At 37.3% G+C, this 71,621-nt stretch overlaps 5 protein-coding genes across 9 annotated transcripts; 4 read left to right on the forward strand and 1 right to left on the reverse strand.

Moving 5' to 3' along the window:
- Positions 1-8,052: 8,052 nt before the first annotated feature.
- LOC110730532 lies at positions 8,053-13,553 on the forward strand. 4 transcript variants are annotated; one of them, XM_021910334.1, is made up of 4 exons: positions 8,053-8,554; positions 9,302-9,381; positions 9,467-9,525; positions 12,887-12,969. In XM_021910334.1, the coding sequence occupies exons 1-4, from the start codon at positions 8,303-8,305 to the stop codon at positions 12,919-12,921; spliced, it is 426 nt and encodes a 141-aa protein (XP_021766026.1). In that variant the 5' UTR covers positions 8,053-8,302; the 3' UTR covers positions 12,922-12,969. The 4 variants fall into 4 exon arrangements, with proteins under 4 accessions (XP_021766026.1, XP_021766028.1, XP_021766027.1 ...); XM_021910336.1 differs by lacking the exon at positions 12,887-12,969 and adding an exon at positions 11,662-12,880; XM_021910335.1 differs by lacking the exon at positions 12,887-12,969 and adding an exon at positions 11,417-11,655.
- An 822-nt stretch (positions 13,554-14,375) lies between these two features.
- Positions 14,376-25,908, forward strand: LOC110730533 (apoptosis inhibitor 5-like protein API5). 2 transcript variants are annotated; one of them, XM_021910338.1, is made up of 17 exons: positions 14,376-14,588; positions 14,681-14,832; positions 14,960-15,121; positions 17,010-17,109; positions 17,186-17,251; positions 19,761-19,855; positions 19,981-20,055; positions 20,219-20,368; positions 20,925-20,990; positions 21,067-21,132; positions 21,959-22,069; positions 22,222-22,311; positions 22,417-22,523; positions 23,266-23,377; positions 24,260-24,325; positions 24,410-24,513; positions 25,329-25,908. In XM_021910338.1, exons 2-17 carry the CDS (start codon positions 14,707-14,709, stop codon positions 25,531-25,533), a joined length of 1,701 nt encoding a protein of 566 aa, XP_021766030.1. In that variant the 5' UTR covers positions 14,376-14,588; positions 14,681-14,706; the 3' UTR covers positions 25,534-25,908. The 2 variants fall into 2 exon arrangements, with proteins under 2 accessions (XP_021766030.1, XP_021766029.1); XM_021910337.1 differs by having other exon boundaries at positions 14,376-14,832.
- A 922-nt stretch (positions 25,909-26,830) lies between these two features.
- On the forward strand, positions 26,831-30,991 carry LOC110730629 (B3 domain-containing protein REM16-like). Its single transcript, XM_021910448.1, has 4 exons — positions 26,831-26,947; positions 27,600-28,212; positions 29,311-29,507; positions 30,698-30,991. Exons 1-4 carry the CDS (start codon positions 26,831-26,833, stop codon positions 30,989-30,991), a joined length of 1,221 nt encoding a protein of 406 aa, XP_021766140.1.
- Positions 30,992-41,834: 10,843 nt separating this feature from the next.
- LOC110730534 lies at positions 41,835-45,491 on the forward strand. Its single transcript, XM_021910339.1, has 3 exons — positions 41,835-43,366; positions 43,861-44,965; positions 45,058-45,491. Exons 1-2 carry the CDS (start codon positions 42,064-42,066, stop codon positions 44,946-44,948), a joined length of 2,391 nt encoding a protein of 796 aa, XP_021766031.1. The 5' UTR covers positions 41,835-42,063; the 3' UTR covers positions 44,949-44,965; positions 45,058-45,491.
- Positions 45,492-65,175: 19,684 nt separating this feature from the next.
- Positions 65,176-68,333, reverse strand: LOC110730536 (shikimate O-hydroxycinnamoyltransferase-like). The gene is made up of 2 exons (XM_021910340.1): positions 67,865-68,333; positions 65,176-66,382 (listed from the first exon to the last, which is right to left on the reverse strand). The coding sequence occupies exons 1-2, from the start codon at positions 68,324-68,326 to the stop codon at positions 65,420-65,422; spliced, it is 1,425 nt and encodes a 474-aa protein (XP_021766032.1). The 5' UTR covers positions 68,327-68,333; the 3' UTR covers positions 65,176-65,419.
- Positions 68,334-71,621: the final 3,288 nt, after the last annotated feature.

The raw sequence follows: 71,621 nt of genomic DNA on the forward strand, positions 1-71,621 counted from the left end.
CATCAGTTTCAATTTAAACATGGAATGAACATAGAAGTAGGCTGTGCCGGAACATGATTCAGCCAGAATGTTTTAGGGTTGCCTAGGCCCGCCGCGCAGCTTAGCTTAGCTCACTAACTAGTTACATGTTATGTTTTGCCATAGCAAAATTTTCAATCATATGGCCCAGTGACGACTCATATGCTATGTACAATTGTATGATGCTTGCGTACCTAATCCAAATTTCATTTTAATTAAACGTGTTTTACTGTGTCGATTTTTAGATTGTTTGCATCTTGTCTTATTAAGCTATTTCCAAAAAAAAAAAAAAAATGGCCTAGCTAGACTTGATTTCATAACCGTTTCTTTATTCTCTACCCACGTATGATAACATTCTAATCTCTCTGTTTTTTTTTCTTTCTAAAAGAAGCAAAGATGTAAGAAGCAAAGCTAGATAAAAATGATTATTAGCAACGGAAGTTAAAATGATTTAATTGGTGTAAGTTGGACAATAAAAAGGCATGATTACAATATTGAAATCAAAGAAACACAAGGGTATAATGTAGAAAAAACCCCGGCTTGTTTCATAAGCAATATAATTTATTAATGTTAGATTAAGTTTTGAGCAGACTTCGGTTCATCTCGAAGATAAACGTGACATGTTTATCTAGGGTTAATTTCGTCATTTTCAGCAGCTTGAAAGGGGTACCATTGTAATTACATGCGTACAGAGAATCTTGCCATTTAATTTGCAAGAAACGACTAGGCAAATGGGAGTTAACCATATATAGTTAATGTTGATAAGTATTAGGTGACTCGTACTTCGTTGCTTTGTCCGCCCGATCGGGCGGACATTGCCCGGTCTGACCGGGCGGAAGAAGAAGAGGTGCCTGACAAATTCGTTGAAGAAGCTGCTCTCGCGCCCGACCGGGCGAGCCTTCGCCCGATCGGGCGGACATTGCCCGGTCTGACCGGGCGGTGGGGGTTGGATACGTTGAAGCATTCGTATGGAGTTTTCTTCTCGCGCCCGATCGGGCAGACCTTGCCCGGTCTGACCGGGCGGAGAAGGAAAAATACGGAACGCGGATTTTGCGATTTTAAGTTATCTTATTTTATTATCTTTCTGCCCAAGTATCTTTTATTTTAGGGATTAATATAAAAAAAAAACTCCCTAATATTAGTATTAGGGTTAGTGGAGAGAGAGGAGAGCCGTTTTTGAGAAAGACAAGAATCATCTTTGTAATCTTTGCAGTTTATAGTGAAATCATTCGATCTTGGTGCCCGTGGACGTAGCTATCACATCGATAGTGAACCACGTAAATTCTTGGTGTTGTTCTTATTGTTTGCATTGAATTTCTTTATTGTTTTCTTGTTTGTTTACGATCTTTGCTTCCGCTGTCGCACAACAATTGGTATCAAGAGCTTAGGTTCAATCCTTGGAGAGTTTCTTGAAGATAACAATGGCAGGAGATTCAACAATAAGAATTGAGAAGTTTACCGGGAAAAATAGTTTCGGGCTATGGCAAATTAAGATGAAGGCTCTGTTAAAACAACAGCAGATATGGCGTCCGTTGGCTCCAAAGAGTACTACTTCGGAGTCAGAAGACGGACCGACTGACCCGCAGTTAGAAGTTATGGAAGAGAAGGCACACTCTACCATATTACTTAGTCTTGATGATCAAATCATCACGGAGGTGGCTGATCAGGAAACGGCGGCTGGATTGTGGCTGAAGCTGGAGTCATTGTATATGACTAAGTCGTTGACCAACAAATTATTACTGAAACAGCGGTTGTTTAGCCTCCGGATGCAGTCAGGTACTTCCTTACGGGAACATCTAGAAAAACTTAACTCTATTTTGCTTGATTTACGTAATTTAGATGTTAAAATTGATGATGAGGATGCTGCGTTGATTTTACTTGTATCTCTACCGTCTAGCTTTGAGAATTTTGTAGAGTCTTTTGTTGTTGGTAAGGATTCTATAACCTTAGAAGAAGTGAAGGCAGCACTTCATACTAGGGAACTCAGAATGAAAGCTACAAGTGATAATGGGGATAATGGTAGTGGGTTGTTTGTTAAGTCCGGAAAGTCTAAAAAGAATAAGGGGTTTAACAAGGGGAACAATACTGGGTCGGGTGCTGGAAACGGCAAGGATGGATCTAGTAAAACTACTACTAAAACATGTTATTACTGTAAAGAACCGGGTCACTTTAGGAATAATTGTCCGGTGAGGAAAAACAAGTCCCAGGCTGCTGTAGTTGAAGAGAAACCGAATGAGAGCTATAATTCAGAGGAAGATTTAGCATTAGTCAGTTCTGCTAGGTCTGATGATTTATCTGATAACTGGGTTCTAGATTCGGGGTGTTCGTTCCATATGTGTCCACGTCGAGATTGGTTTGATACATATGAACCTCGCAATGGGGGTATGGTTATAGTCGGTAACAATGCTCCATGTAAGGTCACAGGTATTGGTTCCATGAGGTTGAGGACTGTTGATGGGCGGAGGTTAACTTTGACTAATGTACGGCATGTTCCTGCTTTAGGAAAGAATCTGATTTCATTGGGTACCCTGGATGACTTGGGGTACAATGGTGTGTTTTCAGATGGGGAGCTGTGTATTTTCAGAGGTTCTGAGTTGGTACTTAAGGGTATCAAAAGGAACACCCTCTATGTTTTTGAGGGTGTTACACTGCCTAGTTCTGCGGTTTGCGCATCTGTATCTCACCAGGAGATGACTAAGATTTGGCACATGAGGCTTGGTCATATGGGGGAGAAGGGGATGCAGCTATTGTCCAAGAGGGGTCTTCTATCCGGGGTCAAGGTTGCCAACCTTGAATTTTGTGAGCATTGTGTGTTTGGTAAGAAACACAGGTCAAAGTTCAGCAAGGGTGCTCACATTACTGATGCAGTGCTCGATTACATCCATTCAGATTGCTGGGGTCCATCTAGAGTTGAAGGTATGGGAGGTTACCACTATTTTGTGTCATTTGTTGATGACAAGTCCCGATACACATGGCTTAGGTTGCTTAAGTCAAAGGATGAGGCCTTCAAAGTTTTCAAGCAATGGAAAGCTTTGGTGGAAAATCGACAAGGAAGGAAGATCAAGAAGCTACGAACGGACAATGGGCTAGAGTTTTGCAAAGACGAGTTTAATCAGTTCTGTGCAGATGAGGGTATAGGTCGGCATCATACTGTCAGGAAGACACCACAGCAGAACGGTGTAGCAGAACGGGTTAATCAGACACTGCTAGAGAGAGTTCGATGCATGCTCTCTAATGCAGGGCTTGGGAGGAGGTACTGGAGTGAAGCTGTGTTAACAGCTTGTTATGTCATTAATAGGGGTCCTCATTCTGGAATTGATTCCAAGATTCCGTTTGAGATCTGGAGTGGTAAGTTGCCTAATTTTTCGAATTTGAAGATTTTTGGTTGTGTTGCTTATTATCATGTTATTGAGGGTAAGCTGGATCCACGAGCCAAGAAGGGGTGTTTTGTTGGGTACGGGGATGGTGTGAAGGGGTTTAGAATTTTTTCACCTTCGGAGGGTCGGGTCATTCTTAGTAGGGATGTTACTTTCGATGAAAACACCATGTATTCAAGTAAAAATGCAGAGATTTCAGATTTGAGAAGGGAAGGAGACAATTTATTACAGACAGATGGGGTACTTGAGGTACATCAGTCTACCATTGCTGATTTACCTCGGGTACAATATATTGATGATGATGCTGATGTTCCAGTGCCGGGTACTCCTGAACCTGAGATTACTCCTACTCATTCTAACTCTGGGGATGAGGTGGAGCAATCTAATCAGGGGTCATCTAGTCAACCTGACACCATTCTTGAGATGCCTAAACGAGTTATCAAGAAGCCTGTTAGATTGATTGAAGAGATGGAGGGAAGAAATTGCTGTGTTGATGCGATGACAGGTTATGCATTGAGTGTAGCGGATGATGTAGAGTCATTTGAACCTGCCACATATAAACAAGCAATTAGTTGTAGTGAGTCTGCGCAATGGCTTGCCGCAATGGGTGAAGAGATGCAGTCTCTTTACAAGAACAGAGTGTGGGAACTGGTAAAGGTACCGGAAGGGAGGAAGCTTGTGGGTTGTAAATGGATTTACAAGAAGAAAGAAGGGTTGTCGGAAACTGAGCAAATACGTTTTAAGGCTAGGCTAGTTGCTAAGGGGTTCAGTCAGGTAGAAGGGGTTGATTTTGTTGAGATATTCTCACCTGTGGTTCGACATACTTCTATCCGTGTGTTATTGTCAATTGTAGCACATTTTGATCTTGAGCTGGAGCAGTTGGATGTTAAAACGGCTTTCCTTCATGGCGATTTGGAGGAGGAGATTCTGATGAAGCAGCCCGAAGGATTCGAAGTTCCTGGAAAGGAACAATATGCCTGCAGATTGCTAAAGTCATTGTATGGACTTAAGCAATCCCCCCGACAGTGGTACAAAAGGTTTGATTCTTTTATGGTTTCACAAGGTTTTGACAGGAATTCATATGATTGCTGTGTGTATCATAGTAAGCTGGATAATGGTTCCATGATTTATCTTTTGTTATATGTTGATGACATGTTGGTTGCCACAAAGAATAAATCTGATATTGCTAGATTAAAGGAGATGCTTAACTCGGAGTTTGACATGAAAGACTTGGGTGCAGCTAGGAAGATTTTGGGTATGGAGATCTACAGGGATCGGGCTAGAGGTAAGCTTTTCTTGACTCAGAAAAGCTACATTGAAAAGATTTTGTCTCGTTTTGGGATGGAAAAATCGAAGCCTATAAGTACGCCAACCACTGTTAGTTGTAAGTTGTCTTTGTCTATGTCACCTCAATCAGAGGAGGAGTTGTCTTATATGTCTAGAGTTCCATATGCAAACGCGGTTTGGTTGTTTGATGTATGCTATGGTCTGTACTAGGCCGGATATTGCGCATGCTGTTAGTGTTGTAAGCAGGTTTATGGCTCGACCTGGGAGGGAACACTGGCAAGGGGTGAAAAGGATTTTTCGCTACCTGAGAGGGACAGCTGATATTGGTCTTGTGTACGGGAATGGTAAGGAATGCTTGGTCACTGGGTACAGTGATTCTGATTATGCAGCTGATGTGGATACCAGGAGGTCTGTGACTGGTTATGTGTTCACTTTGGGTGGTTCTGTGGTTAGTTGGAAGTCTACGTTGCAGTCATCAGTTACGTTGTCAACTACTGAAGCTGAGTATATGGCTTTAACTTCTGCAGCTAAGGAGTCTATTTGGCTCAAAGGCCTAGTAGGTGAACTGGGTATTGCACAGGATTTTGCTACAGTATATTGTGATAGTCTAAGTGCGATTTGCTTAGCTAAAGATCAAGTACACCATGATCGGACGAAGCACATTGATGTCAGGTATCATTTCTTACGTACTGACAAGAGGATTAAGGTGAAGAAGATTGGGACTGCTGACAACCCGGCTGATTTCTTCACTAAGCCTGTTCCGTTTAACAAGTTTAAACATTGCTTAGACTTGCTAAATATTGATTACTACGTGATGTAGTAGGCCCTGAGGGGCGAAGTTGGGGAGCTCCTGGTGTAGGTGTGTTGGCCTTAAGGTGGAGCTTGCCCGGGGCTTGTGATGCAGGTGGAGCATTATGAGTTGTTATACTTGGAGACGAGTATGTGATGGGTCTTGGTTGAAGACTTATCGGGATGTTTGGCTTATGCATGAGTCTTGCATCGGGTTTGGCTTGAGATGTTTTTTTCACTATGTCTTGATGGGGTCGTTTGCTGACTACGAGTTCTCGTCAAGGTGGAGATTGTTGATAAGTATTAGGTGACTCGTACTTCGTTGCTTTGTCCGCCCGATCGGGCGGACATTGCCCGGTCTGACCGGGCGGAAGAAGAAGAGGTGCCTGGCAAATTCGTTGAAGAAGCTGCTCTCGCGCCCGACCGGGCGAGCCTTCGCCCGATCGGGCGGACATTGCCCGGTCTGACCGGGCGGTGGGGGTTGGATACGTTGAAGCATTCGTATGGAGTTTTCTTCTCGCGCCCGATCGGGCAGACCTTGCCCGGTCTGACCGGGCGGAGAAGGAAAAATACGGAACGCGGATTTTGCGATTTTAAGTTATCTTATTTTATTATCTTTCTGCCCAAGTATCTTTTATTTTAGGGATTAATATAAAAAAAAACTCCCTAATATTAGTATTAGGGTTAGTGGAGAGAGAGGAGAGCCGTTTTTGAGAAAGACAAGAATCATCTTTGTAATCTTTGCAGTTTATAGTGAAATCATTCGATCTTGGTGCCCGTGGACGTAGCTATCACATCGATAGTGAACCACGTAAATTCTTGGTGTTGTTCTTATTGTTTGCATTGAATTTCTTTATTGTTTTCTTGTTTGTTTACGATCTTTGCTTCCGCTGTCGCACAACAGTTAACTTGAGTTACTGGTCTTATAGTACTCGCTTTGATTTCAGTGTTTTATTTCAACTGGAATTCCGCTATTTATAGCTATTGAATCCATTTCCTATGAACTGTACGACTGACTTTACCCCCTTAACTCAAGGTGAGTTAAGTCCTAACGTTCTACTACAACAATGTTCAAAACTAAGTGAAGTTGCTTTTTTTCCCTGCTGCAGCGTAACACGTGATACTAAAACCATTTTTTAATTTATTTAGATTTTGCGCTTTCCAATAATAAACATTTGGTGTTTTCAAGAAAATGAACTTGGATTTTCTCGTTTTACATTACAATGCACAATATAGACAATTTGAAAAGTATGAGTACAACTTAAAAGTCAAAGAGACACAAGGATACAACATAAACAATACCTTGAGTTTAGTTTTTAGACAAATTAAGTCAAAATATATTTCATACGCAACATAATTTAATAATGCTGTGGTAGATTAAATTTAATAGCTAAGATGTACAATGTAGACAATTTGAAAAGAGGTGTACAGCTTAAACCAAGCATAATTTGGCCTCATGACTAGATGTAAGAAGTACAACAATGTACTTTAGTCATGAAATCAAATCTCAACAAGGGTTCTTTAGTGGCAAAAATTCCCTCATCCTTTTCCCCATTCTCAATGAGTCTGACTTACACCGATGAGAGGTATCAATTCAGTAGAAATTGTACAACTTAAAAGTCAAAGTGATAAAAGATACAAGGATACAATGTTAAAAATACCTTGAATTTATTTACTACATTTGTCCCACAATAATTGACATAGTCAAACTTGACACATATGCCAATGTAATTGTTTGACCTTAAATTTATAATTAAATATTATTAAGGGGATGTTTGGTTCACGGAATATAGGTATTAGTTTAGAACATGGTATGGGGTTTAGAAACCTTGGGTAGGGGGGAGATGGGTTTGGCCCATTTCATTCCCTTAGGTATCAAATAAAAAAAGGTAATAGTGAGAAATTCCATTCCAAAATTGAACCAAACATATGGTACTAAAGTATCAAGTTCCAACCCGATATCACTTTAACTCCATTCTTGATTCCAAACAAATACCACTCTACGAACCAAATGCCCCATAAAATATAACAAAAATTGACTTTATGAAACTATATATTAATACCTACTATATAATAACATATTTCAAGATAAAATTTGTATTTTTATACATTGATAAAAATTAATGGTCAATGTTAGTACATATGTATAATGAAAAAAGATTAACATGTCATTTATTTAGAAACAAAGAGGGTAGACAAATTACATTGACATGTTTAATCTTTTTTCATTATACATATGTAATTTTTTGAAAGAATTTTTCAAATAAAATAACTCGAAGACAAAAAGTTATTTCAAGCCCATTTTTGTGACATGATCTCACTTTATACTTAGGCCTTGTTCACTTCACCTTAAAAAAAAATAATATGAAGTAAAAATAATTTCAGTTCAGTAAAAATAATATTAGTTCAGTAAATTTCAGTAACCATAACGAAGAAATATAATAGAAAATTAGTAAAAATAATTTCAGTTTAGCAAAAATAATTTCACTTCAGCAAAATTAATTTCAGTTTAATAAAAATAATTTCACTTTAACAAAAATAAGGTAAAGTGAATGGGGCCTTGTAATTGAAGAGTACGACCCAACCCTGACTATCTACCCTGTGTCCCTGTAACAAAGTCCAATGCAACCCAAAATCCCGAAGCAAGTGTTCTTTTAACTTTGCCAACAAAACTCACGTAGTCTGTAGCTCGTAAACTTGCCCACCACCTGTTCGATGAAATGCTTGATCGAACTCTTCAATAAAAAATCCCTCTCTTAGCCTGGATTTAAACTTCAACCTTCTCAAATTAATCTTTTAATTGTTGCAGAGTTGATTATACCACTACTACAATGCAACGATTGTGCAAACTTGCATCTTCTTCAATTCATGGTATTGTCAACAAAACATTGTCTTCTTCACTACAAGAAGCTGCGACTGCTACCCCAGGAAACTTCCTGAAATGGGGTTCACTGGGTTTTGTTCGTACATCAAAATTTGCATCTGGGTTTTCTCCATTTGAAGTGAAACCATTGAATTCAATCATGGATGTTGAGCGGGCTAAGTTTAAGACCCCTGAGGATCTTGCTACAATTTGGGATGATGTAAATGCATTCTGACTTTACCTTGTTATTTTTAAATTTCTCAATTATTTCTTGTTGAATTTGAATATATTTGTTGTTTGGTTTGCTTTACAATGTTGAAGCCTTAATCCCAATTGAACGGATTAGTAAATGGGTGTGACTAAGTTTTATGCCGGTTGTTACATACCGCGATCATCCGCCTTTACCCAGGCTTGGGATTGGCAGTCAGTGGGAAAGAACAATTTTGGAATTGTGTTTATTGAGTTGAAATGTTTAGGTTTAAGTTTAGGTTATTTGTGGGTATAAATTGTTAAATTTTATGTATGTAGAGAAATACAAGTGCTTTGCTGTCAAGTTACCATGCCTTCACATTGCTACTTGTAAGAACCAGAATGATATTACAGTTGACATATAGCTTAGTATACTGCAAAGAGTGTGTTGATTGTGCATTCACATAGTTTCGTTGCTATTGAAGGGGAACTGATTTAGTGAGTTGTATTGTATATGCCTGAAGATGTCTTAGCATCTCACTGAGCTTTGCTCATGTCATTTGTAGTCTCAGGATATGATCATAACTGTAAATGGGATACAATCTAATTTCTGTCAAGCTTTGGACAAATTGGGCTTTTGAAATAACTTATATGCGCGCAGTTAATCATACATGTCTTTTTTACTTTCATGTGTTTTGGGAGTTGGTATGTTTTGTTTCTTTTCTTTCATTACATGCCTTTGTGATATGCACTTAATGTGGCTTTCCTTCACTTTCAGTTTCACTTAGGAAGAGGTCATATTGGTGCCACAATGAAAGCAAATATGTACAAGTTATTCGAGCAAAGGGCAATTGATTGGTATTCTCTTGTAGTATTGCTCATATGGATTGCTTCTTATTAGTCTATGAAGCTTTTTTATGATGCCTTTTTGCTGTTCTTGCAGTCAATACTTTGTCATTCCCTTGTGGAGAGGAAATGGATACACAACCATGTTTTCTCAAGGTTAGTTTCTTTACATAATAAATTAAGAAAAGCTGCACATTTTAAAGCTAATTTACTTTGGGACTTTAGAGTTTTAGAATGGCTCACTGTGTGAAATAAAAGATGTTAAAATTTCTTGGTCATTACTATATTGAATGTAGATACAAGTTAATATGATCAATCTATAACACTCTCAAAATAGTCCTAAAATCCCAATATAAGAATCAGTATTCAACCTTTACCCACCTTCTTCTATCTGCTTGGGTATTACAGCACAAATTTCAAAGCAACTATCTATACTTCTACTTGTCAGTATGCCACTCTAAAACAATGTCTACAATAAGTTTGAATGTTGCTGTTTTTGGCAAAAAATCATGCTGAGCTCTTCTTACTGCTCTGAATTGCAATACTCTGTAACTCAGGAGTTTCTTAGCCAATTAAGATATAATGCTTGGTATGGTAAAATACTGCAGGTTCCTGCCACTGATATAATAATACATATCTATCGATATGACTTGCTAGTTGGTTTTTTAAATGTCCCAAAGCCCAAAGCAGCTTAGTGACTAAAGCTCTATTCTATATTACTATGTTTTCGATGTTCCATCCTAAAGAACACATATCATCTCATAAAAATTAATTGAGCTCTTTTTATAAGAAAGAAACACACTTTGAAATTTTAGTTGTTACTGTTGACCTAGACGAAAATAGTGTCTAGAATTCGGCTGAAAAGAATTAATTATGCTGTTGACTTAGTCTTCATTGGACTTTTATGATGAACTTACTTGTCCCTAGATAATGTCTTTGTTTTTGTTTGTTGGAATTTCCTTATATCATTACTTGTATGTATATCAGCCTAGGAATTCAAATACACTAGTATTAGGATATACATTTTTCAACAGTTGGATATGCCAATATGACAGCTTTACAGGTAGCCTCAACTGATGGCCTGCTGCTGTATGCATGCTATATAGTGCATTGTGTCATGAGCAGCATAAAATGGATTGGGTTTGGCCTTTTAGGATATTTTTAGGGTGTAATAAATCCATGCTAAGTGCAACTAGTAAATGTCCTAAGCACGCCATACTTGCATTAGGTGTTTTTCCTCTACTCCCCCAACATTGTACTTACTTCCACCCATCCTGTAAAAGGCGTAAATTTATGGAGGGGATTACGCTCGAGCCTTTGGTGCCTGTAGCCCCTTTATATAATACTGATTGGAATTGATCATCAATTGGAACCTGAGTACTTGTGAAGGTCTATTAATTAGTGCTTTAGAATTCTGATTTCTGATAGTTATTTTGTGACAAGTGTCCCGTCAAAAATAAAATAAACATGTCGTGACAAGTAAGGCTTGGCAATTTACCAGAATCACCTACTTCGATGATGTAGTCATTCTTTTGGTAGGAACTTTAGCTGCTAGTCCATGCCTCGTAGTGTACTTGTAGATTAAAAATTTGCTTGGATAGAATTGTGAGTCTTCTAGACTTCTCCTTGTACCTTGTCTACAGTTGTTTTTGTCTATTCTGCTTTTTCTACCTTGCTTATTATTCTTGAGCTGGAACATTGGGGTACTTTGTACTCTCTCCGTTTCATATTGTTCTTCCTTATTTTTTTCTGTCTTGTTCAATGTAATTTAAATTTTTTTGTCTTTCCTCCAAGCAAAGTTATTAGCAGCAATGCTACTTGGACTTATCTCCGTTTTTTGATCCATAATGAAGTTTAATATATCCATATTCATGCTACTAATGGTGAATTGAAGAGTTTGACTTTAACTCTAACTTTGACATGTGATGTAATCAATTTTGTGGTAGCCTCCATGTATCTTCTTCGCAATTAAAGTAGCACCCGATGCCCTGGTGAAAGTATACATAATTGTGGGCTGCAAATAATTCCAAAATAGTTTTAACCACAGGAACCCTTTTGAAGCAGATGAGGAGATAAGGGAGAGTCTTAGGCTGTCCAAATGATTCACTTATGTTCTTCAGCAGTGGGTGTGGCTGAGCAGCTAACATTGCCCATTATAACTGTTACCTTCCTGCCAACAATACACATATATCTGAGAATTTCTGTTTATCTAATTCTTGTTGCATACTTGCTACCAATTTTTACTAAAGCCAAGCAATCTTTTCCTATCTAACTTTTGTGCTTACTGTCCAGGATTCAACATCTGTCAGTGAAATGATTCATTTGACGAACAGCGCTAATGACATGCTTTTCTCAACTTTGGTATGCATGTCTCATAGACCTGGCAAATGGGTCGGGTCAATATCGGGTCGTGTCATTTCGGGTCAGTTAACATTTGGGTCAGGTATGGGTCGGGTCATTTTGGGCATCGGGTCAGGTATCGGGTCGAGTCATTTAGGGTCAGACCATTTTCGGGTCAAGTGTGTTCGGGTCATATTCGGGTCGGGTCAAAATTAGGTAAGGTCACATTCGGGTTGTTCTAGTTGTGGATCAAGCTCAAATCAATAATTTTATATTTTGTTATTGTTATAATAAGAACTATCAATTCGGTTTATGAGCTTTGCTACGGTTGAAGATGAACAATTTGAGTTATTTTTGGCACCAGACATTTTTAGTTCAATTATAAAGTAATTTTAGTTCGGGACATTTCGGATATCGGGTCTGTTCGGGTCAATTTCGGGTATCTGATTTGTTCGGGTCAAACACTTCGGGTCAATTTCGGGCTGGGTTAGGATCGGGTCAACTTTATTTTCGGGTCAAACACTTCGGGTCAATTTCGGGCTGGGTTAGGATCGGGTCAACTTTATTTTCGGGTCAGGTATGGGTCGGGTCAATTCGGGTTTTGGGTCGATGTTTTTGGGTCATGGGTCAGGTCATTCGGGTCGGGTCATCGGGTGTGGGTCAGGATTGCCAGGTCTAATGTCTCATGACATATATCTTCAAGTTCTTTTCTATTCTTGGCTTCTAGGTGTAACCTAGAGGCCCAACCGCCCAAACTAGATTGTGGCTGACTATACCATCTGGTTCATACACACTACACAGTAATATGTAATAGGCTGTTCATTTTTAGGACTTTGACAGTCAATCCAGGTCATGTCCTGAATCTGGCATTATTGAGTTAAGCAGTCAGGTCAGCATCTTGCGGCCAACTTGTGAGCTTTATTTGCTCATCTAATCGATAATAGAAAGTTTGCCACTCTTATCTCAGATCTGTGAATTTGACCTTGTATTCAAACTTTAGATTAAATTTATGCTTGTACACTCTCTCTGTTGAATGTCCTCCCCAAATGAAATGTTGGAATCTTGCTGTAAAGATGTGCGTGTCATTGTTCAAAGTAGCATGAACGAAGTAGCAACAAGCAATCAGTCTTTTTTCTTCTGTATGACAATGACAACTTTTGATATTTCCATGTATCAGCTGCAGATAAGTTGACCAATGATGAGATCCTGTAAGTTTTAGGCATCTATTATTCTATCCACTCAAACATTTCCTGTAATAATATTTGCAGTGAAGATCCCACACATTATTTTCACTGGACTGGAAGATTATAAAGCTCGAGGAACTCAAGCATCTCCTTATTTTACAGTTACACACTACTCCGAATTTGCAGATACCAAAGACTTGGTACTTGTTCGTGGAGACGTAGTATTTACCAGCAAGCTCACTGATGAGGAAGCAAAAGTGCTTTTGGAGACCACTCAATCCTTTTATCTTAATGATGTAAGGTACAAGTTAGTGGAACGGTTCAACAAACAGACTCAGGACTTCGAATTCAAGGATGTATTGCAGGCCTTGAATATGCCTTCAACGTAATTTTTTTTTTTACATTTTTCCTCAAAATGATGACAGCTTTATATCTGTGGAAGTTTGGGAAACTATGTAGAATAAAAATCAAGATGCAGATGAGTTTCTTGCTTCGCGCTCCTATTTAAGTTTTCTGTTACTTGCCCCATGTTCAATGCTTGTATTGTAATTTGTAACTGATACTGATATTGATCACCCAATTGGACCACAACATTGTAACATTTCCCATCCCAACCCCGTGTTGGTTGCCTGCTAGCAGAGTACACTTAAACTTTATTGATGCCTTTTCTTTGCCTCAATCAAGCTTGCTTTACTTGGGTCTTGAGGTTTAAAATGAAAATGAACAAGTTGAGGATACAAGAGTTGTAGCTCAAGAATTTTTTTTTTTTTCAAATTATAATACAGAGTAATATAGCATATGTTGACATATTCTTCGATGGTTTATGGAACTATCTTAAAAAATATGTCTAGTTCACTATACATCGATTTATACAACAAAGTTAATGAAGGGTTAAGAGTTGTTTGAACCTCATGAGTAAAAAAACTCCTAGAAATGTTTACTATATGGTTTTAAATATCATTACTAGGCTAAACTAATCTAAAATTAGTTGCACTTTCTTAAAAAATGCTCTAATTATGGGTCTTCAATTCTTCATTAAGGATTACAATTTGTTGTCTATAGATGGAGATCGATTTCCTTCTCTCACATGAAGAGGGAAGTTGACGAAATCAATAGAAAGAGCGACACAAAACAGTTTTGTAGATAAGATTTGATTCCAAATTTCAAATACCACTCGTAAGACTTAACCAATTAAACTAGTTGACATTCACTATAAAACCTTATAATTAACCACAAAAACTGCAAAATCTTAAACAACAACTTTTATATGTGGCTAGTCATCATGGGGTTTATTTTGTTAGTATTAAATGGGATACTCGATCAGTATTATAAGAGTTACTCCGTCAATGTTATAGGGGTTACTTTGTTCTTTTATAATGTGGTCAGGCGCACATAAAATAACTAAATCTTAAAATCACACCAAATAAAACTAGGACAACATAAACATACAATTATTCATTGGCATAAATGTGGAAACAAAACCATAACCTCCTAGCATTCTACATTTCTACTTGCAAGTGTTGTGACTATTTGTGACTACTACTATCCTTTACTCCCAAAAACTCCGAATTGTACCGTTTTTCCCACAAAACCCTCCTCCAACTCCATCCCCATCTTCTTCTACACTCTTCCACTCTCTCAATAAACACACCTTCAAATTTTCGCTCCTCTGCAGTTTTCTCTCTCCTCTTCTCTGTAAGTCTCCAAAACCCACACTATATATTATAAACTGAATTATTCATGGTCCATTTTCATCTTCCTCATTTTCTCTCTCCTCTACTTTCCAGGCTTTTCTCTCTCCTCTCCTTCATCAATGGATGACGCCGCCGCCACCACCACCACCTCTGCCACCACTCCCGCCGCCGCCGACGACGCCAAAGACATTGAGAACCTCTACGAGTATGGCGAGCGTCTTAATGAAGCTAAAGACAAGTCTCAGGTTTGCTCTCCTTTTTCTCTCTCCTCTTTTTTCAATTTCTAGGGTTTGTTCTTTTTTTTGGTTTGTTTTGGAGGTAATTTGATTGTTTTAGTGCTGAATTTGTTTGTTTTTTGTGTGTGAATTGTAGAATGTGAAGGATTACGAGGGGATAATTAAGGCTGCGAAAGGTAGTTCGAAGGCGAAACAATTGGCTGCTCAGCTTATTCCGAGGTTTTTTAAACACTTCCCTGACCTTTCGAGTAGTGCCGTCGATGCTCATCTTGATTTGTGTGAAGAAGAGGACCTCGGGGTTAGTGTTTTCTACTAGTTTCAGTGACTGCTTGTGATTGTTCATTAGTTCGGAATTGATTTGATAGTCGCGTTGATAGTTTAATTTGAACTGATGATGTGACAACTATGTTTAATTTGTTCAAATTCCGTTTTAAGTTGTATTTTAGTATATTTTGGTAATCTTAAGGTTTAATGAAAGTGAAACTAGTAGTTAGAGATAGTTAGAGATAAGATTCTCGTTGTAAAGGTTGTTTATTGGCACATGTGAAGTAGCTGCTTATTTTGTAAGAAGTTCTGCTTGATGTCTCCCTTATCTCTGGGGTATTTGTTTGCATTAAGTAATGGTTGAAGTTGCTGCTTTAATGAAATGGTTGCTTTAGGTATAAATGCAATTCTTATGGCTCTTGGGATACTATATAATCTGCAAGGATTGGATGATATCATGCACATAGCTCGGAAATTGTATATGAAACAAATAATGTATGTTTGCCTTCTTGGCAAATGTAGATGACATCATGACCTTTATATCTTCAAACTAAGTTTCTTTTAGCTTCTTGCAACTATTGAGCTGTGAATAAAAGAATAATCGGTAGGAAAGCTGATCACTTGGAGTAGCAAGTCTGCCGTTGGATGTGTATTTAATTACCAAATTTAGTATAAAGGGTTGTTACATTATTTAAAGAGTGTGCCTTGTTGAAGGTTATGCTGTTTTGGTTATGAGAGTAGGTGACTCTTTGAGTAGATGAAGTAATTTGTTTGGAGGCAGTGATTTGAGCTTCATTATGAACTTTTACAATCCTCAATAAGCACAACCTAATTGGAGGTGGGTGATATATCAATGATGGTGTAGCTTATGTGCTCTTTTGGTCTTTCTCATGAGACAAAAATCGATGTTACCATATTTCTACATATCGTAGTCAATCCCTCTAGGCTCCACGATGTAATGGTCTTATGGAAGAAATTAAGAAGGATACTTTTTACCTTGTGAGAATTCTACTGGAGGGTAGAGTTGACTTAAGAGTGTTGCAAGTGTTCTTGGTCTTACAGTAGGCCTTTTAAGATTCCTATTCTTCACCAAGCAAAAGTATTCTTTACAAGATTATTTTTAGAGGGTGGGCAGGAGTTTCTTGTGTAAGCAAGTGTTATGAAGAACGAGTTGTTTCAAGATCTTTAGTTACCTCTTACATGTCATGTCATGCCTTAGAGAGTTAGAGCCATTGTCCATTTTTTTTCCTGATATTTTTCTAATTTTATCCTATCTTTTCAAATGTGAAGTTTTGGATGAGATTCTTTACAAGAGTGATTTCTAGTATCCTTACACCTTTTGTTTATCCACTCAAGCATACCTTACCGATTGAAATTATTTTACCATAATACTATTTTTATTTTTGACGAATTTATGCTTTTTGCACTGTATCCTTGTGCATATGTAAACTTGCTTATGTGTGTACCCCTGTAGCTTTGAGATTTTTACCTGCTTCATCAGTTTTGCTTTTCTCTAGGCTCCTTGACTTGACGGTAGCTATATATACGTGAATTTGACTCATAATTAATTTTCGTGTCTTATGATTGCGCCTTGATATCAGTTAAGTTAGGAGCAAGGAAACAAGATACATTTGTTTTATTGTGTGACAATGATAGTGGAGTAAAAGGCATTCGTATTTTATTTTATTAAAAAAGTGTTGTTTAAGCTGCTTCTATTGTCAGTAGAGCTCTGGAGATTTCATCTGCTAGTAGATTTTCACCCCACAGTTTGTTTTACGTGTATTACAAGATTAATGAGACAAATCACATCTTCCTTTTGTATTACAAGGGCTGTGATAGCCATCATATGTTTTGATTTTATGGCTGTTCTATCTTTGGGCCTTTGTATGACTGAAACACTAACTTCCCTAGTCTCTTTGCAGGTTCGTGTACAAGCTATAAGGGGTCTTCCTCTTTTCTGCAAGGATACACCAGAATATGTCTCTAAGATCGTGGACATTCTTGCTCAATTGCTCATGGCTGGTAAGATATGTTTGTTTTGCTTTACTTGGTAAACCTTTGCTTACTTTCCAGATTGTAATGTATTATTCCATGACAGAGGAGAACGTGGAAAGGGATGCAGTTCAGAAAGCCCTGATGTCTCTTCTGAGGCAAGATGTGAAAGGTGCGTTACATTAGAATGCCCATCATCTATACCATCAAGTAATTTTCAAATGGCCAGCTACAACTCCTATGTCTCTAACCTCTCTTTGATTTTAATTGCATCAAATTTTCTGAGTGATTTAATCTTGGATGGTTAAGATATATCCTGGACACTCTGGATTTATTCATTTGTTTCATTTGCAGATAATAATAAAAATAATTAAGTTGAGTCTAGTTTGGCTAATGAGGCTGTGTTAGTCTAGGATCTGTTTACCTTTATTCTATATTATCTTCCAATCTTCCCTCATGATTAGCTTTTCTTATTCCACGCTTTCTATTTAAAATATTAATGCAATTTTATTTCTCTGTTGAAAAACCACTATATTATTATTTGTAACTTGTCTGTGTGGGATACTAAGCAATAATTATCAACTTCTTAGTCCTTAATTGATGTATGTACTCTTTGAAAGATACTTATTTGGAATGAGTGGTGTACGTGTTTCTAAAGGCACTCATTGTTTCTGAAGGACTGATTCATATGCCAGTGTTTTTGCCTCCAGTTTACATCGATTCTTTAGTACTTACCTCCGTTTTTTTTAGTTGACATTTATTCCTTTTAGGAAGTTTTTTTTAGTTTACACGTTTCCTTTTTGGGTAAGTTTTTTACTTTGCATTTACTAGCTACTCCACTTGCTTTATCATTCTCGCTCACTCTCTCTCCTCTACTTAATATGTGTGTCTAAATTGAACGCGTTAACTAAATAGAAACGGAGGAAGTATAAAATAGTTGTAGAGCTAAGGGAGTAAGGCGACATTTCAATTAGACAAGCCAGTATTAGTTGGTCTTTAATACTAGGAACACCTTGAAGTATCTTGTGGGGTTTTTTTTTGTATTTTTTATTTTTTATTTTTTATTTTTTTTATGAGTTAGCGTTTGCCTTATTTTTTTTTTTTGAGTTCGAAATTTTAGTCTTCTTAGCCTCTTATGTGCCGCATGTTGTCCTGACTTAAAAGTTTCCAAGTCGGGCTGTACTTTTATTTGGCGCCTTTATTCTTCATGTGTTAGAGCTCTTTTTGTAGAGCTTAGGATTCAATATGATTAAGTTCCAGCAAAACCAGATTTGTTTTAGTTAAAAGATATTCAACTAATAGGGGCTGAAATGTGTTGGACTGGATAAATTGGAGAAGCAGATCGTACAAAAATTAATTGCATGCTTCTTACTTTTGGACATTTTTTTTGCCAATAATACATGCTTGATCGGAGATATAGATCTGGTTTCACATGAAGGATATCTGAAAAGGCTTTGGTATAGATTCAGTTGGGTTCTCAACAGGATTTGTTTAAGATCTTGCTGTTCAGCTTCTATGAGAGTGTGCTCACATTGGAAATATGAAAGGTGTGAGACTGTCAATAGTTGCATGATCTACCCTTGAAGTTGAAATATAAGACTAGTCTACATAATAAATTGGATGTGAGTCAATTAATTTTAAAGATAGACAGGTGCGAGGTCATTTTATGGACATCAGTTATGATTGGGCAATTTGCCTTATGGGATTACTTTACCCAAATATTTGCCTGTGGTCTCTAAATGCTAGGTTTCCATTCTCCATGGAGGAAATTTCTGTCTAAATAATTTTTGTTTAGGCTTAGGTTTATTAAGAGAGCGCATTTTGTTGAAGACAAGAGGCATTGAAGTAATGTGGCTGCTAGGGGAAAGTAATAATCTTGTAAGTCAATTGAGAGTTCAAGCCTCTATGCAGTACAATTAGTATACTTCTGTGATGCGTGAGTGCATGACTATTCTTGCATATTCTTCCTGGGGTCCAAACCATGTTTTTGATGGTTTGATAGAAATATATTTGTTTTTTTTTGCAGTTTAAGCTGGGATACTTGATGGGGACTAGTGAATAGGGTTGTAGTGAATGATATCAGATTGCATTTGAACTCTGTTTTTGAGATAGAGGTAAATTTGGTAAATTTCGCTCACAGCTCAGAACCAGTTTTCCTGGCTTACTAGTGTCTATAGAGCTTGAGGGAGCAGTAGTGTAGAGGTCGATAATAAGGGGTTGACATAATCGCTTAAGAAGACAGGTGTTATACCATCTTGCTATCCCATTTCATGGCTAATGGGGTTCTCTCTAGAGTCCTCTAAGCTCACTTCAACTTCACTAATAGAAGTGTATATGTGAACCTAAGGTCTTTTAATTTGGCATGACTGATGCTACTTTAATTCAAAACATATTACTGTGGCATTAGTTTCAGGAGCAGTAGCAGAACAGTGAAAGGTCTTTTTTTTTTTTTTTCCTGATTTGGAGGAAAGTGGCTTTAAACATAGATTTGAAAACAAGGGGCTGAGTCATTGTTTATTGTTAGGTACTGCCTTTTTGAAACTTTAACAGAGCACTATATACTGATTTGTGGAACATATCATTTTTTCTGGAATTTGCAATACTTGAATATTATATCTAAATATTGGAAATTCTCAGATTGTTGATGTACTCCGTAGTATTTAATGAATTTTCTGTTGCAGCATCATTATCTGCGTTGTTTAAGCATATTGAGAGCATAGAAGAGAGTACTGATGAAAATATTCGGGAGAAGGTCTTGGCCTTTATAAGAGACAAGGTACAGTATTCTATTTACCTGTTACTCAATTCTGATCTGCAATATCTAGACAGATCCATTGTTGTGTAGAGTAACAATAGCAGGTTGTCTTCTCTGTTTCAGAACTAATCAAGCTGTGTGTGCAGGTTTTTCCTCTCAAAGCTGAACTTCTGAAGCCACAAGAGCAAATGGAAAGACATATAACTGATTTAGTTAAAAAGGTATCATTTATCTGCCAGTATTCACCCTTATTGAGTAATAGAAGTATCTGGACTCTGCTGATGACTCCTGATAGCTGTATAAAACTACTTTTTTTTTAAAAATAAAATATAATATGTTTAATTAGTTTAATGTAATTTTTATTGACTAGTTAATATCTTGCAGAGTCTGCGAGACGTAACTGGTGCTGAATTTAAGATGTTCATAGACTTCTTAAAGAGTTTGAACCTATTTGGCGATAAAGCTTCTCCTGAGCGCGTCCAAGAACTCATTGAAATTATAGAAAGCCAAGCTGATCTGGATGCACAATTTGATGTGAGTCTTTATTTATTTTGGCTATTAATTGCCAATACCTTCCTTTGATACCTCAAGAAGAAGTTATTTTGTCTACGATTATGACTATCACATTGTTTTGTTCATTGTACATAGTTTACAAGCTGGATGTCTGGCGTAATGTAGTTCTTGGTCTTAGTTAGGTGTTTTATACACACCTGTTCTGGGAAATTCAACAGATATGAATCATTAGTTCATAACATATATATCCCTGTGACTAATCAAACATAAAATATATTTCCCAATGAAGCAGTAGTAAGATTCCTTGCCTTTTTAGCAATCCAATTAAGCTTGTTTCTAATGAATTATAAAACTTGTTAGTGGAATTATGGTTCTGCATTTTGGATATCCTTTTCTTTTCTACTGGATGATAATAATGCTGCTTCTGGTTTTTCTTCTCTCTGTATATCATATCTTTATCCCTTTTTTCTCTTGGGGCAAGGGAGAGGGGGGATTGCATGCAAAATTCTGTTTGTAGGGTAGGGCTATTCAAAATAAGTTGTCTAATTCAAGTTTTTTGATCTTCTCCCAATTGCAGGTCCTAGATGTAGATCATATTAACAGGCTTATATCATGCCAATACATAGCCATTCCCTTTTTCATGGTAAATATTGTCTTTTGTTTTACTTTAGTCCATTAATTAAATTTCCTCCTTATAATGTTTTTTGTGTTTTGCACAGCGGGGTGCATCAAATAGCAATTTCCTCAATTATGTGAACAAACATATAATTCCAGTTTTTGAAAAGGTAATTATTCATTGCAGCAAGTTATTTTCTAATTGCTAGTAGCACTCAATCTGTGTATAGAAGAAGTGATGCTTTCATTGCTTCTCTGTTCAATTTTTGTTTTACTGGGTTTTCTTCAATTATATGGAATTTTAGCTTAGTAAATAGTCTGAAGTAGAATACAAGAACCTTGGATGGGTATATGTAAAACAGGGGCTTATGACTCATATCAGTAACAACTTAGGCAAAAGGCTGGAGACAGACTGAGATGATCGAGATTCATAAGATGGGCTTATCTTAAGGAGGCCTAGGATGAGATTTCTAAATTGTCTATATTCACTGTATTCAGGCTTATCTAGCTAACTTTTCGGGGTGGTGAATAAGCTAAAAATTAATCAAGTTGAGCTAAACCCCAGGATAATTTTTTTTCTGGAGCGTGTTTCTTTCTAAAGTTGGGATCCCACATTCTCACATTCAATTAGAAAATACCCCACTATTACTTATCACATCTACTTTAAATAAAATAATGTCCTACTATCTCCTTTCATATCAAGTAATTAATGATAACCAAATTACACCTCATCACCAAAAACTATGTGCCATGATATGTGTCAAAACTAATTTGAGACGGAGGGAGTATTAATTTTATGGATTCCTTCATGGTATTAAAAGTCAAGCTTTCAGGGAAAATTCAGTACATAAATCAAATTGGCTAAATGAAATGGCTCTGTAGTATCTTTCATATATTTAAACTGGTCAATTGGGTTTTGGATCAAATCTTGAGGTATAGTTTTTATTAAACCTCCTATATTCTGATTCTGTTTTGCTACCTCCCATCTCCTCTCAGCTTCCAGAGGAACGAAAGCTAGATCTGCTCAAAAATCTAGCTGAAAGTTCTCCATATACCACACCACAGGATGCACGGCTGATCCTTCCTTCTATTGTTCAGCTTTTAAAGGTATGTGTTGTATTATCTATTTCATTTGTTTTTGAAATGCAGGATGTGAATTCTCTGAATATTTCCAGACAAAGAAAAGGCTGATATTGTGTACATGTGGTTTTAGAGTATTGGCTCTTCTTAAAATTTCTTCTTTTTGAAATTTGTTTCAGAAGTACATGCCTCGAAAGAGGACTGGGGAAGAGATGAACTTCACTTATGTTGAGTGCTTATTGTACACGTTTCATCATTTGGCTTCAAAGGTTATAGTTTGCTCACTATCTGTCTTTCTTGTCCCTCATTATGTATGAGCTTTTGTTGTTGTTTTTCTTACTAAAGGTGGTTTTCTATTGGTCTATTGCATTCAGGCTCCCAATGCTTCCAACAGCTTATGTGGTTACAAAATTGTAACTGGCCAACCATCAGATAGGATTGGCGAGGACTTCTCAGAATACTATAAAGACTTCACTGAGAGGTAATTGAAATCTATTACACTTGACTTCTCTAGGATGTTTCATTGATAATTGAAATAGTGATTAGTGAAATCAGATTTAGTCAATGTCCAATGGTTTTTAAATAGCAAGGATCAAAATACTTTAAGCATAAAATTCTTGTTTTGACTAGTCCTGGTAAAGATCCACCCTTGAATAGAGGCACAACAATATCCATTGGACTTTTGATGCTACATACTTAGGTCAAGGACTTGGGGGGCCAGGTCCCAGCCTGCCTTGCCCGGTAGTTGAGGCTGGGTGCAGTGACCTGAGCATAGTAGATCTCAGGAAGCTTTTTGTCACTTGTTGAGTGTTGACTTGTCCTGAAACAGCCTCTTGTGCTTACTTGGGAAGGCTTTGTGTGACTACCTATTTATGCTTAGGCATATCTGGGTCTGGAGAATAATTTCAAGGTATTATCTAGTTAGTCCCTTTGCTCTAAGATGGAACTTTAAAAGTTTCCTTTCAGTTGCACGAGTTTGATGACTGGTTTCTTCTTTTGGATGTTAGGGAAATTATAAATGTTGCTAGTAAATCTTAGTTTTGATTTGGGATTGGGTAGGGAGATGTGGATTCACAAATTCTTATTGACGCTTGCTAAAGTTAACTAAAGAGTTGCAACCCTTCCATCCATTCATCCGAAGCATGTAAAGCCTGTTACTTTTACTTCATGTTTTCTTGCAAGAGGTTATCACTGGTTAATGTTATTATAATTTGGTTGTACAGGTTGAGTTGTGTTGAGGAGCTCTCTAGGGCTACCATGAAAAAGTTAACTCAGGGTATGGATGAGCAAAACAAGAGGATGGCATCTGCTTCTAATGAAGTTAAAGACAAGATTGTAAGTAATATTCATTGTCTATATACTCCCTTCGTCCCAATATATAGTTCGTGTTTGTGTTTTTTCACGGTATTTAAGAAATGGGAGGAGAAAGTGGGTGAAGTACATGAAAAAAGGTGCAAAGTACAATTATAGACAAAAGTTAGAGAGGGGAAAGTGAATGAAGTACATAAATAAAGGTGAAAAGTAAAATTATAGACAAAAGTTAGAGAAAGAAAGTGGAAAAAGTACAAAGCAAGTGAAAAATTCATGGGTACATTAGGAAGTACACTGAATAAAGAAAAAAATGAGGGTATAATGGTCTTTACATACTATCCAAGAATAGAAACAGGAATAACATTTTGGTTCTCCAAAATAGGAACTATAATATGGGACTGAGGGAGTACTACATTACTGCATCTCAATGCCAATGAGGGGAGGAGAAAGAGGGGGGGGGGGGGGGTGGGGTTAATCCTTCACTTGTAGCAACCTACTTGGTATTTGGTAAGCACTACTAAATGGTGGTAGTTGTAATGAGCTCCCTTGTGATGCTGATTGAATGAAAAATTATGTAGAAAAACACATTGTTTAGATTGTTAAGGTGGAGAAGCATTACCAGGGAAAATGTTTTGGGACTTCCCTTGCAAATTATTTGTAAACTATTTATCATTACCCCATTTATTACTTTATACCAAAAGTACTTTAACTTTAAAAGATTAAAAGAATTATCAGTTTTTATAAGAATACTTGAGAGGATTACAAGTTCTAGACCCCGATATCGAGTAATTTCTGTTTTAATGTTTGATTAAAGTAAATTTTATAGAAGAGATTGTAGGGTACTAGGGTGTGTTATATTAATCACATTGTATGTGACTAACTGACTATATCTTTAATTTTGTGCAGAAAACTGAAAAACAAAATGCTACAACCGGATTGAAGACCTGCAACAACATTCTGGCTATGACTCAGGTATGAAAAAACTAGTACCTTCAAGCCTGCATCCTTCATGGAGTCTCAAAGCAGTCTACTTAACTTGTGCTTTTTCTGATTCAGCCACTGCATAAAAATTCACCTTCATTTATTGGTGACAAGAGGATCAACTTATCATGGAAAGAACCAGTAAAATCAGCTGTTCCTTCAGTTGCTGCTAATGCTGGGTGAGAATTGCATGCCAACTCATAGCTTGTATCTAACCATCATAGTAACTTCTTCTAGGGTACATGGCCACTCTTAAAAACCGAGCAAGAAATCTTAATTACATAAATCTAGGTTCACCTAATAGATTCTACTATCAATGTACTTGTACAGTGAGCTAACAATATCATTTTAAAAAAATCCCAATTCTCAAATCCTGCTGGTGATGCTGTTCATGCCTATCGAGCACTGCATCTTAATTACGGGAACTAGGTTTACCTGTAAATTTTACGATCAATATACATGTACTCTGGAAGAACATTAAAAAAAATCCCAATTCTTGAATCCTGCTGGTGATGTTGATTAGTGATGCAGGGGTAAATGCCATTCTTATGTATCGAGCTGAGTTACCCTAATAAGACATGATAGACATCATAATTACTGGGCTATTAGGAAAGAGATTCATTATGGAAAAGTAAATGGTTCTTATATGACACTTGTTAAGTTACTTGGTGAAATAACCGGTACAGTGTGTTAAAATATCAACATATGATAAAATAATTTATCTGTTAAATATGTATAATTTCTAGTATCTGAATTATATTAACCATCACGCTTTGGAGGTGGGGTGGAGGGGCTACTCCGGTCAATAGCATTTGCCTGTTGGTAAAGAATAATTTGTTTGTATGTACAAAGACTAATCGTGATCTCATAGGCATGATATGGGTCTTTTCAGAGGCTTCCCTGAAATAAATGTCTGAACTTCATAGAACTTTATTTGAGATATGTGTATTATTGTTTCTTTGGCTAGATGTAGTAAATTCTTGTACTTCTACAGGGTAAAACGGCCTGCTGGTGCTGCTGTTAATGGCTCCAACAGCAATGCAGCCAAAAAAGGTCGTGGAGCTGGAGGATTTCAGAACCAGCTTGTTAACAGGGCATTAGATGGTATTTCCCACGGAGGGAGAGGAGGAGGTGGTGGTAGAGGGGGCAGGGGAAGAGGAGGCTGGGGTGGACGCGGTAGAGGGAGGGGCTACAGGTAAAATTCCCCGGTTTCAGTTTCTTTTGATAATTGACGTGCAATTGGAAAGGAAGAATAGTTGGTTGGAACTCTGATAGCTATATACAAGGAACGCGGCTGTGCCATAGAATGTACCATAACTGCTCTTGACTGGCAAATGACAAAAGTTTCATTTAGGGAAGGCGGTTGAGCTGATGTTTAGCATGTACTTTAGTAGGGTTGGGATTTACTTTATTACATTCTTAACTTAAACATTTGTTTAATTTGAGACATTTTTTTTGGTCCATATTTTTTATCATTCCGCAGGGGGATTGTATTTTCTAGCTGGCCTTCATGAAGTGCCCCTTCTTTGACGTAATTATCCATAGTTTGTGGGATTTGGCTTTTGTTTTGCTTAGTAATAGTTTTGATGTTAGTGCTTAGGTACGCAGGTAGTTCTACAACTTTACCAATTTACAACAGGTACACTGCAAAATCGGATTAAGTAATCGTATGCGTTTCTGCTATGCCTTTCGTTTTGGAGTAAAACAAGCTTACCCTGTAAAAAACATGATCTACCCATAACCCATCGGGTTACCCGTTATTACTTAAGTTTAGAGATAGTGTTACTAACACACATTATTATCAAACAGAAGAAAGTACTACTAGTAAATTCTTGATATAAAACCAAAAATGATACAAGTATTTCCTTTTTCATATACTTAGTGAATATGACAGGCCAAAAAAGCATCTTTTCTTTCCTTAAATGGAAAACTCTCAATGCTTTAGCAGTAAACATTTACCAATTTCTAATTTCCTCTGTCCTCAGTTACTATCATGTACTTGTATCAACTAAAATTCAACCATATATTATATGATCTTCTTCCAAAAGATATGCTCTCTTAATCTCTTTAATATTTACTGTACTTATTGATTCAAACTCTTAGCGCATAGCGCCTATGTATATGTTCAGCAATAGGCCATGAAAAAAAAAGTACCATTTCATAGGTAAATAGTACCATTAATATGTAGTGGTATAAATATTTTGCTAATAGTATAAATAAGTATGTAAAGGGTACATCAAAATATTATACTACTGTGAAATATAATAGTACTACTAATATATAATAGTATAATATGCATGCATAATAGTACACAAAAATGTATCATTGTAATCATAAAAAGTACTATTTTAAATATCAAATAACTATTTTACCCTCCTATTTACAAAGAAAAAATATAGGCGCTATGCGCCAAGATGCACCCCTACAACTCTATTTCTCTTTCTCTCACTTTCTCTTTCTCTAAGCTTCTATCTTCTAAACTTAGCTCTAGTACAAATGGCAAAGAAATGCCAATGGTGTAAAATTAAGGAAGATTACCATTATTGGCGTGACTTTCCTTCAACAAATCACCAATTTCTTGTGATCATGGCCTACAATTTCCATCAACATCTGGTAATTTTCTTGCTATTTACCATTTTATTTAACTCATTATTATTAGCCAAATTTTTACTTGATTTTATTTTTTTATTTTATTTTTAATATATATATATATATATATATATATATATATATATATATATATATTTTGGTAGAAAATTACTCTAAAGTTTCTAGCATGTATTACAAGAACATAATTTGTGATTATGCATAAAGAAAAGTGTAATCACCGAGAATTTCCTTTGTTAGATTTAAAATGTACTTTCAAACTATCTTAATATCAACATTTTATAGATTTAGTAAAAAGGTAAGCGTAGAAAGAGTGTTTAACTTGAATATTAATTGTGCATTAGCTAGCTTAAAACTTCGAATGGTTAATTTATTATGAACCGAGGAAGTATTAAACTGTGAACATAACTTGTGATTCATATGTAACGAAAAGTATAGTCAGTGAAATCTTAAACTTGTTTGTTAGATTTGTCTTCGGTATACTTTCAAAATATAACTAATATTTAAATTTAGTAGAGGGAATGAGTATTAAACTTGTCATATTAATTGAGCATTAGCAAACGTAAAACTACAATGGGTTCAAGTTTAAATAAACGAGGAAATATCAAACTTTCCATATAATTACCCAACTCATCACAAGTTTTTGTTTGTTTTGTAGAAAATTCCTCAAAAATTCATAGAATGTTTCATAGAAAAACTCTCAACATGGTGTACTCTTATCGGACCAAATGAAAACAAATGGAGAGTGAAGTTTGTTAGTGATACGATGAAATTCTCAGACGGATGGGAGAAGTTTGTTAGTGATCATGGAATAGAGGTCAATGACGTTGTGGTGTTTCATTATGCTGGAGATTCGTCGTTTAAAGTCTCTGTATTCAACGGGGAGAATTGTTGTGAAAGGGAAGGCTCTCACTTTGCGAGTAATACTTCTTCTACCTCGGAGAAAGTTACTTGTACGAGTTCTTTGCATTTCAAGAGGGCTAGTGACAATAATACGAGTACTCCTGCTCCTGCTCCTGCTGCTACTGCTACTGCTGCTGCTGCTGCAGCTGTTGGCAGTTCGCAAAAACCCATTGTAGTTGATGAGGACGACGAAGGATCATATAATGACAATGATCAAGATCATGACCATGACCACGTGTCTGAGTATGACACTGCTACTACAATTGATATAAGTGCGGAAGACGAAGAATATCAAGATGAGTACTCTGAGTACCAGCCTGCTGTTTGGAGGCGGAGAACCAGGGCAAGATCATATTACTCTACTACAGGTTATAAGACTTATATAACACCATCTTTAAGATATTCCCTATAATTTTAAGAAATTATGTACTATATATGTGATTAAAATTGCATGTGTTCTGGTAAAGTTTGAAGGTTTATTTATATATATGTTTTGATAATGCCACATTAATTGTCATGATATACATGTATTACTTGCATTTCATGATATATGTAGCGCAATTATTGAGAGGGAATTGTTGTACTGTGAATTTTGTATCTCAGCACGTAAACCCTTTTGAAGGCGTTTGAGCTGTTATATCTGCATATAGCTCAGTATGTGTGCTCCTGTTTGGCTGTTTGGTCATTGCTCATGTATGACGTGTTTGTTGAACAACTTTTAAATGATCTCGATAATTAGAATGAAATAGCAGTAGCAGATGGAGCAATTCAGCAATATATGCTCTAACACACCTGATAGTACAAAAAAGAGTTGGCTTGTTTTGATAGTGTTGGTAGCGGAATATTTTTGACCTGATAGTACAAACATATGAACATTTCTTAAGATGATCTTTGAGCTGAATAATCTGATACAGGGGTGAAAAAATGCTCTCTTGGGCTAATGAAATCTGAGTTGGATTTAGTTGATCCAATTTGTGATCACGCCACTGTTTTAGATAGCTGATATAGAGAAAATTCAGTGAAAATGTTCACGAACAAATCATTTGTACATTTCATAAGAATGGACAATGGCATTTAGCAAAACAATAGAGCAAAAACATGCGGTATTTTATGAGATTTACGAGCAGACTATATTCCTGTTTGGAATAGTATAGGGAAGTAGCCTGTTTGTGTGTCTTAGAGTGATGTTATGAATTGGAGGTACAAATTATAAGACAATCTTTGGTGGGTGATTGAAATCATGAACATTGTGGCAGTGTATTCTTGATTATTTGCTGCATAATTCGTCTTTTGAAGCTGATATCGATGCAAAATGTACTGTAAGGCTCAATCTATTACATACAAGAAATCAGAAAATGCTATTACCTTGAATGTAGGCCAAATTTATATCTTTGAAAGAAATTAGGTGACAGACGAAATTTTTTCTTTTCTAACTCCTATGAAATTATCAGCATATTGCTATGCAGAAAAAAAAACCCGAAGCAGAATGTGCTACATATCTAATCGGAGGGTTCCTACAGAAGAAGAAAAGATAAGAGCTTTGGAAAAGGCTACAAGATTTATGAAGGCTAAAAGATATACTGAGAGAGAGAACAAGATTCCGAGCCCGCCTATGCTTCAGATAACCTTGCGGCCTGCACATGTTTACTGGGGATTTATGCTGGTTTGTTTCCTTTCTATACCCTTTAGTTCTTTCTAATGAAATTTTTTGTTTAAGTTGTTGTGAGTGTTTTATTACTCTATTTAGAAGTAATTGCAACTCAAACCTCTAGTCAGCATGTTAGTTTTACTAGTTTCCCAACCTCAAAAATTCTTATCATGGTTCAAATGTGCAACATATGATCTTGTTTCTTATGCCGGGAATCAGATTGTTTGGTTTTAACCTGAAAAGTTATTATAAACAATAGAGATGAATAAAATTAATAACACAGAATTTACTTGGTTCGGTCTATGTGAACTACAGTCCTACATCTTAGTGTGGAGAGGCTCAATTAATTTATCCTTTTGCATCTTAGTGTGTGACTGCAGTTATGTTCAAGAAGTGAAGAGGTTAGGTTAATAATACAAGCTAATGCCCGTAAACTCATTAACGAGTTGCCAATGTTGAAAGGCTTCGGCCATGTTAAAAGGACTATGCTACATTTGCCCGTTGGGTAATCCATCCACTAGTTAGCGAGGTTTAAAAGTATTCTAAATTGTTGAGTTGGATTTCACTACGTTTTTATGTGTATACTAATGCGTTACTAACCTCAATGAATACAAATATTCTTTGTTTCTCTTATTGTACATAAGTACATAATTCACACGTTTTTGATATGCTATAATTTAGTATTAACAACTTCTATATGTGAATGTGTAAGCAGAAAATCCCAAAAAAATGGGCAATAGAGCATATGGTCCATGGCTCTCAGGACGTGAAGCTGCAGGTCGGAGAATATAGACAATAAAAATGAATAAACTAAAAAGAAAGAAAAAAATTCTATAAATTTACCCTTTTGCATCTTAGTGTGTGTCTGCAGCTATGTACAAGAAGTGAAGAGGTTAAGTTAATTAATAAGACAAGCTAATGCCCGTAAACTCATTAACGAGTTGCCAATGTTGAAAGGCTTAATTCGGCTATGTTAGAAGGACTATGCTACATTTGCCGGTTGGGTAATCCATCCACTTGATAAAGAGGTTAAAAAATATTCTAAATTGTTGAGTTGGATTTCGCTACGTTTTATGTGTATGCTAGCGCGTTACTAACCTCAGTGAAGACAGATATTCTTTGTTTCTCTTATTGTACATATTCACACGTTTTTGATATGCATAATTCAGTAATTTACCAACTTTTATATGTGGATGTGTAAGCAGACAATCCCAAAGAAATGGGCAATAGAGCATATGGTCCATGGCCCTCAGGACGTGAAGCTGCAGGTCGGAGACCGAAGCTGGAATGTTGGATACAGAGTGACTAAGTCTTGTAATAAGGTTGTTCAATACCTCAATCCAAACTCGCAGAAATTTGTGTTTGACAACAATTTGGAGGAGCACGATACGTGTGTGTTCGAGCTGATTCAGAAAGGGCTCTTATCCGTCTTTAACGTCTACATATTTCGTGTCATTGATGAAATTGTTCCCTTGACACTGTCAAATTACAGAGCTTAAGCTGATTGAAGTTAAGTATGATAACAAGGAAGATCGAATACAAATACAAGTACTCCGTAGCTGCTAGATGGCAAAGTTTGTTTGAACTTTTACTACTAAATCAGATGGTTCAATTTGTATAACTTGGTACTTAGAACTTAGAAGTTGGCCTGGAAAATATTTGAGTAGGAATTAAATCAAACCAGCACTTTATTGAATGTATTGATCTTGTTTGTGCATGTATGATATTTAGACTTAGAGCAACACCTTTGTTATTTGATCCTGTTAAATTGAGTTTTTATGTTTTGAAAATAGATTAAATTTTTTTTTTTTTTAGTTATTATACTTAATGATCCTTATAGATATAATAAAGGAAGCATGAGCATTTTACGGTAAAACACATTACTCCCTCTATCCCCTTAGCTTGTTTGCTCTTAAGGGGTGTAATTTTGTACAAAATTTTTGGTTGGATAGAGTTGACAGGAGTGAAACTAGTGGGATCAAATGTAGTGGATCTATCTATAACTAATACTAAAGTAATTATCGTTGCCATCATAACTATCCACGTGGCAGCTTCTTATAACACATTTTCCTTTAAAACTATTATTGACATCATTTTTTTTTTCAATGTAAAACTGATGTTGGAAAATGATTGATTAGTTATACATTTTTCTAAAAGCTTTTATGACTAAATTGAATAAATACATAATTTCCTATGGAGTAAAAATAATTGACGGTTGGTCTCTTTCACATTCTTTTTTTTTTCCTGCTATATTTTTTTTAAAAGAAAAAAACAATAATCTCCTACATTTTATTAGTGATTGTACAGTTTGAATTTTTCACTCGACTTTGAATTTTTCAATTTTTATTATAACTATAAAGTTAATTAGAATAATTAACATCATGCTCTTCATTTTAGCTCAATTAATCTAAATAGAGGGATCATGATTTATTGTGTTTTGATTATAACATTTGTATTATACACTTACAAGTAAATTTTTTTATTATTAATACCATGCCTTTCACGGGACTATCCAAGAGCACGAATATAGTAATGACTCCTCGTTATAATTCATAGTATGAGGTAAATTCAGAAGGACAACTTAAAATCATGACAAATTTCAAGGAGTGGAGAGGGTAGAGATAGAAGGAGGAGGGTTTTACTAATTAGTCTATTAGACGTGCAATTACTTATTTTTCTTAATTTAAATGGAGAAGTTTATAATATATTATTATTTTTTTTTTTATTTTTTTTTTATGATGTTTATAATATATTAATTTTTTTTATGAAGTTTATAATATATTTTTTTTTTATGATGTTTATAATATATTAATTTTTTTTATGAAGTTTATAATATATTAATTTTTTTTATGAAGTTTATAATATATTATTATTTTTTTTTATTTATTTTTTTTAGCAATAATATATTAAATTTTCAGAACCTGATGTTTACTGATAAGAATATTTATTTTAATTTGCAACCTTATTGTAAAAAAGAAATGTGGCTAACTCTGAAATAATTAGATTAAAACGTGAACAATGTGCAATTTATTTATTTTATGATTATCTAATTATTTCAAAATTAGGCTTATATTATCTATTACATCATACATTCTAATTTATTTATTTATTTATTTTTTTTTTGACGAAACATCATACATTCTAATTAGATTATATTGTAAATGATGAGACTCAACTTTAGGTATTAAAATACAAAATGAGTTGTAATTTACACCCAATGGTGATACCCACCCCACTTCTTAATTTAGCAATTCATGTGATATGTAATTTCCCAATGGTGAGACTCTCTTTAAGTATACTAATGTCATTGTCCAATGTGGTCCACACATCCAATTAAATAAACAATTTTAAGTTTTTACAAAAACGTTAAAAGTTAAATAAATAAATAAATAAATAAATAAACCAATATGAAATTGATAAAGCCCCGCTATTTTTTGTCAATTGAGACTCAAAGTTGAGTATCTAAACTTTGCAATTTTCTTTTTGAGTATTTAAGTTTAGATACCAACTTATTAGTATGCTTTGCAAAAAATACCCTCTCTCTCCTAAAAAACTCTAATGAGTCTCACCATTGGAGATGGTCTTAAGGGCCTATTCTGTTTACCTTATTTCAAGTCTAATAAGTTCTGAGAAGTTCAGTTTAGAAAATATAAGTTCTGATACGGGTTGCCCAAGTTCAAATTATAACTATATAGAATAAGTTTCAATAAGGTGTAATAAGTTCAAATAAGTAAAAATCAGGTGAATAGATTAGTAAACATCATGTTCTGCTCACATTTCGATAATTCAGGGTGTGTTCTATTTACCTGATTTTCATTGATCTGAACTTATCTTAATTTATCTGAACTTACCTGAATTTATTAGACCTTATTAAAACTTATTTTAGTTGTAATTTGTACTTGGGTAGCCCTTATCAAAACTTATTAAACCTGAACTGAACTTAATTGAACTTATCTAAACTTATTACACTTAAATAAGTGAAAATAAGGTGAACATAACATACCCTAAGTATTATCTATTGTTAAGTTTGATTAATCTAAGTATACTCTAGCATTAAAAAAAGGTGAAAAACTAAGTATATCGAATACATATTATTGTTTGTCCACTCAATTCAATTTCTTATTTTTTTTTGGATGCTTGATACTCAATTACTAGATTAAGTCTCGTGCAACGCACGATTGTTACTAAAATTTAATGGAGTATATTGTAACAAATTGCATGACTAATTCAACAATAATGGTATTTGTTAAACATCGCCCGCAAATCTCCACATAAAGTCCACAAATTAGACATGATTTGATAATTTTGCCCATTTCTAAAATCGTACCCAAAGTGAACAAATCTCGATCTAACAAATGTGGAGTCGTACTGGGTTGCCCGGGAGACTGGAGGAGAGGTCGGAGAGGCGAGGGACGCCGGAGATACGTCGTCTTCGACGGAAAACGAGGTGGCGCCTAGTTTGGACGCCGGAACCATGGCAAGGACGTCCAGGCAAGGCGCCACAACCAGTGCACTGGCGTCCAAGCCAGACGCCACAACCAGTGCACTGGCGTCCAGCCCAGGCGCCTCAACTAGTGCACAGGCGTCCAGGCTAGGCGCCACCACCAGTGCACTAGCGTTTCTGCCAGACGCCGCCGTTACCGTTTAATTTTTTTTTTTTGCCTTTTTTTTATTTTTTTTTTGTTTTATTTTTTTTTTAAAAAAAAATAAATTGAAAATCCGGAATTCTATTAAAAACAGTTTTTTTTTTTTTTTTTTTAAACTATGTTTAATAAATTTATGTTTTGATTTAGGATGTGGAAATTTATGTTTTTTATTTGATTTTATAAAAAATATATATAGTAGACTTATAAAAAATAACACATAAAATTAATAAATGTTAAAAAAAAATCAAACACATTAAAAAAAAAAATTATACATAAAACAAAAATTTTTAAAAGTAACACAAATTTTCTGATTTTCCAAATAAAAAAAAAATTAAAAAAAAAAAAAGCGGCGAAGGTGGGGCGCCTGGCCAGGACGCCCACCCACTGGCGGTGGCGCCAGATCCGGCAGCCATAGCCAGTGGGCAGGCGCCTGGTTTGGACGCCTCTACCGTTGGCTGGGCTTCCAAGCCACACGCCACGCCACCGGCACTGGCTGCCAGAGCTGGCGCCACCGCCAGTGGGTGGGCGTCCTGGCCAGGCGCCCCACCTTCGCCGCTTATTTTATTTTTTTTAAAAATAATTTAAATAATTACCTTGCCACCAAGTCGCTGCCTTTCCTCCGCCGTCGCCGCCACCACCTCTTTCCCTTACCGCTTTTAGAAAGATGTAGTGAGTGGTTTTTTTTAAAAACACAAAGGGCAATAAGGTCACTTCAATACAAATTTGTGGGCTTTATGTGGAGATTTGCGGGCGATGTTTAGCGATTCACTTATTTTTTATACTTATACTAATGTCAAGGTTAGTGAAGCATTAGACTTTATTTTTAAAAAAACCACATCAATTAGAGTGGTTCCTTCTAGGTTTTCTCCTTGGGAGGGTTTTTTTTATTATTTCCTCTAGAGTTTCTCTCTTGGGAGGGTATTCCTAGCCTCCATTGCTTGGTTTTTTTTTTTTTTTTTTATATTTTTATTTTTTTAAATTTTTTTTTTTAAGGTTTTCCTTCTGTCTTCTTCCATTTTTCTCCATACTACCATCTTTTTGCCTCTTGGTCTCAGTTGTGAATCTTTGTAGGGGCTTCCATTGGTGTTCTTACCAGGGGCGGAGCTACAAGGGGGGCTGGCAGGGCCTTGGCCCCCGTAGCCTAGCCTCGCGGCCCATAATTTTCTAACTTGGACCCCTGTAAATTTATTGTATATGTATTATTAAGTGAATATTAACTTCACATAAATGGTCTTGCTTTAGTGGTATATAGGTAGTACATGATAGTACACATGGTCACTTGTTCGATTTTCCTAGCTCTCTCACTTTGCTTTTCTCTTTTATTTTTCTTGTATAATTTGGGAGTTTTTTTTTTCTTTTATAATCCCACTTCTTTATTTTTTTTTCTTTAAAAATTTTCTTAAAAAAAAAATAAAAAAAATAAAAATTCTTTAATAATTTGGCTGGTTGTTTTTTTTTTCTTTTATGAGATGGCAAATGAAGATTCAATGCTTCAAATTCAATAATACTTTGTCTAAATTTTATTCATTTATGATATTTTGTTGATTGATGATCATCATAATTTTGCCTGTGTATGATGTTGTGACATACATTCAAAAAAATACATGTACTTTCTAAGATCTAAATGTTTCATATTGCTATTTTATGTTTCTACTTATTTTTGTTAATCGTTTTTGAATTTGAGTAGAGTTTGCCTTGTATATGATGTTATAACATACATTCAAAAAAACACGTAACTTTCTAAAATAATTTAAATGTTATATATTGCTAGTTTATATGCTTCTCTTATTTTTTATTAATTTTTTTTTATTGATTTAGAGTAGTTTTAACTTTTACTGCAAAGTTCTTCGTATTTGTCTTGTGATTTTTTTGAATGTCAAGGTAAAATGATGAGCTTTGGGTCTTTGTATAGAGAAATTTTTATTGTCAATGCTTGCACGAAAGATAATTTGTCCCTCGAAAATAATAGGCTTGGCCCCGTTAGCTTTTAATTCCTAGTTACGCCCTTGGTTCTTACCAGTGGTAAGTCCCAAAAACTTTTTATTTGCTTTCAATAAATAGATATCATCATTGAGATGATGATTTTTCTCTTGTGTTTATTTTAATTTTTTTGTTTGTATGGCAAGAATTGAAAATTTAGGGTTTCATAATCTCCATAAGAATCCAGAGGACCACACGAGTATTTTCACTGAAACGACTATGCATCCATGGATTTCAAGCCGAATCAGAGCTAACTCACATATTATATTGCTTCAGATGAAATTTTTTATTAAGGCGATTGTTAATCAAATCTGCGATGTATTTAGTTAAGATGTTATGTACTTGTATGTGCTGAAATTTTTGATTTCCTTGGAATTATATGTAATTGTCATTTGGCTATATTTTATTAATGAAATTCCTTTTTCTTCTTGTAAAACAAAAAAAAAAGACTTCATTTATAAAAAAAAGAAAAAAAATTTATATTTAATATAAATAATATTATAGGAATAATTTTAGATAAAAGTATTAATTTAATATTTACTTAATCTTTGTTCATTTTTTTTACATACAAAATATAAAATATTTGAAATATATGCAAAAATATTCTAGTTGAGTGTATGTTGAAAAAAATATGATTGTCAAATTGAAAGAATATATATATTATGTGTTCAAAATTGTTTTCTTGAAATTTTGCTAGGAAAAAAAATGGAGGAAACATTTTTAATCGTGAAATGACTTGTGTCATGCATTTGAAGATTTAATTTGGAAAAATATATTAGCGCTATGTGGAATAATATTTTGGTAGAAATTTTAGATATTTGCTATTATATAAATGACGTGAATCTTTTTTAGTGTTTGATAAAAAATATGGTGGTCAAATAGGAAGGTTTTATTATAGTTATATGGTAAATATATTTGCAGAAGATTTGACGGAAAAAATAAGGTAGTTTTGGAGGGAAAAAAACAACACCAAAAAGTGACACATGTCAATATGTCATTGCTGGTGTCTGTTTTAGTATTTTGTTATTGATTGGGGCAGTACATGAAACAACAAGCAGATTGCTCACTCATTTGACAGAATTATCGTAATTCCTTCTACTTTTAAAATCGAAAGAAGTAGAGTGCCACAAAATTTAAAAGAAAGTCCAGAAAAAAAAAAAAATAACTTGCCCCAACATGGTTATGGTCAGGGACTAACAATCCATACTTAAACTATTAAATCACCTTGTCTATTACTAATTTAATTTAGCGCAACCTAGTGAAAATTTATCAATTGTACAAGTCAAAATTAGCACAATTTTTTAAAAGACTAGTAAATTTGTTAAGACTCTTTTCTTAAACATTCCTGTATTTGTCTGTCAACTTGTATATGGTTAGACTTTAGCACAACCTAGTGAAAATTTATCAAGTGCACAAGCCAAAATTAGTACAATTTTCTAAAAGACTATCAAATTTGTTAGTCTTTTCTTAAACATTCATGCATTTGTTAAAACGGATTAATTAATCTTATTTTTTAAGTATTCCCTTGAAACATCCTCCAACATAATTAATTGCCATTTAAAAAAAAAAACAGAAAAAAACCTATTTATATAAAACGTATCACATTCATATATTTTAAACAAATTTCTTATATGTTCATATTGTTCTAGATGTAAATTTTAAATTAATAAGCTCATAAAAGACTAACTAAAGCGTTTTATGATAGGTTATTAAACTTACACGGAAAAAGACAATGATGAGATTTCCTTTCTATTCAAAAAATGACCTTAGTCAAATAATTCAAAAGAAATGCCTAAATTCCAAGTCATGCTACGACTTGTAATTGTTTCTTAACGAAGTACAAATAATATTTTGTATCTAGATACATTAGACATAATGTGCCTAAGGGTAAATTTTCATTTAGATTCTCTATATGAGTGTTGTATTGAAAAAAATAAATAAAAAAAAAACCTTTTAGGTACAGATATTAGTATTGGTATAAGGGAGCCACAATGGTAAAGATGTAGACAAGATTTGATCCCACGTCTTAAGTACTACTAGCCCTAACCAACTAGATTAATAGATATCAACGGGTATACATATTTGTACTTGGATACATAATATAGGTCTTCCAAATCAATTCATATGACCATAATAGTTCTAAATCCAATATCACTCATGAATTTCAACATTAATTTAAAGCTTCATTAGCACAAAATTGTGCTTGAATCATAAGGGGTACCAAGGATATGTTAACATTTATGAGAATTGAAAGATGGCGCAAAATCTTTCGATTAAATGTCCCAATTTCCCTACAAATTTTCAATGGAAGACAATACCTTTGTGATAATTTGGACCATTTACTAATCTTTCACATAGTAATGATGTTAGACAGGTTTTTCCTTCCTTAATTTCATGCTATTGTGGATAGACAAGATATTTAATTTGGAGTGTCTAAAGAACAAATTTTCACTCTAAAAAAAGTTGAAAGTTGATTTTTCTTTTTTTTTTTTTTTTTTTTTGTATACTAGTTGAAAATTGATTTTTAAATAAAACAAAGGCTCTATTTGGGTCCATCTCCTGCCAGTGCCCACCACTTATGCCGCCATTTCCCACGCCCTTCCATAATTCCATGTTCTACCAATTCGTAAAAGTACACCGTTACTTAGCTAGTGTTAGAATCGAGTGAGTTGAGACTTAAGACTGAGCTTTAAAGTAGGTTAATTACACTTTCGTTCGAACTTAAACCGAGTCAAAACCTTTGTCTTGCCTTAATTATCTAATTACCATAAAATTAAATTAATTTGATGTCGAAAGTTAGAGCTTTTTTATGTTGTAACTATCTATGTGCTAATTCTTTTAGAGCTTCTCAACAGTGTTAATATGTTATAATATATACAAGTAGAATAGATAATTCTTTAAAAAAAATAAAAAAATAAAAACAGGAACAAGCATGTTCACAAGTTTCTCATGCCAAATTTGCCTGTGTTAATCTCTTTTGAAAATTTAAAGACATGTTGAATGGTTCACCCCATCATTTAGGGGTGTTCCAAAACCAGTCCAGACTAGATTAATGCACCAGATCCGAACGGACCTAATAAACTGATTTGATCTCCGAGTTGAGATTTTTTTATTTATTTTTATTTTTTAAATCTTTGGTTGGTCAATTCCAAAACCCTTAAAAATCAGTCTTAAACTGAATCAGTTTATTCCTTGAATTATGTATAAAGCGCTTAAAAAATGATTAAGATTATCCATAATAAGTTAATATAACTTTAATTTTATGAGCTTTTTTTGTATTATACTTACAAAAAAGAACATTAAAAAAATTATTATTCCTTAATTATTTTCGAATGTTTCATAAAATTATTTTTAAAAAATTTTATTCTTTTCAAAAATATTCTAAAACTGGTCCAAACCAATCCAGACTGGATTTTGGACCCTTTTTTCCAATCCAATTTGGTTCCTAGCTTAACCGGTCCAGTCTCCGATTTTTCCAATTCAAATTTTCGATTTTTTTTTTATAAGGAAAGGGGGAAAAAAAAGTTAGGATAATTCAAACTTTTTATCTTTGACAAGTGAAGAGCCCTTGGCAAGTTGGCATCATTAACATCAAAAATTATTTTATGTTAAATTTTTATTTACTTGAAAAGATTACCTGCCGCCCCCTTTTGTTTGTCCGATTGAAATTTATTACTTTGTGAATTTTCAATTCTTCTTTTAGGAATGTTTCTTTTTTCTTTTTCTTTTTGATTAATTTTCTATGGTGGACGCATGCTGCCTTGATGTTTGAGGAGTTATTATACCTTATGTCCTTATGTGGTGATGTGTGGGAAAGATGTTATATTGTTGAAAATTAGAAGGAATTTACATTATTATTTTTTTTAAACGATGTAGATAGATTATCCAATTATCCATTTTGTGTTAACACAATGATTTGTGAATTGTGATACACAGTTAATTTTTAGAACATTTATTCAGGACAACTTAGCTATCTCATTTATGAGTGTAAACTATGGACAATTTTCAAATGGTCCCAATAAAATTATGACCATTGTATTAGATCAAATCGCAACCGTTCATTTCTATTGACTAATGTGAAACTTTTGATGAAGTTGACTTTTACTTTGATTATTGAAAAACCACATTTTATCTCACTTTCATTCAGTTTTCACAGTTTAGTTATTTTTTCTTTCCCTACTCAATGTCGTGTGCTTTCATTCTTCTTATTAGCATATTTACGAAAAGAGAGATTACCATCATCATCATCATCATATAAGAATAATTGTTTCCATCTACCTACATGCTCATGATTTCATGAATATGCAGCTGTATGGGTAGTATTATGATGCGATCGGAAAAAATTAAGCCCTCTACATGAAGTTTGCGGTGAAGACATAGGTCTTAAGTTATATTAGGTCAAGGATCATGAAGACACCATTTATTCATAACAACCACTTTGCATTTTGTACATCTGAAGACTAAACCCACCTGAGTGTGACATTAAAATAACCTTCACCCTTCATAAGAGGCAATTTGATAAATATTATATGATGCGATCGGAAAAGAACATTAATCCAAATATCATCATGGCTAAGCTAAGCCAATTAAAGCAGTAGTAATATATTTGTGCACGAATAAAGAATTTTGCTGATATCGAAAAATTAATCCGTAATTAAGCATACAAATCTCTGCATGGCTCCCCTTCCGAACAATTCCGACATCGAAAAAAAAAAAAAAAAAATTCCGACATCGAAACTCAATTAAACACTCAATTAATGTAGAAAAAGTGAAATTAAGGAGAATGGACACGAAAAACATTGAACAAGGAAAGAAAAGAACTAATTTGTAACAACTGAATGAACGTGGGTTAGAATGTGGGATTTTTTTTATTTTTTTTTTTAACATTTTTCAAAAATCAAAATAAAAAGTCAATTAAATCAACGGTTAAAATTAATCTATAAAAACAAACGGTTGTAATTTAATCTAATACAATGTCTATAATTTTATTGTGGCCAGTCAAAAGTCATCCGTAAATTACCTGTTGTTAATTTGTTGTTTGGGTAACTATAGTAATGTTTATTTTGCATATAAATTTTGGTCAATTAGATATTTAGATACTGAAACTCCACCCTCTTTCTAAAAACACTTAACAATAGATGGACAAAAATGATAAATGATTTACAATCTTTACAATATCATGACCTTGCCGTATACCGTTTCTTCTAAAAAAAAAAAAATACCTACACCAAAATAACCAACCTACACTCAAAATATACTAAACTTTTTTTTTTTTTTTTGAAAGAAAATATACTCGAAGTTAAACCTTCATAGCCTTTTTTTTTATTTATTTATTTTTTTTTTTTTTTGAGGAAAACCTCCATAATAAGTCCAGCTTAAACATGACCCAAATTCAAGATCAACCAGACTCATACATATTTGACACAATAATAAATTACTAGTAAAATAATTTTTGAGGTTATGTAATAAAAAACTTTACAACAGGTAATAAGTCAAAAGCCATCACTACCATGAGAACCACCACTTCTTTATTCCAATGAAAACGAAAAAAACCATCACTTTTATCTACCTCCCACTATCACATCATATTTCTGAAAACACTAGAAAAAGGCAAAGGTATGTCCCAATATTAGAATTTAAATACAACAAAAAGAAGAAAAGAGCACTAACATAAAAGTGGCCTACAAAAATAATGCAAGTATTAATAAAATTACTATAAATAGATAAATAAAAATTTGGCAATAGTACAGTACAGATTTGTATCACGCTCCTCATTCAAAACTGACACCTAATATTATCACATAGCAGTTGAAATATGACAAAATTCCCACCCACTGAAATACAACTAAACATTCTTAACCTTTAGACAGCATTTCTTGCTTGTTTGATATGCAAGAAACTTCAAAACTTTAGTTTCTTCTACCAAAATTTCATACCTTTGAAAGATGGTGCAAAGAAAGGTGGTAAACAATAAGCTTGGAATTCAAGCTAGTACCCTCAAAACAGATAAGAAGCAAGCCATCATAAAGCCCTCCATCCAAAACCATGATGGCAAGACCAAAGGAGCCGATTTGAAGGCCGTGAAGATGAAGAAATCGCGGTCTGTTAAAAGGTCCAGCGTCGATATTAGTCATCACTCAACACCGGAAATCCAGGAAGTGGCTCGGCAGCTAGGAAAGCCACCTCAATTTGTCACACCGGTGAAGACTCCGAGCCCCAAGAAACCTTTGCCATGTAAGTCTCCTTACATATCTCCGAATTATATGAAGAGTACAAGCAGTTCTGAGGCAAGAAAAGAGAGAAAAACAGCTAAGGAAAGCAGCAATACTAGCATTTCTAAGCTTCATAAAGTTGCAAAAACATTAAACAAGTTATCTAGTTTGAAAAAAATGAGGGCCTTAACAAAGTCACCTAGCTTTAAACACACAAGATCAGGAGCCTGTAAAAAGCTTGTTTTATGTCAGAATGATCTTGATGTACAAAGAGCTACTTGCTCATCAACCTTGAAAGATTCTAAGTTTCCTACTTACCTTAAACTCAAGCCCGGGGCAACTGAAGCCGAAGGAAACTCGGTGTTTAAGGTCTGCCCTTATACCTATTGTTCCCTTAATGGTCATCACCATATCTCTGCGCCCCCCTTGAAGCGCTTCTTGGCTTCAAGGCGGCGGCTGCTGAAAACCCTGAAAGTTAGACCAGAAGTTCTTTCCCCTCATAAAGCTAAGGCGACTGAGAATAACAAGGCCATAGAAGGGGATTGTAACGAAGATTTCTTTGTCGAAGTTCATGTCCCAGATAGAGAGGTTGCTAGTCTTGCTACACAGGTCTCTGAAAGCATATCTGATGGGCCGTGCTCTGAGATTGACTTACAGGATGATCTTAATCAAACTGAAGACACCACTTTTTCAGGCATAAATTTCAGTCTTGAAGATGTAGATTTTCCACCAACTCCTCTTCAGACACAAACATCATTTGAGAGCCAGAGCTCTCCTAGTGAGTTCTTTGGCGAGAACTCGGATATGGAGTGGGAAGAGGGGCAAAGTCCTGCCAGCCATGACAGGTATGAGGATTATGTTCAGACAGAATACAGTAAAGATCAAGATGAACCAAAGTTTGAATCAAACAATGGTTCTAGCAAGTATTTGGAGTTCCTAGCTGATGCATACACACCATGTTTTCATGACGAAATTGTAGAGTGCCTGAGTTTCAGTGATACAGACTCTCTGCCAGATAACGAGTCGACCCAGACAGGTACTTTCTTCGCACTATAAACATATGTCCAGTGTTTACATCCTAGATCAAAGTTAAGCTACACTTGATCATTAGTTTGTCATTAATGATACTCTATAAAAATGGAACATGAAGGATCATAAATCTAGAGTTTTATAAGATAATTTTTATTATGATTTCACTGATATATCTAAAGTAAAAAACTATGGATGTACATTCCCATAGATCATAAAGATACTAATTTGGATAATTATGTAGACATAGTATTGCAACCGAGCCCTACTTCATACAGTGTTCACTACTGATTAGATCAATATTACAATACACTACTACTAGATAGAATTATGGTCAAAATCTGTTCCAATGATCATACATATATAAATTTGGACAGTTATGTAGACATTGGGTCGCATTCAAGCCCACCTCAGATAGTGTTAAGTACTGATTAGATCAATTTTACAAAATGTTGTTGGACATAATATATAATTGCAACCTGACTGTGACATCTGGTGCAGATGATAAGCACGTAAAAGAGCTAAATATGTTCATAGATGATATGAATTTTGAACCAAAAAATGAAATTACTGAAGAGTCTCACCTAGGTGATGAAGCTGTCTGTGCTGCAAAGCTAGAAGATGAGTCCATGAACAAACAGGGCAAATCTTTCTTTGACCTTATTGAGGAATTTGCTGAGGCTCAAAATGAAGAACTTGAATCTTATGAGTTTGAAGTAGAAACAGATGCTGACGAATCAAATGAAGGAAACTACACAGTAGGAGGTATCAGAGAAGAAGATGTTGCTGACTTTGTCTTGGAAGAAAGAGAACCAAGTGAGGAAACTATTAGACACATATCACCGATTGCTGATGATACAGATTCTTCTTGTACTAAGGTAGATTCTGAAACTGATCAGAGTGGTTCAGGGAATGAAGCTGATGCTAGCCATAGCATTACCGATAATGGAAATGTCTTGCCAGAGAAAGATTTTGCAGAATGGGAAAGGATTGAAGCTGACAATTGCGCGAATAAAAGACCAGCAAATTCTGAAGAAGAAGAAGAAGAGGAATATTCAAACAACATAGAGCTTCGCTCAGATGAGAAAATTGATGATAAAGTCAAAGAATCAGAAGCACAAGATCACAAGACAGAAGAAGCAGATGCATCTCCTGCCATCAGAAAAAATATGCAAGAAGCCAGAAAACACATTTCCAACAAAAGAGAATCTGATTGCAATTTAGAGCTCCTGGATAGCTGCAGCAAATTAAAGAGGTTTTTGAGATGCAGGAAAGCAGATGAGGACATTGAGGATGAGAAAGAATTCAACGCTAGAGGACCGAACTTTCTTACAATTGAACCTGAGCCGGAAGCAGAGAAGGTAGATCTCAGGCACCAAGAGATGGATGAGAGAATAAATGCAGACGAGTGGATGCTCGACTATGCACTTCAGAAGACAGTCAACCAACTAGCTCCAGCTCGAAAAAGAAAGGTGGCATTACAAGTCGAAGCTTTTGAATCAGTTCTGCCGATACCAAAGTTTGAGTCGCATATGAGGAGAAATACATCGGGTTTCCCCAATGCAAGACCCATTCAAGCTTGCAGATAATATATTTTCTTATAAAGGTAATCCTAAACCACCTATTTTAATCGCTCTACAGTTTGGTTCTTAAATTATTCCCCTAGTTAGATTATGATACATTTGTTTTTTCATCCAGAAAGAAAATCTGCAGCTTAGCAGTTCTTTGACAATGCATAAAAAAGGTAAGGAGATGCAGGTTACAAGCAACTATGCAGGTAATAGATGTACTGAAGATGAACTGCTGCTCAGATGTATGCTAATAGGCAATCAGAACTCCAAATACAAACTTTTGTATACTGAACAATATACCTGAGGAGGACGTGGTAGCAAATTTAAGTTAGCTACTAGCTAGTGATAACTTAAGTTTTAGTGGATTTGTGTGACGGACTGACAGATGTTCTTGCTTCTGTTTTCTAGGCTTGTTCTGCAGTAAACTAGTAGTGTGCCGTTTTGCTTCACGTCTTATGATTTAGTTGTATGGTATTCTGGTGGTTTAAGTTATGTGCTTCAGTCACACAACTTTTGATTGGTTCATTCTCTGTTTCATTGGAACTTGTCACTGTACTTTAACCTATGTTATTCGGACTCTTCATTTTACCTCAAGTACCCGTGTCGGACCCTCAACACCCGGACATGGGTGTGACAGTTGGACACTTCTTTTTTATGAGAACCATGACACTTGGACACTTCATTTTACTTCAAAATCATATAAAATTTTCACAAAATAGCCGAGTAGGCACTTGGACACGTACTTGTGTCGGACATGAGTACCCGAGTCCAAGTAATATAGCCTAACATAGTATGGAGTAAAAACTTACATTTCATCCTATTCAGGTATACTCCCTCCGTTTCGTATTAATCGCAGCAGTAGGCCTTGCAGAAAGTTTTAGGAAATTTATAGGGTATGGATCATAGGGTGAATTTTATAATATAAAGTATAGTTAGTGGGAATATATTTTATTGTTAGTAGGAGAGAGAAATAATAATAAAAAAAAAAATTAATATAAGTGGGGTTTGTAAGAGAGAGAAATAATTAAATATTTATGCAAATGAAAGTGGGGGAGAAATAATAAAATAGTAGTGAAGTGTTGCAACTATTATGAAACAGATGTAGAAAGAAAGTGTTGCGATTATTACGAAACGGAGGGAGTATATGGATAACTATTAGTCTATTATTCATTGTCCATCCTTAAAGCCACCTTTAACTAGTCTAATGCAAATACAAGTCTACAACCTTGAGCCACTTTGTTTATATTCAATTCCAACTGCACATTGACCAAAAGAAGATTCGTTCAAGAGTAACTCCAGCTAGTAGTTATCCCCTTAGCCAACTCCCCATTGTTAAGAGATAATTATATATCCTTGTATATAGCTAGTAGTTATCCTCTTCCCTTATTTGTAGCTCTTATATTTAGCCTTTCTTGACCTTTCTTACGGTCAATTATATTTTTGGTAGTTAATGATTCTTAGCCACAATTGTAGGCATAATCCTTAATTATACTGTGGCCTTAGTTTCCTTTGGTAGGGTATTTGCTTTCTCTATATATAGTTGTAAATACTTACTTTAATTTGCTATTCAATACAAAAGGTATTCAAACTCTAATATGGTATCATGAGCTATTGATCCAACTTTTTTTCGCATCCGTTACTACCATGGGTACACCATCAAAACCCTTTGTTAACACCGACAAATGATGGTGACCATATTTAACTTCCCTCTCGGATAGTTTCAAACCCAATTCAAACTTCCGCTCAAACCCTTTTGGCACCATGTAGTCTCTCTACCAAGGATAGCCAACTATCATTTTTTTCTCCAAACCCCTTATGGAGAAACAAATCCATAATTCGGCACCATGTAGTCTTTCTACCAAGGATAACCAACTATCAATTTTTTTTTTCTCCACACCCGTTACGGAGAAACAAAACCATTTTCGACAACCCGTAGTTTATCTACCTAGTGTTGTCAAGCATAAACTTATTTTTCCAAACTCTTATGGAGAAACCCACCCACTACGCTTTTTTTTTTCAACAACAAAAAAAAAAAGTAGTCATTTTCAACATTTTCTTATTACAACCACAAATCATCTTTCAATATTGGACTTTTCCTTCGGTCGTCCATGTTGCGGGGGCACATTTTCAGCAATGACCAGCTTGCGGACGTCATTACTAAATCTCTTGCTATCTCCCGGTTTAACTACTTGTATTCCAAGATTGGCCTCGTCTCTCGACCGTCCATCTTGCGAAGGAATGTTAAGAGATAATCAAATCTCCTTGTATATAGCGAGTATTTATCCTCTTCCCTTTTTTGTAGCTCTTATATTTAGCCTTTCTTAACCTTTCTTACGGTCAATTATATTTTTGGTAGTTAATGATTCTTAGCCACAATTGTAGGCATAATCCTTGATTATACCGTGGCCTTATTTTCCTTTGGTAGGTTATTTGCTTTCTTTATATATAGTTGTAAATACTTACTTTACTATTCAATACAAAATGTATTCAAACTCTAATACTCATATCCAAACTACACAGTAACAACTAAAGCATAAAACCCTGATGAAAAAATATCTTATGCAGTATCAATTCGAGGCTGTCTGAATCTATAATTACTCTCGTCATTAATAACAATAACAAGTGTCTTGGTACTTTTAAATCACACGCTGGTACAATAATTATACCAACATAAAGTTTAGAAATACCAACAAGGCTATCGGTACTTATAGATCTTATGTTGGTACAATATTCATACCAACATGAGGTTTAAAAATGACAATGGACAAATATTATTATCATTTAAGACTACAGTAATTGTTGTTGTGAGCTTCCTTGCATCAATGGACAATTATAGGTTTTGGTTGCATCAATGGACGATACCAATGGACAATTAGATGCTTTCAACCTTAAACAAGTATGTAAATCAAATCCAGACTGTAATTAATGCAATTCTAACCTTTAAAATTTAGAGCAAAATGTGTAATTGTTTCAATAGAAATAGCAAAGAAGATACCATCAGTGCTAATGGCTAACCGTTGAGGAAGAACGATGGACTGCACGATACTGCAAAGAACGATTGTCGGAAGGTTGAGATTGCGAAGTTTTGCTTCTATTGCTGGTAACGGAACAATTTCTCTAAAGTTTCCTTTGCTTTTGAAACTACTTGGCTCATGTAAGACAGTAGGAATTATAGAATTGTCAATTCGGGTCAAGTTATGTCATTACTCATTATATCATCTATAGCTCGAACAATTCTGATTCCGACTAGGTCAAACAACGACCTTTAAGGTTTGGGATGGTTTAATTTAATGTTCGTACAGTGTTAGTTTGTATTAGGTTTGGCTACATCAAGGCATTACCAAATTTTTTTTCTAGTTAATACATGCTTCATTTGGATTTGTTTCGACCATCTATTTTTATTTTATTTTTGTTAAATTAGTTGGGTTTGGACCAACTTATTTTGGATTTGTATAAATTCATTTCAAGAAATTTTCATCAAGTAGCTTTAGGTTTGAGTTAAATCAATTTCTAATTAAAGTAGGTAATTAATTGACCTACTTATGCAACCCAATTACATTGCTAAATATTTGACTTGGTCCCTCAACAAATGAATCATTTACTTAGGTGTAGTTTATGAGAAAAATTAATTAATATAGTAATGTATGTTTACTCGTCTTATAGACCTTACACTTTGTACTTCAATTTGACCTTTTATAGTTTTATATCCTTAACAACAGGACTATCATCAGAGGGATGTATTTCTAGTTAAAGTAATGATTAGTGTAAAAGCGGAAAACTCTATATTATGTGTACAAAATAGATAACCTTGTATTGATTTTGTTATCATGTTGATAACTGTTTAGGGTAAAAATTACCCTAGACACGTGGCCCAGTAAGGGCTTGCCATGTGTCAACATATCAACAGTTAGTAAACAGGCTAATCAGCATGTGACACGTGTCTACCCCCCTTACTGGGCAAACAGAGGCTCAATCCCTCTGTGACACGTGTCCTTGTACCCTAATTGAGGTACAGTTCTCCCCTACTATAAATAGCAGAGTTAGACCTCATTTATGGAATCGACAAAAAATTCCAACAACCAACCAAACACAAAACCCATTGCAAACGCTCTCCAATCGAGAAGCATTTATTGTTCTTATTTCCTCTTCAGAAAGATTCTAACTTAATCTTCGGAGGCGGAACTCCCACCCCCCAGCCGGAGTCTCCGTTATTTGTGCAGGTACAGGCGAAGGAAGGAGCATACTAGGAAATTGTAACTCTCTCGTAGGACACATAAAAAACCCCCAAACATCTGGCGCCGTCTGTGGGGAGAGTACTTTCTAGATGACTTCAGAACCCGTACTGCCGGGTAAAGGTAGCCAACCTGCTGGTGAGGCTGAGGTCCACTCGGACCAAGATACAACCGACAACTATGAGGTTGAAACTTACATAGCTGCCGATGGTTCTTTTAGAACCAAGCATACTCGTTCCAAAGACAAAAAGGAACGGACAGAGCAGCAGGCAGGCCCAAACCATCCCATCAGGGGACCGCTTGGGTTAACTCCTGCTTCAGAAGGGGCCACCCCAGTCTCCAGGGATGAACTCATGAGCATGATGATGAGTTTTAAAGGGGAAATCAAGGGCCTTCTGGATAACACAGCCGGCCCTCGTAAGGGTCAGGTGGAATAAAGGCATCTGGGAAAAAAGACGGCCAAGACAGTGAAAGGTAGAGCGTCTACCCCACACCCGAAGTCAAAGGTGCCGGCTAGGCCCATTGATTTTTCAAAGATTCACACTCCCATGGATGGAGCCTGAAAACCCGTCCGGCACATACAGCCGGATGGAACGAAGAAAGTCTATTCTGATGCTCGGACGCTCATTCAGGATAAAAAGACTCAGAAGCGCTCCGAGTCGGCATCAACGTCGACCTTTCGAGACAGCTTCCATGTCACATCAGGGAGGCACTCGAGAACGAACAAAGACAGTCGGACGAGCGAGGTTTCCGCTCGATCCGACCCTCATATCATCCAACCGGCATTGCATGGGACACCATACACGCCTTTTGGATCTCCATATTCTCAGCCGGGTCTTTTCGGAGGGCAGCAGTAGCTGCCTGTCCAGCCTATGGACTGGCAGCTCCGGCTGCTCAACCTTGGGGAACAGCCAACGGCGTTTTCCAGGGAAATCACTGAGATGGCCCAACCGTCAAAATTAAAAAACGTGTTAGTTGGTGCCTATGACGGTACCACCAACCCCGGAAGATCACCTCATGGTATACACCAACCTGATGTATTTGCAGGGTTTGGATGATGCCTCATGGTGTAGGTGCTTCCCGGCAACGTTGAAAGGGATTGCTCAACGTTGGTTTGGTAACTTACCTGCCGGATGCATCAATAACTTTAGAACGTTGGCCTACTAGTTCACGTGCAACTTCTCTATGAATATCCCTGCTAAGAAAACAAGCCTTGATCTGGGGGCAATACAGCAGGGAGATAAGGAAGGGCTCCGGTCATATGTCAGGCGGTTTAACCTGATGAGGATCCAAATCCAAGGGTTGTCTGATGAGGTTGCCTATACTGACTTCTTCAAAGGCCTAAAAGACGGGTCAACTTTTAAGTTTGACCTGGTTAGGAAGAGGGTCTTTACTCTTCACGAGGCATTAATGAAGGCGGAGGCCTACATCCAAGCAATGGAGCTTTGCGCCATTAAACTCCCAACGGATTACAAAAGATCCGATAAAAGAGAGAGCCGGCCTACCCAGCCGGCCAAAACGGAGGAAAAAAAGCGGAAAGAGGTCTGGACGGCAGAGCCACCCGAACAACAATTCCAAAAGAGAAAGAGGTCGGATCCGTATGTTCCAAAATACGAATTTACCAAGGATTGCGCATCCATTCTCAAGGAAGTTAAAAACCGGTTGAATCTTGAAAAATCGGCACCAATGAAGAGTCCCGTGAGCAACCGGGATAAGAGCAAATATTCTCTTTTCCATGAAGAAATAGGCCACGATACTGAGGGCTGTTTTAGCCTCAGGCGGCTCTTTGACCGTCTTGCTGATAAAGGGGCTCTAAAATCCTACTTATCCAAATCAAAGGGTGCTCCCAACAAGGCCAAAGGGCCACCTCCAAAGACACCGGCAACTCAATCTGATACGGATGAGGATACCATCCTAACCATAGCCGGGGGATTTGCAGGCGGCGGGCCTACCGTCCGAGGCACTAAGGATAACATTAGGAAGCTGGTCAACTCAGTGGATGAGGGCCAGTCGTCTAAAAATTCATTCCCTGAGGTTCATATCTCCGAAAAGGATAGAGGAAAGGTCAGGCGGCCCCATGATGACCCAATAGTCATCGAATGTAAAATCGCCAATCAACGAGTTGGCCGGATCTTAATTGATACCGGGAGCTCATCTGACCTTATAAGCTACCGATGCTCGGAAAAACTCAAATATAAGCCAAGTAGCATGCATCCAGCCCCATATCCTCTTGTTGGTTTTTTTTTGGGGGGGGGGGGGGTAGTACATCCAGTGGGCATGGTTGACCTACCCATCCGGTTTGGAGAGAAGGGGGAGGCCCGACACATGGTCGTCAAGTTTCTTGTTGTAGGGGAACTGACGGCCTACAACCTGATCATTGGCCGCCCAACCCTTAACATTTCAAAGGCTGTGATCATCCCATCTCTAATGTTGATTAAATTTGAGAGGGATGATGGCACAGTCGGCTCCTTGAGTGGGAACCAAAAGACGGCGAGAGAGTGTTACCTCTCGGACGTCAAACCCACAGAAGTTATTGAAATTGACGAGTGTGATCAAGAATTACCGGCTACTAAGGCAGCCGGTAAAAAGAGAAAGGCGGACCAGCTACTGGCCCCCATTAAAGAGAAACAATAGCAATCACTGTCAGGGGAGAGGTCAGACGACCTCTGCCCCCAGCCGGCAGGGGAAATCATTGACATTATCCTAGAAGACAGCCGGCCAGACAGAACCATCAAAGTTGGGACGGTTGCATTTGACAACTTGGGAATCGATCTGCTCCGATTGCTGAGAGAGTTCAAAGATGTGTTTGCCTTTGAAGTAGAAGAAATGCCGGGAGTGTGTCAGGATCTTGTTGTACATAAACTCGCCGTGGACCCTAAGAAGAAGCCGGTTAGGCAGAAGAAAAGGAACCATGGCGAGGAAAGGTCTCAGGCGGCAGCAGCTGAGGTCAAGAAACTCTTAGATGCCGGGTTCATTCGGCAATGCTTTTACCCGGATTGGGTAGCCAATATTGTCCTTGTGAAAAAGCCGAATGGTACCTGGCGGATGTGTGTAAATTACACGGACTTAAACAAAGCTTGTCCGAAAGATAGTTATCCGCTTCCAAAGATCGACCACCTGGTCGACTCTATACCCGTCACGCTCTGATGAGTTTTATGGATGCCTATTCCGGCTTCCATCAGATACCCTTGTGGAAGAAAGATCAAGAAAAGACGGCTTTCGTCATAGATCAAGGGTTATATTGTTACACGGTGATGCCGTTTGGGTTGAAGAATGCGCCTGCTACCTTTCAACGAATGATAAACTCGGTCTTTTATGATCAGATTGGGAGAAATGTTGAGGCATATATTGATGACATGATAGTCAAGTCCAAGTGGCAGGCGGATCATCTAGCTGACCTCCGAGAAACCTTCACCACACTCAGGCGACATAAAGTCATGCTTAACCCAAAAAAGTGCGTTTTTGGTGTTGAGTTTGGAAAGTTTCTCGGATTTTTGATTGACCAGAGAGGCATAGAGGCCAATCCGGACAAAGTACAGGCGGTGATTGACATGCAGTCTCCTCGTACCGTCAGGGAGGCTCAAAAGCTTACCGGTTGCCTGGCGGCATTGGGAAGATTCCTCAGCCGGTCAGGTGACAAGTGCCTCTACTTTTTTTAAGCAATAAAAAAGAGGTCAAGATTTGAATGGGGTGAAGAGGCTGAGGCGGCATTTCAGAGGCTGAAACAACACTTGCATTCTTTGCCAAGATTAGTGAGTCCCCTACCCCAGGAGGCTCTCTATATGTACTTAGCCGTCTCAGATAATTCCCTAAGTGTCGTTCTCCTTGCTGAGAGAGGCGGCAACCAGCTCCCGGTCTACTTCATAAGCCATGTCCTCCGGAACGCTGAACTTCGCTATCCCATGATTGAAAAATTTGGTCTAGCCTTGTACAAAGCAGTCAAGTGGCTGAAACCTTATTTCCTGGCTCATCCGGTGACCATCTATACTGATCAGCCGCTCAAACGGCCTATGACCACATTAGAGTCATCCGGAAGAATGATTAAATGGGCCGTGACGATTCAAAGCCTGGAAATCACTTTCGAACCTAGACGGGCAGTGAAGGGTCAGGCTTTTGCCGACTTCATTGTTGAAATGACAAGGCCGGTACAGCCGGATAATACTGATCAAGTTTGGAAAGTGTACGTAGACGGGAGCTCTACTATGAACGGTTGTGGGGCAGGCGTAATTTGTCATTCCCCAGAAGGGGACAAATACGAGTATGCTCTACGATCAAGTTTCAAGCTTCAAAAAATGAAACAGAGTACGAGGCCCTGCTAGCCGGTATCCGCATGTGTAAGGCAGCCGGGGCAAGGATGGTGAACGCCTGCTTTGATTCTCAACTCATCGTTAGCCAATACCATGGTGACTATGAAGCCACCCATCCGGTCATGATTAAATATCTTCAGGTGGTTAAGGAAGAAGCCGGGGCATTTGACGAATTCAATTTAAGTCAAGTACCCAGGTCAGAGAATAATCAGGCAGATGCATTATCAAAACTGGCGTCATCCGCCACTTGTGATACGCCTAGGTCAGTCTTCTGGGAAGTCATGGAAAAGAAAATAATTGAACATGATCCCATTGGAATTCTAGATCGAAGCGCTACTTGGATGGATCCCATCCGGGACTACTTGGTAGACGGCACCTTGCCGGGTGCATCTTTAGAAGCGGCTGCCCTCAAGAGACGAGCATTAAGTTTTGTCATGCATAAGGGTGAACTCTTCCGAAAGGGTTACCTACAGTCGTTATTCAAGTGTGTAATCCCAGAAAAGGGAAAGGAAGTGCTAGAAGACCTTCATGCCGGCTTCTATGGATCACACATAGGCGGCAAGATTCTTGCAAAGAGGGCCAGGCGGCAAGGATACTGTTGGCCAACTCTTGAGGCAGATGCACTAGATCTGGTAAAGAGATGTGACAAATGCTAGAGGTTTGGCCGGCTAATCCGTCAGCCGGCTACTGATCTAACGGCTATCTACAGCCCTATTCCGTTTGCCAAATGGGGCATGGATATTTTGGGGCCATACACACCTCCCCCAGGCGGCAGAAGATACATTTTAGTAGCCGTTGATTACTTCATAAAGTGGGTTGAGGCGGAAGCGGTAAAGGGCATCAAAACTAAGGATGTCATCTCCTTCATCTGGAAAAATGTCATCACCCGGTTCGGTGTTCCTATGTCAATGGTCTTTGATAATGGTCCGCAGTTCAAAACGCCTGTCCTCAAAACTTGGTTGCAAGACCAAGGAATTTCACATTATTTTGCATCCGTAGGCCGTCCCCAGGCAAACGGTCAAGTAGAAGCTTTTAACAAGCTCATCTCAGGCGGAATCAAGAAAAAGATTGAAAAAGCAGGCGGTCTTTGGGCAGAGGAGTTGACCCATGTTTTTTGGTCAATCAGAACGACTGAGAAGGGGTCAACCGGTGAAACCCCATTTCTTATGGCATACGGCACAGAGGCGGTGCTTCCCATTGAATTGTATGAACCAACACTTCGAATCATGCTATATGATGAAGATGCGAATTGGGAGGCCATGCGTCTGGCTTTAGATTCTCTTCCTGAAAAGAAGGGCAATGTCGCCTTACGTCACGAAATCTACCGTCTGAGAATGACGAGAGCTTACAACAAAAGGGTGCGCAAAAGACCCCTTAAAGTAGGAGATTTCGTACTACGTAAGCTTCAAGCAACCGGTAGGGCGAATAAGCAAGGGAAGTTAACTCCCAATTGGGAAGGACCCTACCGGATTTTTGAAGAAGTTAGAAACGGCACTTACCGCCTGGAAACCCCAGACGGAATGCAGCTGCCTCGTACCTAGAACGTAGATAACTTGAAAAAGTACTACTTCTAAGGAATTTGTAATTTTTGAAAATAGTATTGAAATGTGAAAGTATATAATTTCCATTCATCCAAATTGTATTAGCACCTGTCTAGTGCAAAAACACAGACGGAAGAACACTTATAAAAAATCACTGCTCCAAAAAGAGCAGTCATCCGGCGACACTCATCCGGGTGAAATTGTCGAAGAGAATAGCTCCCTTCCGGGTAGTACATTATTCTGGCGGTCATAAGACTCGAACGGCATTACTGACACATCATTGTAGGTAACAAACAACCGTTCAAAATGATCCATTGCATCTAGGATTTAGCCGGCATAGACCCAAAAGTGGTCCATGCGGCAAAAATCAAAATCCTAGTAAAAACACCAACCGATTTTTGCAGCAAAGCATTGCACACGGTTAGGTATTCCGGATAAACACATTTAAAAAGAATGATGTTACTCCAAGTATAAAATCTCACGTTAAATAAATATGGGTTAGGACAACCGGGCCTTATCCAAAGGATACCCTGACGGTTATACCGCCCATCCGGTTGCCAATGAAATGGTTGCTTGTCTACTGTTGGAGTAAACAATCAGCTAGTTCAGGGGCATCTTATCATACCATCCGGTATATTGCAACAGAAACAATCATACCAGCCGGGGTATTATAGATCAATGATCATTACCTATCCGGCTGTTTATGAAACCGGCTGCCTATGAAATGGCTTCTTGTTTATCCTTGGTGTAAAACCTTCAGTCATTTCAGGGGCATTTAACTATATCAGCCGGTATATTAAGGCATCTAAGTTTATTATTCCATCCGGCTGAAAATAGAACGGCTGCTCGTTTACCGTTGATAGATAAACAGCCATTCTATTTTTTGTTTTGTTGTATTAGCCGGTATGAGATAGATGTATAGTTTGATACCTTATCCGGCAGAAAATAGGACGGCTGCTTGTTTATCGTTGGAATAAACAAACAACCATTCTATTTGCGTTCTGTTGTATCAGCCGGAATGAGAACAGAAATACTTGTAATACTTGTAGAAATAGTGCAAAACATTCATTGATGCAAGTATATGTAAAAGGAAAAACCGACTGAGTCGGTTAATAGATTAGAATTAATGAAAGTTAACCGGACCCATGTCCGGAAAAAGTACAGATACCTACACGGCTCGCAGGCCGGTAAAAGAAGATTGTTTATAATAAAAGAAGATGGTTTATGATTGCTGTTGCTGCTAAGATTGCTGCTGAGGTTGCTGATCCTCCGTCTGCTGAGTTTGCGCTGTTTGAATTTTAACCGACTGCACAACAGTTGTTTCAAGCTGGTTTTCAGTCTGGGTCTCCTGATGCACCTCATCCGGCTGGCTCTTCGTATTCCGTTCGACCCACTCCTCAGAAGGGGGAGGAGGGTCAGAACCGAGTACCTTATCCTCGTATACTTCAGAAGCATACAGGTACCTGAGATTGAAGTACTCGAACTCATAGTCCGGATAAATGAGACTCCAAGCCAGCTTCATGCACTCCTCACAGTCGGCCTCGTTCTCTTCTATCAGGCGGACTTGCTCCTTTTCCAGCTTTTCTTTATGAGCCGCCTGATTCGAAGCAAGCTCATTTTTCAGCCGGCTGACGTCCTTGCGAAGATCAACATTTTCTTTATCAGCATTTTCCAGAGCTTTAAGATCTGTTTGAAGGTCTTTGACCTTCAACTCAAGCTCATCAACTCTCTTCATTGCAGCCTCCCCAGCCGCAACTGCTTGTCTTAGTGCTTCCTCATGTTCCAACGCCTTTTGTTTAGTTTCCGATTCAAATGAAAGAGCATTGAATTGGCAGACGTCAATAAGCTCAGATGCGCGTCTCTGAGCGTCTCTTACCTCCTCCTGCTTTTTGCGCAAGGGGACATTAAGCCCATCCACTCTTAGCATCACCTGTGATATCAACCGGGCAGAGTGTTAGAAAAATCAAGACAAAACATTTGCATCCGGTAAATAAAGATCATTGCTCAAGCATAGGTCATCCGGTTTAATTACCTCAGCAAGGAGATAAGTGATTCGGTCAAGATTGACCGTGTGCACAGCCGGCACAACCTCTTTTTCAGACCGGGTAAGAGCCCGGACCATCCTTTTAGCATATTACTGATAATTGGGACGGCTAGAAGAGATATCTGCAATCATAGAATCATCTGTAAGATGCTGGGCATACGCTCCGCCTATACTCAGGCGGCATCCAGAAGAATCCCCGGATTGGCTTGCTTGGGTTTTGACTCTCATATGCCCAAGCAGCCAGGGTGGATCAAAGGCAGAGGTTTTACCTTTTTCGGACTGTGGGTTCAAAGCCCCCCCAGCCGCATTTGAGTCCGTACCCGTCTGGGTACGAACAGCCGGCCTTATTTCTTCCACCACCATTTCGAAGTGGGGAATAGATTGCAGGCTTTTCCCTGCCGTAGTAGGCCTGTCCTTGTAAAGCATTTTCTTCGAGCCAGAAGCAGCCGGGGCAGCCACTTTTGGTGCCTTAGAAGCCGGCTGAGGTATGTTTCTAGCCGGTCTTTTGTGCATACTCGCTAAAGAGCGAGGAATGACTTGGCTCCCGGCCTAAAAGCAGTCAAGTATAATACATCCGGTTAAAAATCATTTAACAAGTATAATACATCCGGCAAAGAAAGTAACAATGCAAAGAAAAATGGCTAAGGAAAGGCAGACTACCCCGGCATTCTTGGCGGCCAGTGCCGCCTTCTGCTCTTCAATCTGCTTCTTCCTTAGAAAAAGGGCAGATGTAGCAAGTGTCTTCTCCGGAGGCACCATTCCTTTAGCTACTTCTGCAAAGAGGAAAAATACAAGGTTAAAAATATGATAAACATATGCATCCGATAAATATTCGGTCATGTGGCAACCTACCCTTAGTAAACATAGTGCTAAGATTACAAAGAGACAAGAAACACTCGTCCTTAAACCAATCTGGATGGGGAACCCAGAATTGGGGGACTATAATTTCCCTCCCATCATCCAGCCGGGCTGTTGTCTTAAGAAGGAGGCCTTTGTCTGTTATCTGGTCCCAAGCCTCAGCCGACACTTTTGGGAGAGCACATTTCCTACCCAGCAAAGCCAGATACTTATTGTATCTACGCAGCCGGTGGTTAAGTTGGGGGGATGGGGAAGAGACGACATAAAACTTGCTCTTCCAATTACTCCATTTGGACGACTTGTCCAAAGTCATTATATATTTCGGGAGCGTAGTTAAAGTATACCACGCATTCCACCCACCCGGCGCTCTGCTGAGATAGTGCATGTGCGCAAAAGCTTCCCAGCTTGGCCTAACATCCTGCAACTCGCAGGCGGCAATGTATCCAAGAATGTTGACCCATGAATTGGGGGTCAACTGCCATACACCCAAGTCATACCCCCTTAGTATGGCTTTTATGCAGTGATGGAGGGGGAACCGGAGGCCGGCTGTGAATGCCGCCTCGTAACAGCCGAAGTAATTGTCGGCATTGTCCACGTCTTCGGTCCAAACGACGCTTGCCTCTACAGGCGGTACAACCACTTCCCATTTCTCCCCAACCGGCTTCTTCTTTAAGAAAGCAGGGAGAGTGGCGTTTAAAGTGACCACATCCCTGGCGGACATAGTCATATCGATTGGATCCCCCTTAGCCGACCATTTATAGGCCTCCTCATCAATAGGGGCAGCCTTTTCAGAAGACTCTTCGTCAGAGCCGGACTCTTCATCATCCGATCCCTCACCGGATCCCTCACCGGATTCTTCGGCATTACAGCCAGAACTACCCAAAATGCTATCACCCGGTGTGCTAGGTACACCCGGGGAGTCTTGCGGAGTATCCTCGTTTGGAACTCTCTCAGACGGTTCCGCCGTCTGCTCTTCATTTAAAGGGTCAGCCGGATCAACGGTTGCATCATCGAACTTGTAATCAGGATCTACTGCCGTCCATCTAGTCCGGGCCATTCTGTCCTGCACATGAACAGAAACGGTCGGATTCGAAGAAGGTGAAGGTTGTCCCAAGCACCCCCAGACGGCAGTCCCAGTCCTAGACTCAGCCGTCCCTGGTGACCGGCTGACCACTGTCGTAGGCTGTGCCGTGTTTATGTTGGTGGAGTCTATATCCTAACTCTATATGCACAGCCGGAAAATAAAGGGAAAAGAATTACAAAGGGTACAGACGGTACCTTAGAATATGAAGCTTGGTATATGAAAATTGGCTTGAAGTCACCTCAGGCGGAGAACTCCACGAATGTGTTTAAAGCTGAAAAGACAAAAGCACAAGTTAGCCGGTTATCCATAAACTCATTCAAAGATACCACAGACGGAATTATCCGCCTGTGGTAGCTAGACGGCTGACTGAACAAATGTGCGAAGTTCATCCCAAGATACCCCAGACGGTGTAAGACCGGATGGGGGGTTTTTTTGACAAGCATTTGTAAAAACTAGCTAGATAATTGTAAAGTTCACAGAATAAATACCCCAGACGGTATTCAGTAAGCTGGTTTTGTGATAAGCATTTGTAAAAATAGCTAAATGATTTGTAAGGCTCACTCCATGATACCCCAGATGGTATCAAGGAGGTTGAGTCAGAGATACCCCAGACGGTGTTAGACCGGATGGGGGTTATGGGAAACACTTGTAAAATAACAAAAAAAAAAAAAAAACCCATCCGGTATAGAGACCGGATGTAGGTGCTGCAAGAAACGTTAAGGTCATTCAAACACCTCCCAAACAGTAAAATACCGGATGAGGGTATAGTAAGACCTGTTTCAAAGAAGCATGTTCAAAGCAAGACCCAAACGGTGAGTCACCGGATGGGGGTGCATTGAACGCAAATAAAAATTTGAAATCATGAAAAAACCAGAATGATGACCCAACCGGCATTAAACCGGTTGGGGGTTGGAAATCATTTCTTGGTAAAAAATCAGAAGTACCCCAGGCGGTGTTCCACCGGATGGGGGTGCTTTGAAAGCCATGTTGTTTAAAACGGTGTTCTATTCCACTACTAGAAAACAAGTCATTTCCAACGGAAGAATTCCGTCGGAAACACCCTTAATTCCGTCGGAAAACACTATTTTCGACGGAAATTCCGTCGGAACGTGGTGTCGGAAGACCTTTTGTAGGAAAAACGGCTTTTTCCGTCGGAAATTCCGTCAGAACAGTGTTTTCCGACGGAATTCCGACGGATTTTTCTCATCGGAAGAGGTTTTCCAGGCCACCGGAAAGTCCGTCGGAAATCTTCGACGGAATTCAAATCCGCCGGAAACTTCCGACGGAATTTCCGTCGGAATCTGCTACAGAAAAAAATAAAAAAAAAAGCCCTGCCACCTCCGGCACCACCACCCACACCCAGACCCCCCCTCCCCACCCAGACCACCTTAACCCACCCCCCTTAACCCACCTAACCACACCCAGAACCCCCCTACCCAGACCACCCACCGTAACCACCCCAGACCAGACCCCCCCTCCCCACCCAGACCACCACCACCTTATCCCACCACCTTAACCCACCCCCCTTAACCCACCTAACCACACCTAGAACCCCCCTACCCAGACCACCCACCGTAACTACCCCAGACCAGACCCCCCCTCCCCACCCAGACCACCACCACCTTATCCCACCACCTTAACCCACCCCCCTTAACCCACCTAACCACACCCAGAACCCCCCCACCCAGACCACCCACCGTAATCACCCCAGACCAGTTTCCCCCACCACTACTCCAACCCAACCCAGAACAATCCAGACGCCCCACCGCCCCAACCTACCCCACCCACCAGACCCAGGCCACCCACCGTAACCACCATTCCACCCACCCCACCAGCCTAGATCACACACCCCATCAGCCCACCCACCCCACCAGCCCACCCTACCTAACCCAGACCACCCACCCAGCCCAAACCACCCACCGTAACGAAAAAAACACAAAAAAACGAAAAATATTGCAAAAAAACCAGATCTACACAAATTGAAACCAAATACAGTCATAAAAATTTGATTTTTATTATAATCGAAACAAATATAAATCGAAACAAAAAAACAAATACCAGATCTATTCAAATTGACAAAAAAAAACAAAAAACAAGATTACAAATTGTAAAAACTACAAACAAACGAACGAAACTTGGATTTGCTCGAACGGTGGTTGTCGGTGGTTATCGGTTTATTGTTCTTGCGCCGTTGTTCGATGTTGCGTCGTTGTTGTTGGTGGTTAGCCATTGTTGACGGTGGGTGGGTAGCCATTGTTGTTGTTCAGACAGTAGAGGAGAAGGGAAAGAAGATGGAAGAAGAAAGAGAAGAGGAAAAAGGAGAGGAGAGGGAAAGAGGAGAGGAGAGGACAGAGAAACGAGAGATGGAGAGGGGAAAGAGAGGCGAAGAGAGAGGAGAGAGAAATGAGAAATGAAAAGAGGGGAGGTATGTTATGACCGTGGTTTTAGGTTTTGTTTTTTTTTATTATTTAATTATTTTCCGACGGATTTTATTTCCGTCGGAACATTAGGTTTTCCTACGGAAAATTCCCTCGGAAATTTCCGACGGATTTTATTTCTATTGGAAAATTAAGTTTCCGACGGAATATTCCGTCGGAAAACCCATAAATTCCAACGGATTTGTGTTCCGTAGGAAATCCGTCGTAAATTTCCGACGGAGTTTTGGTCCGTCGGAACTGGTCCGTCGTAAATTGGCCTATTTCTAGTAGTGTTCTAAACTTGGAAATGGGTCAAAGACCCCCCAAGCGGCTTACCACCCGGATGGGGAAACATTCGAGAGTCCTCAAAAAGAAAGAAGTAAAAGTGAAGGAAGAAAGGGATCCGGTACCTTAGAGAAATTGCAGACAAACTACTCAACCGGTAGCCGGATGTACTTGATCTCAAAACGCCGGATGCAAGAAAACTTGAAGGAAATTAGCAGCCGGTATCAGAGCTCTCTCAGAAATTTTTTGAAAATTATGTAAAGTGTGGAGGAGAGAGGGAATGCCTCCTATTTATAGGAGAGGGGCAGAAGGGGAAACGGTTCCTTCTGCCCTAACAAATTTGAAAAATCAAAAATGGGAGGGAAAGAGACGAACCGTCTCCTCCCAGGCGTCTGACACCTATCACAGGTGACACATGGACATGCCACGTCACACCTGTGAGGGGCACATGTTTAGGGTAAAAATTACCCTAGACACATGGCCCATTAAGGGCTTGCCATGTGTCAACATATCAACGGTTAGTAAACAGGCTAATCAGCTTGTGACACGTGTCCACCCCCCTCACTGGGCAAACAGAGGCTCAATCCCTCTGTGACACGTGTCCTTGTACCCTAATTGAGGTACAGTTCTCCCCTACTATAAATAGCAGAGGTAGACCTCATTCATGGAATCGACAAAAAATTCCAACAACCAACCAAACACAAAACCCATTGCAAACGCTCTCCAATCGAGAAGCATTTATTGTTCTTATTTCCTCTTCAGAAAGATTCTAACTTAATCTTCGGAGGCGGAACTCCCACCCCCCAGCCGGAGTCTCCGTTATTTGTGCAGGTACAGGCGAAGGAAGGAGCATACTAGGAAATTGTAACTCTCCCATAGGACACATAAGAAACCCCCAAACAATAACTTTAATACATTGAATAACATACGTAGTACTATATAATCTCTGGAAGTAATGTCGAGGTCCTCAAGGAAATAACTAGTTTGTTTGTAAAAACCATACTACAAAAATTAACCCTTTACAAATGCACAATTATAAAAAAAACAATTATATATTACCTATTATCCATTACTCCTTTTGTCTCTTAAAAATAGCTCTAATTTTTTTTTTTTTTTTGGTTTGTACTTTTGAGTTTGTCCTCATTCCGTTTTCATTTAACTTGGTCCCCATAGTCTCTCATTAATAATATTTTCTACCTCACATGTTAAATGATAATAATACCACTAGTAGAAAAAGGGAAATGCGCACCGATTCAAAACCGGCTTTTCGCACCGGTTTTGAACCGGTTTAGATTTGAGGGATGCCAAAAAGTGAAGGTATTCGCACCGGTTCAAAACCGGTGGTAATAATAGTAATTAGCATCGGTTAACCAGTGCTAATAACGTGTTATTCGCATCGGTTCAATTCAAAAACGGTGCCCTTAATACCCCAAAAAAATAATTTTATTTTTTTTTTGTTTTTTTTTTTTTTTGCATTTTTTTCACTTAAATTGATATATAAACACTAACATATATATAAAGTTACATATTTTCATTAAAAAAGGTTGTAATATTAAAATTTTTGCCCAATAAAATAAAATACAAAGTTACACACAAATAAAATAAAATAAAATAAAATTCTGTATATGGGAAAGTTCCATCTAAATTACCTTTAGACTTCACCAAATCCACCTACACACAAAGAGCAACATATGCAGCTGCACAACAGCACAAAAGCATTAGCATCACAGAAGCAGCAGCAAAGAATTGCATAGTAGCAGAACATCAGCATTGTCACCCTCCATTCCTTCCATCCTCCATTATCACCCTCCATTCCTTCTTTTGTGACAACAGTTCAAACTAGAGATAATGACTACAAAGAAAAAGGTTGCATTATTATGGATGAACTCTAGCATAGCAAAAGTACCAGCAGCAGCTCTAGTAGAGCAAAAGTAGCAGTAGCAGCTTTAGTAGAGCAAAAGTAGCAGCATCAGGGATGCACTTTAGGCAGCAGCAGGGAAGCTAGGCAGAAGGTTCAAGTCATTCAGTAAAGGCAAAAACACGGCTCAGAAAATACTACCAGAAAATAAAGGCATGACCGTATAGAATTTTCCATACTTTCACCATTGAGGAAGAATTTCGACAAGAATCCACAAAGATGTATGGCACACTTAGTAGAAGCTTCACACTAGTCCACATTCATATATATTACCCATCAACTAGACAACAACCAAGCAATTACTCTTTCAATTCAGCCACAACAGCAAGTTTTAGTGCATTCAAAGCAGAAACAAATCAATAATACTTGAGCAGCAGATCAATCAAAACCAAACAGAAAACTCAACAGAAGACTAATTAAACTAAACAAACTAAACCAACAACACAACCTCACTAAACAAACTAAAAAAAAAATTAGGCCTACAAATGCTCATTGCTCAAACAAAATATTGAAACAATAGCAAGAGTATTCATTTTTGGAGGTCAATTATAGATCACGTAACAAAATATTGAAACATCAAATGTTTAATACACTATTAACCACATTATCTGATTTTGATAAACCCACCACTAATAAGAGGTAGCAGAATATGAAATCAGGGGACAAAAAACTTATCTACTCTCAACTCGCTACATAAGACATAAAGGTATTGCAACCAAGAAATTAATAACAAGCTGAAAGTTAAGCAGGATAAGAAGATATAGATAATGGATACACACAACTATGCAAAGCACCCAGTTAGCTGCAAATTTAATTAAATAGGATCGGGAAAACAAGGGCCACTTTGTTGTTGCAAGTTTTCTTTCTATATAAAAGCTATGGAGTAGAAAATAAGTTTTTTGAAAAATAATAGTAGCTATTACATGCTATATTCTGTTGTAAATTTTCAGATATAACATGATTAGTAAAAATATGAGTAATCTAAGTTCAATTACAACCTATATCTATTAAAAGCTTAAAACAGGCAACAAAAAACTGAAAATTGACCAGAACATTAAGTAAAATCTAATATCAAACATGTTATGTACTAAAAGAGACCAGATCAACAAGCCAACCTATGCTAAAACCTTAATTATTATGCAGTAACTCATGTCAACAATCTCTAAATCTTACACAGGATCTAATCATCATAATCCTTTACACATACATAGTTAAAAACATACCCATCACTTTCTTTAGCTTACTTCTACTGCATATTCACTTATGGAATTAGCAATTTCCAACACTAGGGCAGTGACTAGCTGACTATAGGAGTGCAAGAGCGAAAACAACAAATGATTCCATACAGAATTATTAAAAATCAACATGTCTCACTTGATTGCAAATAAAATCTTCAATCAACCTAATAAAATGCTACCTTTAAACTCATACCACCAGGGCTAGCAGGCAATTTTAAGTTTCATTTTTAACAAATTCCGTATTTTGTCCTTCAAAGTTCATATATCAATTACAAAACACCCAATTTCCATAACAAATATACCCATACCACAATCAAGAAATCAATCAAAATATAGCCAAACAAATATATACCCAAAAAATCAAATTCAATGACAACCAATACAATATTCACAATACATCCACAAATCAAACTACTGAAATTTCAAGTATCAAATACTCTGTATACTCACAATTCAAATACTCTGTGTACCCATAATTCAAATACATGGGCAGCCTCCACACCAACGCACAATCACACCACGCATCACAGCAGCTCACCCTTTAATCGCAATCCTAGGTAAAATCTCACCTTGAAAGTTTGTAATGGTTAAATACATGACTTGCTTCCTTTTCAATGAATTTCAATTGTCCTTCTGTAAGGTGCATGTAAACAATCCAATCACCATTTTCGGTGCTACTAACCATTGGCATAACATACCCTGCATTACCATCCCATGGAAAATGATATGATCCGAACATTGGCTTACCCCAACCAAAATCGACCTTTGATATAGGAAATCGCTGTCCGGATGACATTACAAATGCCGGTCCATCATCCGTCCCGCTACTATAGATCTTCGCTAGACATGGTTCAGGACGATGGACTTCTATCCAATCGACCAAGTCAGGAAAATGCACGTTGTTCACCGCCTTCTCCACAATTTTCTGGACTTCTTGAGCCACCCAATTTAATGGTTTAGAATTTAAATCACATATCCTTTTCTCACTAAAGGGAATTGAGAGCACATTTCCAAAATAACTACTAATTAGTCTTTTTTGCTTGTTACAATTGCCCTTATTACCTAGTCTTGTTCTACCATCCACTACAATGCCCATTTTACACATCCTGGAACTTCCAATACTCGGGTTACCTTCCGTTATGCTAGCATGTTTCGATATTAACTTCCACATGAACGCACTAAAGGATTCGAGTTTAGTCCCTTCTGCTTGAGATTGAATATAATCGATTTCTTTGGCATTGACATGGTATATACGGCTAACAAGTGGTTCATGTTTGCTTGATAATAGTTCATTTTTCCCAAGAGTCAAGGACGAAATAGGTACGTACATTTCATTCAATGAGGGATCATACAAACAAGGATATCGAGCATTGAGGAGTGATCTTGTAAAAGATGGTACCATTGAGATTGGCTTTGAGTTAGCTATCTCAGCCCAAGATACTAAGAACATGTTAGTTGAGTAAGCATCTGCTACACGATGATCAAATGTGCAACCAACTACTATTCCTCCACATTTTAGCTTCGTGGCCTGCGTTGGTTAATTTGTGGCAAGCAAGGAAAGTTTGTCAATTGGTATTTTGTGGTATTGGGTATTGCATATATAATCTACAATATAATTATGTGGGATTTTATAACTTACTAATATTTTTTTTTTAAAAAAAATTACTTGTAAGATTTATTGACTTTTAACATCTTTTAAAAAAAACGCTGATTTTGGATTAAATTATTTTTTATTTTTTTATTTTTTTTTTGTATTTTGATTTTGGCACCAAAAATTACTTGTAAGATTTCCTTTTGCCACCAAATAATTGTTTTCGTCCTTGAATCCATTAATTGGTGGCAAATTTTTTTTTTAAAAAAGATGGTAAATTACAAAATTGATATCTTAAATTGATCAAATAAAGTGTTTTTTTAACCACCTTAACCTTTTTTTATTTGACCTCAACTGAACAACCTCCATCCTTAAATCTGTTAAGAGGTGGAAAAATCAAAGTAAAAAAATATTTTCAGGTGGTAAAATACAAAAACAAATCATTTTAATTTAGTTGAATCTAAATATCTAATGCAAACTCAGCTTTTTCAAGGTGATAAATAAATTTTTTTTTTTTAAAAAAAAAAAAACACCAAGAAAATACTACCTCTGTTTATCTTCTACTCACTTGCGTTATGTTTGGATAGAGAGAAATGGAGGGAAATTAAGAGGAGAGAAATGGAGGGATGCATCCTCTCTTGTTTGGATATCTAATGCAATGAGGGAAGGGGAGCAAATTGAAAGAATCCATTTTCCTTTCACTTTTAATAAATCAAATCCCTTCATTATTGGAAAGATTTGAAGGAAAATGAAAGGTCTCCTACTCCCTCCCCTCACCTCCCTTTCCCTTTACTATTGTTATCCAAACATAGTGTTAATAATATTATCAATATGTACTTTATTTCATTTTGGACAAATCATTTATATATTTTTGCTCCTCTCTTGCTTCAAAATATTACTGTAATTCTTTTCACTCTCTTTCTTTATCTACTTTTTTTTTTTTTTTATTCTTTGATTTTATCTCTCTCACTTTGTTCAACTTTTTCTTATGCACACTCACTTTTTTCAAAATTTTCTTAATATACATTTCTAGTTTCTACATGTTTAGAAGAGAATGAATAAATTGAAATGCATAGGGAAGATATCTAGAGGATTATTTTCTCAGTATACTAGGGAGTGATGACCAAAGTACAATTCGGCATTACTACTCCCTCTATTTTCTAAGTGGCACTCTAGGTTGTGTGTAGAATATATAAAGAAAGTTAAACATAATAGATATATAAGTGGATCAAAGTTCATTGGGAAAATAAATATCGTTAGAAAGTCATAGTATATGCGTTATAATCATTGATTTAAAACTAAAAATGTAAGCAAAATAATGATTAAAAATATACAACAGATAGAATAAGAGTCAATCTATTATACGTAGTAGATTATACTCAATCCACTATATTTAAATTTAAATTTAGTTGGTGTTACCTGTACGGAGAACACATTACGTTGCTTATTTTTCTTGGGCAATAACTTGCCTTCAACACTTACATCCGGATTATAAAGGTTTAGATCATCATATAGTTCAACATCGGCATAGACCTCAGTGAACTCAACTCCTTGGTTATTGCACATTAATTCAACTTCACCCTTAGAATTATGTACAACTTCACTAGAAAACACATAGAAATGAACCAAAGCTTGAGCCAAGGCCGTTTTGAGGGTGCTAACCAATTGCCCGAAAGACGAAAATCGGCTACCATAATTTGGACATTTATAGTAAAAGAACACACCCACGTCTTCAGGAGGCAATAACAAGTCTAAATTTGAGAGTGGTAGCCTATGCTCGATTATATGGTGTATTGGTACTACTTTCTCCTTTCTTTTAACCCTCACTTGGAATTCTTCTCGGGTTTTCTCCCTTTCGTACACTGATAAGCTACAACTCATTTTTTGAGGACACAGTTTTTTGTTAGTATACATCCCCTTAAATAATCATATAATTAAATCAACATGTTGTACATGTGATATATGTCAGGGTATCTTGTGGTTAGCAAATGTTGAAGGACAAACACACTTTTGCTTCAATTGAGACGTGACATAGCGGTCCATAAATAAACCTAGTCTCTCTGTTTTTTTGAGCGTCGGTTTGACGGATTTTTTTTTCAAAGTAAATTTTATTACTAAAGTATTTTGCAAAGTAGACTCGTGGTGAAAGTATTTACCAAACTAAGCTTTTAGGATAAAACGCTGTCTCGAACAGCGTTTTATACCCTGATTTTTTTTAAAAAAAAAATTAAGTATAAAACTCTGCCTCGGATAGCGTTTTTACTTGTTGACCCTTTTTTTTTTTAAAAAAAAAAAGTTTTTTTTTGTAATTTCTGATTTTTAAAAATAAAAATAAAAAAAATAAAAAAAAAATCAAATACCCTTAAAACGCTGTATGAGGCAGCGTTTAAAGTCTATTTTGCTTTTTAATGAAACGCTGGTATAACAGGGGGGGCGAGCTTCTCTCTGTCAAATTCCAACACTTGAATTCCCTCACTCAATCTCTCTCTCACTCAAAGCAAGACCCTTTCCTTCAGTCCGCCACCGCCGTCTCCCTCCAATGACCGGCCTCCGATAGCCCCAAAGACCTAGCCTCACTTCACCCCGAATTTGGTACTTGCCCCATCTCTCTTTGGTTTTTAAAATTTAGGGTTTTTGTTATTGGTTTTTAATTTTTTGGAATTGTGGTTAAAATCTTGATAATGTTGAATTGTTAGTGTTGATAATGTTGAATTGTTAGTGTTGATAATTGTTGATAATGTTGAGTTGTTAGTGTTGGTAATTGTTGATAATGTTGATAATTGTTAGTTTTTGAGTGATTGTGATAACCTGCATTGTTGTTTATTAATGGTGATTTAGTGATACTAAGTTGTTGTAATTTGAAAAGTATGTCTACATTGTTGTTTAATTATGACGATATAGGGATGATTTAGTGCCTTTAAGTAAAATGTGTTTTGGTTGTTATGTAGAATATGGCTTCACAAAATGTAGTGTTGTTATGCCGGTGGGGAGGTGAAATTCTGTTCGATGGACCCAATGTCAAGTATAGTGGAGGAAATATGGAACCACTAACACTTGAACCGATCATGACTTTCAATGATTTGATGAACGAGGTTCATAGTAGTATTGGTTCAAACCCAATGAATGTTGAACTAAACATTAAAATGAGGTTTGAGACTGGCAATGGGGTTCAAGTGTTACCTGTTTCTACGAATAAACAATTGAAAGCTTTGAGAAGCAATGTTGCAATGAAGGGTGTTCCCACTGAGATATATGTAGAAATGGTGCCTATATGTACCCAACAAAGTACTCGGCCAGAACAACAAGCTACATATATTTCCGGTTACAACACAGAGTCCTTCCAAGTGCCCTCACACGACATTCCATCGAATGAATGTAGGATGGGATCTTTCAGTAGAATGATGCACGACGATCAATTTCACATGCCGTTTAGTTCTCATATAGCTTCTCCTGTACATGGGGGGGCATATGTGACAATGTTCGGCCAACCTGGTCCTTCGACATCAAACACCGTCACACCTTCACCGATGCAATTGCATAGTTATTTGCCTATGCAAGATGATGTTCAAGCATCACCGTCTCAACCTGTGCCAAATGATCTTGAAACTATTGTGAATAACGAATTGTCTATGTATGATGTGTATGCGAAAACAAATGATGAGGACGAGAGCGGAGAGGAGGAAGATGGACTTCATAACATGGATGTTGAACTTGCACACATGGAAGTTGGTGAGCCCATGGTTAGAACTCCCGTACCTTGGTTTAGTTAGATAAACGAGAACTATGAAGTTGATCAGTATTGGGCCGAATCGGGTAGCCATACATCGTTTGTTCCCGGGGGAGAATTTGAGAAGGGCATGTATTTTGAAAGTATGAAAATGCTTCAAGAAATGGTGAAGATGTACTTTATTCAGAGGAATCAATTCTACATAGGGATATCAACGGGGCAGGTTTTGGCATTCCCATCCCCATCCCCGCCTCACATTTTCATCCCCATCCCCACCCTCATCCCCATTGCGGGTTCGAAAATTATCCCCATCCCCGCCCCGGCGGGTCTAACTCCAAAACCACCCCCGCCCTGTCCCCGTCTCAGCCCCATACCTGCCAAATCCCCGCCTCATACCCGCCAATTCCCCGTCCCATAATCGCTAATTCCCTTCGCTGGAGAGCCCTTTCCAGGCCTTCTCCCAGCCTTCTCCAGCAACTTGGAGTTTTTTGGAGATGGCTAGGAGAAGCCTAGGAAAACCCTCTCCAGGCCTTCTCCCAGAAAACTTGATATTAAAATATTATATATTAAAATACTACATATTAAAATACTAAAAATTAGTAGTACATACGAAAAAAAAAAAAAACAGTAACTCCAAATTGTCCAAAGTCCAAATATTAAAAATACTACAAGTCTACAAATATTCAAATACATAATAAGAAAAAGGCCTTGAATTACTCGGTGCAAACTCCACTTGTTCCAGAATCGATATCCCATGTTTCAAATCCTTCCTCTAATTCTCCCACTAATTTAGCATATTCATCATCCTTAAATTCTCCACAATCTACAAATACAATGTGACTTAATTAAAAAAATAAAAAAATTATATTATTAATTAAATAAAATGTTATTTTATATTTACCTTTAAGAGCAGCCCATATCCAATTTTGAGTACACATCAAAGCTTCGACATCTTCCGTTAAAAGCCGACTACGATAAGGATTAAGAACCCGACCACTTGTGCTAAATGCGGACTCCGATGCAACAGTAGAAACAGGAATGCTCAATATATCTCATGCTATTTGCTGAAGCTGAGAAGCAAAAGGAGGAATCCGCCCGAGGAGGGGCAAGAATGGGATATGTGCCTCCATTTGTCTTCCACCAGTTAAGAATATCAAAATCTTGGTCTAGAGGCACATTAGCAGCATCTAAATACCTATCCAATTCAGAAATTTCATGACTTGGGTCCTTATCTTGTTGCAAAAATTCTGCAAATTCTTGCATAAAGGTCTCTTCATTGGCTTTGCTACTACTACCCAATCAAAAGGTTGTTAACTGCTACTACCTTGAGTTTTACCAATCTTAGACCCATATTCATCAACCAATCTTCGTAGAAGATCACTAATTCTACCAACCTCAATTTCAAAGTCATGCTCATCAAAAAATTTTGCAAAATAAAAGCGAATAAGA

This window comes from Chenopodium quinoa, unplaced genomic scaffold (assembly GCF_001683475.1).
Source record: "Chenopodium quinoa cultivar QQ74 unplaced genomic scaffold, ASM168347v1, whole genome shotgun sequence".
Lineage (NCBI taxonomy): Eukaryota > Viridiplantae > Streptophyta > Magnoliopsida > Caryophyllales > Amaranthaceae > Chenopodium > Chenopodium quinoa.

Coding starts and splice junctions, on each gene's coding strand:
- LOC110730533 (XM_021910337.1), top strand. CDS start 14,707: ATGGATGACGCCGCCGCCACCACCACCACCTCTGCCACCACTCCCGCC. Junction 19,856..19,980: donor TGGCCTTTATAAGAGACAAG/GTACAGTATTCT, acceptor CTGTGTGTGCAG/GTTTTTCCTCTCAAAGCTGA. Junction 22,312..22,416: donor TTCATCATTTGGCTTCAAAG/GTTATAGTTTGC, acceptor TATTGCATTCAG/GCTCCCAATGCTTCCAACAG.
- LOC110730536 (XM_021910340.1), bottom strand. CDS start 68,326: ATGAGTTGTAGCTTATCAGTGTACGAAAGGGAGAAAACCCGAGAAGAA. Junction 66,383..67,864: donor GTAATGTGTTCTCCGTACAG/GTAACACCAACT, acceptor TAACCAACGCAG/GCCACGAAGCTAAAATGTGG.
- LOC110730534 (XM_021910339.1), top strand. CDS start 42,064: ATGGTGCAAAGAAAGGTGGTAAACAATAAGCTTGGAATTCAAGCTAGT. Junction 43,367..43,860: donor TAACGAGTCGACCCAGACAG/GTACTTTCTTCG, acceptor CATCTGGTGCAG/ATGATAAGCACGTAAAAGAG.
- LOC110730532 (XM_021910333.1), top strand. CDS start 8,303: ATGCAACGATTGTGCAAACTTGCATCTTCTTCAATTCATGGTATTGTC. Junction 9,382..9,466: donor GAGCAAAGGGCAATTGATTG/GTATTCTCTTGT, acceptor CTGTTCTTGCAG/TCAATACTTTGTCATTCCCT. Junction 9,526..12,977: donor CACAACCATGTTTTCTCAAG/GTTAGTTTCTTT, acceptor TAATATTTGCAG/TGAAGATCCCACACATTATT.
- LOC110730629 (XM_021910448.1), top strand. CDS start 26,831: ATGGCAAAGAAATGCCAATGGTGTAAAATTAAGGAAGATTACCATTAT. Junction 26,948..27,599: donor ACAATTTCCATCAACATCTG/GTAATTTTCTTG, acceptor TTTGTTTTGTAG/AAAATTCCTCAAAAATTCAT. Junction 28,213..29,310: donor ATCATATTACTCTACTACAG/GTTATAAGACTT, acceptor ATTGCTATGCAG/AAAAAAAAACCCGAAGCAGA.